At 40.2% G+C, this 72,089-nt stretch overlaps 1 protein-coding gene across 1 annotated transcript; it reads right to left on the minus strand.

Moving 5' to 3' along the window:
* Positions 1 to 23,196: 23,196 nt before the first annotated feature.
* Positions 23,197 to 37,339, minus strand: LOC139381211 (pituitary homeobox 1-like). Its single transcript, XM_071124665.1, has 5 exons — positions 37,186 to 37,339; positions 36,591 to 36,644; positions 27,638 to 27,787; positions 26,471 to 26,673; positions 23,197 to 24,649 (listed from the first exon to the last, which is right to left on the minus strand). The coding sequence occupies exons 2-5, from the start codon at positions 36,634 to 36,636 to the stop codon at positions 24,098 to 24,100; spliced, it is 951 nt and encodes a 316-aa protein (XP_070980766.1). The 5' UTR covers positions 36,637 to 36,644; positions 37,186 to 37,339; the 3' UTR covers positions 23,197 to 24,097.
* Positions 37,340 to 72,089: the final 34,750 nt, after the last annotated feature.

The raw sequence follows: 72,089 nt of genomic DNA on the forward strand, positions 1-72,089 counted from the left end.
GCCCTTTGTTTGAATTGCAGTGTCTGTATCAAGTCCCTCTGACCATGCAACTGAACAGATGAAAATGTAGATGCTGAAGATGAAGATCAAAATGGAGGCTTTGGAAGAAGAGCGGGACTTCCTCCGCAAAACTTTTAACCAGTTGTATGGTAAGTTAATGTCAGTAGTCTGTTTCCATATCTGTCTTAGTTTTTGCCTACATAATTGCTGTCAAGTCAACCCAATTTGTCATTAAAGAAGACAAGGTGGCTTATATCACAGACAGTCACTGATGATGACTGTAACCAATCATCTGTTGGCTGACATTAGCCTGAATGTAGGACAAGGGGGTCAGATTCTCTCTCTCTGGCCCAGGTACGCAAACGCACTCGTTCATGATTCATAAAGGTGAAATAAAATAAATAAAAAAGACTCTCTCCCTAGGACCAACTCCTGCCTCTTCTGTTGGTAGGTTTATTTGCATTGTTTAAAGGCATCTTTAAAGTTTTGTTTTAAAGTAAGGGACAGAGAACTTTCACATACAATGATAGTAATTAAGATGATGATAGCTACAAGTTAGACTCTACAGCTGTGTCTCTAAAACCTTACTAGCGGTTAAATCATTCCTCAGACAGGGATTAAGAAAGTCTTCCTGAGTATTTTGTTTTTTTCAAATTAGGCAAATGTGACTCTGTGTATGCGACATGAACTCAGCTAGTCATGAATGTGTAATTTCACATCACAAAAGGGTCTGGCCCAGGTACGCAAACGCACTCATTCATGATTCAATTTTGGCAGAAATGTTCTGTCTGTGTAGACTGCCTGATTAGCTGAGCTGCATTCATGCAGAAAGGAAATGGGGTTATCTCATAGAGGTATTATAAGTGTGCTGTCTTGCACGAGTGTGCTTGCTGAAAGCAAGAACACTCTTGTTATTCTGCATACTTAACCTTTTCACACGAGTTCCAATTAACGGTCGTCCCAGCGTGAGTTGTTCTTAAGCGTGAGTTCTTAAAACATTCTTAAAATAAAGTACATACAGTTGAAGTCTGAAGTTTACATACACCTTAGCCAAATACATTTCAACTTTGTTTTTCACAATTCCTGACATTTAATCCTAGTAAAAAGTCCCTATTTTAGGTCAGTTAGGATCACCACTTTATTTTAAGAATGTGAAATGTCAGAATAATAGTAGAGAGAATTATATATTTCATATTTTATTTCTTTCATCACATTCCCAGTGGGTCAGAAGTTTACATACACTCAATTAGTATTTGTTACTAATTGAGTGTATGTAACACTGCCACCTGACACGCAAGCACACACACACTCTCTCCCTCTTTCTCTCACCATATTTCTGGTGGCATGTGTGCACTTAAATTAGAGTCTAGGCATCCAGGGAGTGATTATGGTTATTCTAATTATCTAAAAAGAAGAATGAAATTCCTCGCTCCGCCCCGGAGCCCACTGTGAAAAAAAACAGGAACAGCTATTTCAGAGCAATTTCCCACTGCAATCTCAATTAAGCCCATAAATACTTCCTCCTCAGCTAATTAAATCAACTGAAATGCCATTGTTTATTGGCTGCAGCTATATCCACCTTCTGACATGATGTATCCCCCAAATGGCACCAGATTCCCTACATAGTGGACTACATTTGACCAGAACCCTATGGGCCCTGGCCAAAAGTAGTGGACTATAGGGAATAGGGTACCATTTGAGACAGACAGGACGAAACAGAATTACTCAGGAGAGGAAATTGCGTTTAGCCTTTAGTGTGTTGTAACCAATTTGGAGACCTACTTTTTCTCCCACGCATGATGTAACACAATCGGCGAACTTGATCAAGTTGGTTATCAAGGAAATCATGTCATAATCAATATTAGTAATTGGCATATTCCTGAAACTTGAACCCTTGGCACCAATTTGGGTTTGCAGTCAGTCTGCTTTTTCTCAACTCTCCTTGGCAATAATAGAGATTATTAAATAGGCCTGCTGCCATTTCACCTGTTGTCTAAACATTTCCCACCCTGTGCTAACCAGAACTAATCTGCAGCCTGTGAGTGACATGTAGGTTGTAGTCAACGATGTTCAGGAGGTATGGACTTCCTATGTCCTATGTCCTTAGGGATGCAACAACAACAATACACATCAATCCAAAATTCTAATGTGTAAAATAGACTGCATAGGTCTGCAGACCCCAAACCAATCCAAATGTAGCATTGTCCATAAAATCGATTCAAACATTTAGAATCACAAATTCAACAAAACAATTTGCTAATATTACTTTCTACCTTCGGAAAAACACTATTTTGTGACAACTGATGCGTTCTCTCCTTCAGTGTGTAACTAAGCATGTAACTGTGTTGACAGTCATTGATCTACAAGTAATTTTGCATTCTGAACAACACTAGGGAATATCCGTAGCCTTGTCAAACTGCCCACTATGCACTGTCAACAGCATCAATGTAACAGTTTAACTTTAGTCTGTCCCCTCGCCCCTACTCAGGCTCGAACAAGAGACCCTCTGCACACATCGACAACAGACACCGTTACCCATCGCCCCACAACAGCCGTGGCACTTGCAGAGCAAGGGGAACAACTATTTCAAGCCTCAGAGCGAGTGATGTCACCCGATTGAAACGCTATTAGCGCGCACCAACGCTAACTAGCTAGCCATTTCACATTGGTTACATATAGTCATGTTTAGATATACTGGGTAAAGTTGATAATTTCTTAACGAAGAATAACATTTATAAAAAGCACTGCGTGGCTAAAGCGGGAGGAGAAAAGAAGCTCACTAAAAACATCCAAGCGGTCAAAACCATTTGATATAGAGATGGGGATGAAATATTTTTTTTTGCTGTATATTCATTGCCTATGTCATAGCTAATTTGTGAATGATAGATATTGATACATTATTGCTCAACAACTTTGTGATGGAGAATTCCGTTCCTGGCCGGGGCAGCATTTGGTAAGCTAACACACCCACACACACACTCATATCCCCCTCCCTGCTCCGTTTTCAGCTATGTCAGCAATGTGGGTCGACAAATCAAATCAAATGTTATTGATCACATACACATGTTTAGCAGATGTTAATGCGGGTGTAGTGAAATGCTTGTGCTTCTAGTTCCGACAGTGCAGTAATACCTAACAAGTCATCTAACAATCCCCAACCACAACTAATACACACAAATCTAAAGGGGTGAATGAGAATATGTACATATAAGTATATGGATGAGCGATGGCCGAGCAGCATAGGCAAGGTGCAGCAGGTGGTAGAAAATACAGTATATACATGTGATATGAGTAATGTAAGATATATAAACATTATTAAAGTGGCATTATTTAAAGTGCCATTGTTTAAAGTTTCTAGTGATCCATTTATTAAAGTGTCCAGTGATTGGGTCTCAATGTAGGCAACAGCCTCTCTGAGTTAGTGATTGCTGTTTAGCAGTCTGATGGCCTTGAGATAGAAGCTGTTTCTCAATCTCTCGGTCCCAGCTTTGATGCACCTGTCCTGACCTCGCCTTCTGGATGATAGCGGGGTGAACAGGCAGTGGCTCGGTGGTTGTTCTCCTTGATGATCTGTTTGGCCTTTTTTTGACATCGGGTGCTGTAGGTGTCCTGAAGGGCACGTTGTTTGCCCCCGGTAATGTGTTGTGCAGACCGCACCACCCTCTGGAGAGCCTTGCGGTTGAGGGCGGTGCAGTTGCCATACCAGGCGTTGATACAGCCTGACAGGATGCTCTCGATTGTGCATCTATACTTTGGGTGACAAGCCAAATTTCTTCACCCTCCTGAGGTTGTTACCCCGGTCAGCTGCTGGGATTAGATCCATTGTCCTGGGTGGTGGTCCGAAGAGAGGATCTGCTTCGGGAAAGTCGTATTCCTGGTTGTAATGTTGGTAAATTGTCGTTGCTCTTATATCCAATAGTTCTTCCCGGCTGTATGTAATAACACTTAATATTTCCCCGGGTAACAAGTTAACTTAGCAATCTCAAGGGGGGCGCTCAAGATGGCGGCATGAGAGGACATAACATTTCTAGCTGTGGATCAATTTTAGGGTTTTCTCACAAATGTTTATAATTTAAGGCTGCAGTTGAAAAAAAAATGAACAACAAGATGATATTGAGCCATACAATCTATTTTGAATAATTTTGTAATTGATTAGTAATTTAAATATTTTTGTGGATGATTTCCAAGCTAGCTATCGAAAAGTTTCAGCGTGTTTAGCTAAAATTAGCTAGCTAACATCTTCATAGCTAGCAGCATAGAGTCAGGACATGACCAAACTGTTGCTGATATTGAAACTTCCAAGGAGAAAAGTGGCATTACTGAAACTCACTCATATGCTTGCAGTGTAAAAAAGGGGGGTGAATGTGATTCATACCCGAATACCCCAACCAAGGAGCAACATCCAAAGAAGATGAGAAGTGAACCATCACTGAGCCAGCTACAGGACAACATTGTCCGCATCCTTGCGGCCAAAATCAAAGAGAGCGCAGATGACATCATGGTTTTGTTGAAAAAGAACACTATCAGTATCATTAACCTGAAGAAATCGATTGATTTCATTGCTGAGGAAGTAAAAACTCTGAAGCAGCAGAACGCAACATTGAACATTCAGGTTGCAAAGCAGGAGAAGAAACTCACTGAAATGGAGTCAAAGGTAAATGAGAATGACCGGTATGGTCGGAGATGGAATCTTCGAATTTATGGAAAGATCTGATGAGAACATCAAAGTGAACAGAGTGAACGACATTTGCAGGGCAATAGTCCCGGAGGAGGAGCGAAATGTTGTTGCAGGTTCTCTGGATGTAGTGCACCACCTGGGTAGGCTGAGAGATGGGGAGAACAACCAGCCACCTCAACCAGTGATCATGAGATTCATCTCCAGGACAGAGAGGAATCTGACATGGAAAAGTGCAAAGAAAAATGACTATTTAAAGAACAACCACCTGAGGTTCAAGGAGGACATGACAGCATTTGATAAAGAAGCTCTGAATCATCTGTGGCCGATGATTGAGAGAGCAAAGAAGGAGGGGGAGAAGTGCATACTTTGGGGGAGCCAAGGCTTTTGTTAATGGAAGAGAAATTTGCGCTGACGCCTAGCTTGATGACTACTGGATTTACCAAGTGAGTGGTGCTGGACTGATTTTTCTTTGCAACTGTTAAAACATTTTATTTCTTGAGGAAAGAGCATTATTTGTGTGAGCCAAACTTTATTTATTTTTTATTTTAAAGTTTCTTATGGCAGGGAAATTCGCACTGACACTTAATGTCGATGGCTATGCATTTTACCAATCATTGGCGCAATGTTATTTTCAATTGTATAAAAATATACTTTAGGTCTACCACCTGCGTGGTGCAAAGGACTGTTTTTATTTGCAACTAGTAAGAAACTTTCATTTTGTGAGAACCCGATTCATGTGAACGTATACAAATGTAATATTCTTCATATAGTCACTGTGATAGTAAATGTCAATTTCTGTTTTTTCTATAAATGCCAGGGGAATCTGTAATATTTTGAGAAGGAAATCTTTATTTTTGTATTGGAAGGGTAAGAGTGCCGACTTTTATTTAATTCAAGAAACTCATGTCTGTTCCACAGATACAGCGTTTTGGGAGTGTCAATGGGGGAATGATATTTGGCACTAATCGGTCAGCAGGTGTCGCTATTTTAAAAGGCAACTTTAAGGGTCATATATTGAGTCATGAAGCAGATAATACAGGGAGATGAATTATACTACTGGTAGATGTCAACCACAATCAATTAATTGTTGTGAATACTTATGCTACTGATAACAAGTCAAGTAACTGTATTTTATTTAGAGACATTGAGGGGAAAGTAAGTAAAATGTCTTAATTTTCCATTGGCCAAAGTAATCTCTTTTTTTCGTAACTGGTTTGAGAATATAATTGTTTTGGTTGGTCAGTTACTGAATGAAGATGTATATCTACTCTCATATGGGGAATTTCTTGTTAAGTTAAAAATTCCAATAACACAGAAAGAATATGCAATTGTTTTTGATGAGATTCCAAGGGGGGTTGTATTTTTATTTTTTATTCTGTGGTTGATGTAAGTAACATAGATTTAGATTAAAATATATTAACATCCTCAAAGATAATTGTAGTAATAAACAGATTAGGAATATTGTTTGTGATACTACATTTCAATCAGCAAGATGGTCGAATATCTATGGTGATTTACAATGGGGGAAGGCACGGACAATTGCTAACAAATATTGTATCAGTAACGAGGTAGAGGGCGTTTCATTTAAAATGTTACATAGAATTTATCCTGTGAAACATATTTTGGAAAGATTCAAGCTGAATATTGAATATAACTGTGATTTCTGTGGAAGGTAGAAGGAGACCATTTTGCATTTGTTTTTTTGACCTGTATTTACCATATCATTTCCTTATTTATAGCAGAATGTTTTAATTGACATACATAACTTTGTTACAAAGAAACAGGACTGGGTGTACAATGTAATGGTTTTGATATACAGTTGAAGTCGGAAGTTTACATACACCTTAGCCAAATACATTTAAACTCAGTTGTTCACAATTCCTGACATTTAATCCTAGTAAAAATTCCCTGTCTTAGGTCAGTTAGGATCACCACTTTTTCATTTTAAAAATGTGAAATGTCAGAATAATATTAGAGAGAATGTTTTTTTTCAGCGTTTTGTTTCTTTCATCACATTCCCAGTGGGTCAGAAGTGTACATACACTCAATTTTTATTTGGTAGCATTGCCTTTAAATTGTTGAACTTTGGTCAAACGTTTCAGGTAGCCTTCCACAAGCTTCCCACAATAAGTTGCGTGAATTTTGGCCCATTCTTCCTGTCAGAGCTGGTGTAACTGAGTCAGGTTTGTAGGCCTCCTTGCTCGCACATGCTTTTTCAGTTCAGCCCAAAAATGTTCTATGGGATTGAGGTCAGGACTTTGTGATGGCCACTCCAATACCTTGACTTTGTTGTCCTAAAGCCATTTTGCCACAACTTTGGAAGTATGCTTGGGGTCATTGCCCATTTGGAAGACTCATTTGCGACCAAGCTTTAACTTCCTGCCTGATGTCTTGAGATGTTGCTTCAATATATCCACGTAATGTTCGTGCCTCATGATGCCATCTTTTTGTGAATTGCACCAGTCCCTCCTGCAGCAAAGCACCTTTACAACATGATGCTGCCACCCCCCATTCTTGACGGTTGGGATGTTGTTCTTCGGCTTGCAAGAATCCCCTTTTATCATCCAAACATAACGATGGTCATTGTGGCCAAACAGTTCTATTTTTGTTTCAAATCAAATCAAATTTTATTTGTCACATACACATGGTTAGCAGAGGTTAATGTGAGTGTAGCGAAATGCTTGTGCCTCTAGTTCCGACAATGCAGTAATAACCAACGAGTAATCTAACCTAACAATTCCACAACTACTACCTTATACACACAAGTGTAAAGGGATAAAGAATATGTACATAAAGATATATGAATGAGTGATGGTACAGAACGGCATAGGCAAGATGCAGTAGATGGTATAGAGTACAGTATATACATATGAGATGAGTAATGTAGGGTATATAAACATAAAGTGGCATAGTTTAAAGTGGCTAGTGAGACATGTATTACATAAAGATGGCAAGATGCAGTAGATGATATAAAGTACAGTATATACATATACATATGAGATGAGTAATGTAGGGTATGTAAACATTATATTAAGTGTCATTGTTTCATCAGCATTCCCCAAGTGAGGATGGCTTTCACTTCAGCAGTAATAAATTCATGAACTTCTTTGAGGAAAAGATCATGATCATTAGAAAGCAAATTACGGACTCCTCTTTAAATCTGTGTATTCCTTCAAAGCTCAGTTGTCCTGAGTCTGCCAGGACCTAGGATCAAGAGAGACACTCAAGTGTTTTAGTACTATATCTCTTGACACAATGATGAAAATAATCATGGCCTCTAAACCTTCAAGCTGCATACTGGACCCTATTCCAACTAAACTACTGAAAGAGCTGCTTCCTGTGCTTGGCCCTCCTATGTTGAACATAATAAACGGCTCTCTATCCACCGGATGTGTACCAAACTCACTAAAATTGGCAGTAATAAAGCCTCTCTTGAAAAAGCCAAACCTTGACCCAGAAAATATAAAAAACTATCAGCCTATATCGAATCTTCCATTCCTCTCAAAAATTTTAGAAAAAGCTGTTGCGCAGCAACTCACTGCCTTCCTGAAGACAAACAATGTATTAGACCCCATCATAGCACTGAGACTGCACTTGTGAAGGTGGTAAATGACCTTTTAATGGCATCAGACCGAGGCTCTGCATCTGTCCTCGTGCTCCTAGACCTTAGTGCTGCTTTTGATACCATCGATCACCACATTCTTTTGGAGAGATTGGAAACCCAAATTGGTCTACACGCACAAGTTCTGGCCTGGTTTAGATCTTATCTGTCGGAAAGATATCAGTTTGTCTCTGTGGATGGTTTGTCCTATGACAAATCACCTGTAAATTTCGGTGTTCCTCAAGGTTCTGTTTTAGAACCACTATTGTTTTCACTATATATTTTACCTCTTGGGGATGTCATTCAAAAACATAATGTTAACTTTCACTGCTATGCGGATGACACACAGCTGTACATTTCAATGAAACATGGTAAAGCCCCAAAATTCCCTCCGCTAGAAGCCTGTGTTTCAGACAAAAGGAAGTGGATGGCTGCAAACTTTCTACTTTTAAACTCGGACAAAACAGAGATGCTTGTTCTAGGTCCCAAGAAACAAAGAGATCTTCTGTTGAATCTGACAATTAATCTTGATGGTTGTACAGTCGTCTCAAATAAAAGCTTTTTTCCATCTACGTAACATTGCAAAAATCTGAAACTTTCTGTCCAAAAATGATGCAGAAAAATTAAAAACTCCAGTGCTAGCCTCCCTACACTGGCTTCCTGTTAAGGCAAGGGCTGATTTCAAGGTTTTACTGCTAACCTACAAAGCATTACATGGGCTTGCTCCTACCTATCTTTCTGTTTTGTTCCTGCCGTACATACCTACACGAACGCTACGGTCACAAGGCGCAGGCCTCCTAATTGTCCCAAGAATTTCTAAGCAAACAGCTGGAGGCAGGGCTTTCTCCTATAGATCTCAATTTTTATGGAATGGTCTGCCTACCCATGTGAGAGACGCAGACTCAGTCTCAACCTTTAAGTCTTTACTGAAGGGCCTCCCGGGTGGCGCAGTGGTTAAGGGCGCTGTACTGCAGCGCCAGCTGTGTCATCAGAGTCCCTGGGTTCGCGCCCAGGCTCTGTCGTAACCGGCCGCGACCGGGAGGTCCGTGGGGCGACGCCTAGCGTCGTCCAGGTTAGGGAGGGATTGGTCGGTAGGGATCTCCTTGTCTCATCGCGCACCAGCGACTCCTGTGGCGGGCCGGGCGCAGTGCACGCTAACCAAGTGGTGCAAGGTGTTTCCTCCGACGCATTGGTGCAGCTGTGTTAAGAAGCAGTGTGGCTTGGTTTACACAACTTTCCCAACAACTTAGGTAAAAAGTTAGTGTATGAAATCTTCCTCTAATTGTTCTGCTATTCAAAAATATTTTTTGACCACTTTCCAAACAAATTACACAAATACTACTTTTCTGCTTCTCAAATCTGAAATCATAACAGGAATGGCTTCTACCAATGAAAAAGTAGAGCTGATTTAGTAACCCCATCAACTGCTTTCATTAAACTAACTTGGCAAAATATGCATTAATAGCCATGTTAACACAGTCTGTTTGAAGTGCCACAATTGTAGTTTTCTACAGGTAAGAAGTCACAAACCAATTTAAACCAGTACACACACAAACGCATTCCATTGTCATAGTTTAAAGGCACTGAACCGATCATCATCTGTGGCAACTTCAACAGGTAGCCTGGTGGTTAGAGTGTTGGACTAGTAACCGAAAGGTTGCAAGATTGAATCCCCGAGCTGACAAGGTAAAAATCTGTTGTTCTAGGCCATCATTGAAAATAAGAATTTGTTCTTAACTGACGTGCCTAGTTAAATTAAAAAATGTTTAAAGGATCAGCTGTCCAGTTAAATCCATCTTGATGTTGTATCACCAAAGAGGGTATGTGCAGTTGATACAAGCTGGTACCACAGAAAATAATACCCTGCTGGATTCAGTGTTAATTCCTCGACCTCAAAGTTGCCTGCATTCAGACCTACTACAGCTATGCATTTTTACTTCAGATCTCAGGTATGAATCTTGACCCTAACATTTTATGAAATTTCAATGCTAACGTCCTCTTTATGTTAGTGTAAAAAAGTCCAGGTACGATTTTTAAAGAATAATAGAATTGCCAGTCTACATGATGGTAAAACAAATATATATAATTAGCATTTTAAATATTGGAACTCAAATGTATGCTATGCTCTGTTGACTCTGTTGACTTGTGTTTCCCCTTCTCTGGCCAGTGGGTCCCTCTTCCCATGTTCACCCTCCGGCTCAGAGAGGACTTTATGAACAGCCCACTGGCATATCAAATCAAATCAAATGTTATTAGTCACATGCGCCGAATACAACAGGCCTTACAGTGAAATGCTTACTTATGAGCCCCTAACCAACAATGCAGTTTTAAAAAATACGGATAAGAATAAGAAATAAAAGTAACAAATGATTAAAGAGCCGCAGTAAAATAACAATAGCGAGACTATATACAAGGGGGTACTGGTACAGAGTCAATGTGCAGGGGCACCGGTTAGTTGAGGTAATATGTACATGTAGGTAGAGTTATTAAAGTGACTATGCATAGATGTTAACAACAGAGAGTAGCAGTGGTGTAAAAGAGGGGGGGGGGGGCAATGCAAATAGTCTGGATAGCCATTTGATTAGGTGTTCAGGAGTCTTATGGCTTGGGGGTAGAAGCTGTTTAGAAGCCTCTTAGACCTAGATTTGGCACTCCAATACCTCTTGCCGTGCGGTGGCAGAAAGAACAGTCTATGACTGGGTGGCTGGAGTCAGAAAATGTTTGGGGCCTTCATCTGACACCGCCTGGTATAGAGGTCCTGGTTGGCAAGAAGCTTGGCCCCAGTGATGCACCTGGCCATTCGCACTCCCCTCTGTAGTTCATTGCAGTCGGAGGCCGAGCAGTTGCCATACCAGGCAGTGATGTGACCAGTGGTGCAACTGTAGAACCTTTTGAGGATCTGAGGACTTATGCCAAATCTTTTCAGTCTCCTGACTGGGAATAGGTTTTGTCATGCCCTCTTCACAACTGTCTTGATGTGCTTGGACCATGTTAGTTTGTTGATGATGTGGACACCAAGGAACTTGAAGCTCTCAACCTGCTCCACTGCAGCCCTGTTGATGAGGATAGGGGTGTGCTCGTCTTATTTTTCCTGTAGTCCACAATCACCTCCTTTGTCTTGATCACATTGAGGGAGAGGTTGTTTTCCTGGCACTACACGGCCAGGTCTCTGACCTCCTCCTTATAGGCTGTCTTGTCGTTGTCGGTGATCAGGCTACCACTGTTGTGTCATCGGCAAACGTAATGATGGTGTAGGAGTCGTGCCTGGCCGTGCAGTCATGAGTGAACAGGGAGTACAGGAGGGGACTGAGCACGCACCCCTGAATGACCATGTGTTGAGGATCTGCGTGGCAGATGTGTTGATCACCTGCCCTTACCACCTGGGGGTGGCCCGTCAGGTAGTCTAGGATCCAGTTGCAGAGGAAGGTGTTTAGTCCCAGGGTCCTTAGCTTATTGATGAGTTTTGAGGGCACTATGTTGTTGAACGCTGAGCTGTAGTCAATGAATAGCATTCTCCCATAGGTGTTCCTTTTGTCCAGGTGGGAAAGGGCAGTGTGGAGAGCAATAGAGATTGCATAACCTTTTGGGTCTGTTGGGGCCGTATGCAAATTAGAGTGGGTCTAGGGTTTCTGAGATAATGGTGTTGATGTGAGCAGTGACCATCCTTTCGAAGCACTTCATGGCTACAGACGTGAGTGCTACGTGTCGGTAGTCATTTAGGCAGGTTACCTTAGTGTTCTTGGGCACAGGCACTATGGTGTTCTGCTTAAAACATGTTGGTATTACAGACTCTGACAGGGAGACGTTGAAAATGTCAGTGAAGAGTTTTCTTTCTCTCTGGTTGCACATTTAACATGCAAATTAGAGTGGGTCTAGGGTTTCTGAGATAATGGTGTTGATGTGAGCAGTGACCATCCTTTCGAAGCACTTCATGGCTACAGACGTGAGTGCTACGTGTCGGTAGTCATTTAGGCAGGTTACCTTAGTGTTCTTGGGCACAGGCACTATGGTGTTCTGCTTAAAACATGTTGGTATTACAGACTCTGACAGGGAGACGTTGAAAATGTCAGTGAAGACACCTGCCAGTTGGTCAGCGCATGCTTTCAGTACACGTCCTGGTAATCTGTCTGGCCCTGCTGCCTTATGAATGTTGACCTGTTGAAAGGTCTTACTCACGTCGGCTGCGGAGAGCATGATCACACAGTCTTCCAGAACAGCTGGTGCTCTCATGCATGTTTCAGTGTTATTTGCCTAGAAGCGAGCATAGAAGTAGTTTAGCTCGTCTGGTAGGCTCATGCAACTGGACAGCTCTTGGCTCTGCTGCCCTTTGTAGTCTGCAATGGTTTGCAAGCCTTGCCAAATCCGACGAGAAATCCGTCAGGGCCAGTGTAGTGCAATTCGATCTTAGTCCTGTATTGACACTTTGCCTGTTTGATGGTTCGTCGGAGGGCATAGCGGGATTTCTTAGAAGCTTCCTGGTTAGCTCCTTGATAGTGGCAGTTCTAGCCTTTCGCTCAGTACGGATGTTGCCTGTAATCCATGGCTTCTGGTTGGGGTATGTATGTACGGTGACTGTGGGTACGACGTCATCGATGCACTTATTGATGAAGCCAATGACTGATGTGGTGTACCCCTCAATGCCATGGGAGGAATCCCTGAACATATTCCAGTCTGTGCTAGCAAAACAGTCCTGCAGTCCAGTCCTTGCATCTGCTTCATCTGACCACTTTTTTATTGATCTAGTCACTGGTGCTTCATGCTTTAATTTCTGCTTGTAAGCAGAAATCAGCAGGATAGAATTATGGTCTGATTTGCCAAATGGAGGGCGAGGGAGAGCTTTGTATGCGTCCAGAGTTTTCTTTCTCTCTGGTTGCACATTTAACATGCTGATAGAAATTTGGTGAAATGGATTTAAGTTTCCCTGCATTAAAGTCCCTGGCTCGTAGGAGCACCACCTCTGGGTGAGCGTTTTCTTGTTTGCTTATGGCGGAATACAGCCATTCAATTCTGTCTCGGTGCCAGCCTCTGACTGTGGTGGTATGTTATCAGCTACGAAAAATACAGATGAAAACTCTCTAGGTAGGTTCTATCCTTCCAGTGCAGCGTGTAACCAGCAGTATGGTGATAGTGTTTTTGAACTCAACCACGTCTCCGTGAAGCATAAGATATTACAGTTTTGAATGTCCCGTTGGTAGTTTAATCTTCCACGTATGTCATATATTTTATTGTCCATCTAGACTGTTGTGATAAAATAAACTTTTGTATTTTATTTTGAACTTCGTCTCTTTGTCTTCTGTCCTCTTTTATTACAGTTTGCATATACTGTGGTATAAAAGTGTCGTCGTCTGAGTGTAGTTATTTGTGATTAAGTATGTGATCTATCTGCCCCACACACCAAAGTAATAAGGCTGATATAGTAGTCTATCAAATAGATTTGAAATATTTTTTACTTTGATTATTTTTCACTGCTTTTCACTGAAGTAAAACATTTTCAACTTTTTCAACTCTCACAAAAATGATTTTAAAGAGCAAGTTATAAAACAAATCTGGTTTGGAAAATGACCATCTAGTTCTCAAGTGCCAACCCATCACCACTGTCCGTTCAATGGAGAAACTTGCTCTCCTGTAGCCTCGATCTGAGATAATTGGATGGTGAAACTTGCACTCATGTAGCCTAGATCTGAGATAATTGGATGGTGAAACTTGCACTCCTGTAGCCTAGATCTGAGATAATTGGATGGTGAAACTTGCACTCCTGTAGCCTAGATCTGAGATAATTGGTGAAACTTGCACTCCTGTAGCCTAGATCTGAGATAATTGGATGGTGAAACTTGCACTCTTGTAGCCTAGATCTGAGATAATTGGATGGTGAAACTTGCACTCCTGTAGCCTAGATCTGAGATAATTGGATGGAGAAACGTGCACTCCTGTAGCTTAGATCTGAGATATTTGGATGGTGAAACTTGCACTCCTGTAGCCTAGATCTGAGATAATTGGATGGAGAAACTTGCACTCCTGTAGCCTAGATCTGAGATAATTGGTGAAACTTGCACTCCTGTAGCCTAGATCTGAGATAATTGGATGGTGAAACTTGCACTCCTGTAGCCTAGATCTGAGATAATTGGTGAAACTTGCACTCCTGTAGCCTAGATCTGAGATAATTGGATGGAGAAACTTGCACTCCTGTAGCCTAGATCTGAGATAATTGAATGGAGAAACTTGCACTCCTGTAGCCTAGATCTGAGATAATTGGATGGAGAAACTTGCACTCCTGTAGCCTAGATCTGAGATAATTGGATGGTGAAACTTGCACTCCTGTAGCCTAGATCTGAGATAATTGGATGGTGAAACTTGCACTCCTGTAGCCTAGATCTGAGATAATTGGATGGAGAAACGTGCACTCCTGTAGCTTAGATCTGAGATATTTGGATGGTGAAACTTGCACTCCTGTAGCCTAGATCTGAGATAATTGGATGGAGAAACCTGCACTCCTGTAGCCTAGATCTGAGATAATTGGTGAAACTTGCACTCCTGTAGCCTAGATCTAAGATAATTGGATGGTGAAACTTGCACTCCTGTAGCTTAGATCTGAGATAATTGGATGGAGAAACGTGCACTCCTGTAGCCTAGATCTGAGATATTTGGATGGTGAAACCTGCACTCCTGTAGCCTAGATCTGAGATAATTGGATGGAGAAACTTGCACTCCTGTAGCCTAGATCTGAGATAATTGTTGAAATTTGCACTCCTGTAGCCTAGATCTGAGATAATTGGATGGAGAAACTTGCACTCCTGTAGCCTAGATCTGAGATAATTGGATGGAGAAACTTGCACTCCTGTAGCCTAGATCTGAGATAATTGGATGGAGAACCTTGCACTCCTGTAGCCTAGATCTGAGATAATTGGATGGAGACGCTTGCACTCCTGTAGCCTAGATCTGAGATAATTGGATGGAGAAACTTGCACTCTTGTAGCCTAGATCTGAGATAATTGGATGATGAAACTTGCACTCCTGTAGCCTAGATCTGAGATAATTGGATGGTGAAACGTGCACTCCTGTAGGTTAGATCTGAGATAATTGGATGGTGAAACGTGCACTCCTGTAGGTTAGATCTGAGATAATTGGATGGTGAAACGTGCACTCCTGTAGGTTAGATCTGAGATATTTGGATGGTGATACTTGCGCTCCTGTATAGATCTGAGATAATTGGATGGAGAAACTTGCACTCCTGTAGCCTTGATCTGAGATAATTGGATGGTGAAACTTGCACTCCTGTAGCCTAGATCTGAGATAATTGGATGGAGAAACGTGCACTCCTGTAGCTTAGATCTGAGATATTTGGATGGTGAAACTTGCACTCCTGTAGCCTAGATCTGAGATAATTGGATGGAGAAACTTGCACTCCTGTAGCCTAGATCTGAGATAATTGGTGAAACTTGCACTCCTGTAGCCTAGATCTGAGATAATTGGATGGTGAAACTTGCACTCCTGTAGCCTAGATCTGAGATAATTGGTGAAACTTGCACTCCTGTAGCCTAGATCTGAGATAATTGGATGGAGAAACTTGCACTCCTGTAGCCTAGATCTGAGATAATTGAATGGAGAAACTTGCACTCCTGTAGCCTAGATCTGAGATAATTGGATGGAGAAACTTGCACTCCTGTAGCCTAGATCTGAGATAATTGGATGGTGAAACTTGCACTCCTGTAGCCTAGATCTGAGATAATTGGATGGTGAAACTTGCACTCCTGTAGCCTAGATCTGAGATAATTGGATGGAGAAACGTGCACTCCTGTAGCTTAGATCTGAGATATTTGGATGGTGAAACTTGCACTCCTGTAGCCTAGATCTGAGATAATTGGATGGAGAAACCTGCACTCCTGTAGCCTAGATCTGAGATAATTGGTGAAACTTGCACTCCTGTAGCCTAGATCTAAGATAATTGGATGGTGAAACTTGCACTCCTGTAGCTTAGATCTGAGATAATTGGATGGAGAAACGTGCACTCCTGTAGCTTAGATCTGAGATATTTGGATGGTGAAACCTGCACTCCTGTAGCCTAGATCTGAGATAATTGGATGGAGAAACTTGCACTCCTGTAGCCTAGATCTGAGATAATTGTTGAAATTTGCACTCCTGTAGCCTAGATCTGAGATAATTGGATGGAGAAACTTGCACTCCTGTAGCCTAGATCTGAGATAATTGGATGGAGAAACTTGCACTCCTGTAGCCTAGATCTGAGATAATTGGATGGAGACGCTTGCACTCCTGTAGCCTAGATCTGAGATAATTGGATGGAGAAACTTGCACTCTTGTAGCCTAGATCTGAGATAATTGGATGATGAAACTTGCACTCCTGTATCCTAGATCTGAGATAATTGGATGGTGAAACGTGCACTCCTGTAGGTTAGATCTGAGATAATTGGATGGTGAAACGTGCACTCCTGTAGGTTAGATCTGAGATAATTGGATGGTGAAACGTGCACTCCTGTAGGTTAGATCTGAGATATTTGGATGGTGATACTTGCGCTCCTGTATAGATCTGAGATAATTGGATGGAGAAACTTGCACTCCTGTAGCCTTGATCTGAGATAATTGGATGGTGAAACTTGCACTCCTGTAGCCTAGATCTGAGATAATTGGATGGTGAAACTTGCATTCAGACAACCAGAAAAGCAATGCCGGTGACGTCCAAGCCCTACTCTCCCCGGGCCTGATTGCTCAACCCAAAATGAGAAATACAGTAACTTCCTCTATTAATATCCATAGCTGATCCATCTCTATCTGATCCATCTCTGTCTGTCCCTTGCTCCCTGTGGTGGCCCATGTTCTCCTCTGCATCTGTGAGTATCCATAGAAACCGCCCCATTTTGGCTGCTCAATGACGAGACATGAGAGAGATGCTAGCTGATAATAGTTTCCATCATAATTGTTCCCAGTAAAAAGAAAAGTCCACCCCTGTCGAACGAAAACAAATGTTGTCGATCTTTAGCTGCCACTATGGCTGCCATTTCCATTGCAATGTTTTTTGGGGGGACATTGCTTTTGTCAAAACAATATGTGGCATCATTAGGCCTGGGCTTCTGGGGCCTAAGCCCCAAAATGTTTATATAACCGAGGATCACTTGCGCTATACAGTAGCAGACACAGCAAGAAGCCCCTGGAGTGACGCGTCTGTGCCTGCTGTGATCGGTCGAGATTTCACAATGCAGTGGACCGCTCACGTCCCTTGACCCCACTACTATAGCACGGGTTAGATGTCAAGTCACTATCAGCAAAACTCCTGTCACTCGGTCAGAGTCTGCAGCATTGCACAGAGCAAATATGGATATTCTGAACTTCTTCTGAAAGAGAGACTAAAAAAGCATTCAGAAAGTAAAAGTGCAGCAGCAGCAGCAGAGTTAGCCACAGGTTAGCCACAGGTTTGTGCAGGGTTGGTGGTAGCTAACTAGCTACAGTAGATATGTAGATATGCTGAGGGAGACTAAGGGTTAGCTAATGCTAATAAGCTAGCATTAGTGCTCAGCATCCATAAGCTATTGGTTTTTTAACAGTATATTTAGTTATTTAACAGTATATTTAGTGAATGGGCAAGCTAAGGATGTTGATATAAGTCATGATATTAGGAAAAGTGTTTATTTTCAGCGAGTGGTTTTGTTATTTGCTTTAGCTAGGATTGACTGGCTAGCCATTTTGTTAGCTACTAGCTCCCTGTTTAAAATGGGCAATGTTGAGGTAGTAGAACTAACAAAATGAAATGTATCATAGAGGTCTTATAACCTATTCAATTCTACAGGTAAACATGATTGGCTTATGTTATTTCCATTTAGAAAGGCCAGCATCCCGGAGTTGCCTCTTCACTGTTGATGTTGAGACTGGTGTTTTGCAGGCACTATTTAATGAAGCTGCCAGTTGAGGACTTGTGAGGCTTCTGTTATTCAAACTAGACACTCTAATGTACTCGTCCTCTTGCTCAGTTGTGCTCCCACTCCTCTTTCTATTCTAGTTAGAAACAGTTTGCGCTGTTCTGTGAAGGGAGTAGTACACAACATTGTACCAGATCTTCAGTTTCTTCACGCAAGGAATAGCCTTAATTACTCAGAACAAGAATAGATTTACGGGTTTCAGAAGAAAGTGATTTGTTTCTGGCCCTTTTGAGCCTGTAATTGAACTCACAAATGCTGATGCTCCAGATACTCAACTAGTCTGAAGAAGGCCAGTTTTATTGCTTCTTTCATCAGAACAACAGTTTTCAGCTGCGCTAACATAATTTCAAAAGGGTTTTCTAATGATCAATATACTTTTAAAATTATGAACTTGGATTAGCTAACACAACATGCCATTGGAACACAGGAGTGATGGTTGCTGATAACGGGCCTCTGTACGCCTGCGAAGATATTCAATTTTTTTTTTATCAGCCATTTCCACCTACAATAGTCATTTACAACATTAACAATGTCTACACTGCATTTCTGATCAATTTTATTTAATTTTAATGGACAAAAATAAGTATTTTCTTTCAAAAAACAAGAACATTTCTAAGTGACCCCAAACTTTTGAACGGTAGTGTAAAAAAAGTCAATTTCCATTATTCACTTAGTTACTACTTTTTCAATTGTTTTTGCATTGTCGAAAGGTGAACCTGCATTGCATTGTGTACTGTCACCAAAGCCCCATATACTACCCACCACTGCAACCTGTATGCTCTCGTTGGCTGATCCTCGCTACATATTCGTCGCCAAACCCACTGGCTCCAGGTCATCTATAAGTCTTTGCTAGCTTCGCCTTACCTCAGCTCACTGGTCACCATAGCAACACTCTAATGTAGTATGCGCTCCAGCAGGTACATTTCACTGGTCACCCCCAACGCCAACACTTACTTTGGCCGCCTTTCCTTCCTGTTCTCTGCTGCCAATGACTGGAACAAATAGCAAAAATCACTTAAGCTGGAGTCTTATATCTCCCTCTCTAACTTTAAGCATCAGCTGTCAGAGCAGCTTACTGATCACTGTACCTGTACACAGCCAATCTGTAAATAGCACACCTAACTGCAGGTATTGCAAAGCAATCACTAGCCTGCTATTCAGTGGAGTGTGTGGTTCAATTCTGGGTTTAAGGGTGTATTTTCTACACTTAAAAGGATAAACATTCGACGTTGGCCTTGCTCTCCATCCAGCATGACTTCTGCTATGCTGAAAACAACTGATAACTCAGAGCTGGGAAATAACAGACTACGGTGAGTTCAAGACCACTGGGAACTTAGAAAATAATGAGCTCCGACTGGGAAAATACGTTATGAATGGTCATCCAACTCGGAATTGCAAGTCACAAACTCTGGCCTCTTTCTGGAGCTACGACCTGAAGATCACTGATGTCCTCATGATTCAACCTTGTTTATTTCCGTGTTCCCAGTTGTCTTGAAAGCACCATAAATCCAGAGAATGCCAGACTTTGATGGCAAAGTTTGATGATAAAATTTGCCCATGAAGGACTACCGCGCCACCTTCTTGTTCAAGTGAGCACAGCACAACAAGTTGAGTCCATAAATGTATTGTATGCTACTGCATAAATGATGTAATATGCCAGGGAGATATGTATACTATAGCTAAGAAAGCAATACTAAGTGTATGTTGTGTATTAAGCTGTTAGTGGCCCATGTGCCTCACCCTAATAATTTGGTCCATTTCCCCCTCCTAATTGAGCCTACTGTTCTGACTTGGTGGTGCACATGTAGCCTATTGCTTGTTTTAGAGAAATGTAATAATTGAATATTGTAAGAGTTTTCATTGTCTTCTCATATACCCACTTTATTTGTTCTACGGTTTATCCTACAGTTCTGACTTGGTATACAAGGAGAATACTGTAAGAACGTGCCAAAATCGCCACTGCTCATTTGTATACCCAAGCACGGATTATCTGTTCTTTTGGTTCTGAATTCTGTCGCTTTACATTTCAAAAGTGCTGAACAAATAGTTATATTGGCTACATCTGACCTCGCTAGCTGTCCCCTTATGCTATAGTTTGTACATCTCAATTGTCAGAAGAAACCACGTGTTTAGGCAAGTCAGCCATGTCAGCTATGTTTTTTTAAAGACAGAAGTTAGGCTGAATGAACTGTTTCGCTGCCAGACAAGGCTCCGCTGGTAGCAGTGGTTTAAGGTGTTGTGACTGCTGTTGGGACTCTGCTGTTGGGACAGTATTATGTCGGCACTATCAGTTTGTGGGCACCGTTTGTCACTGTTATAGTGCAATAAATGTATTGTTTGACGTTGTGTTGTATTGTGTATTGGCTTTGCTGGCGACATGGCGACATGGGCAGCCGCCCAGGGTGGCACAAGGCGCCCGCACAAAAACATTTGGAATGGTGACATTAGCGCGATCGGTTTTCTATCGCTCATTTGCAAGTAACGTCAATGATACCATGTCACCGCGTGGGACTGTGGGTCAATCAACCTTGTCGGAGTGGGCTCCCTGATTCTAGTTTGTGAGCTAGACGGGCTACTGCCTGGGAAGGTCTCCCACTCAGAAGTACGAGATGGGGAGGGGGGCGGGGGTAGGTTGGCCTCAGGTCTCCCCACTGGAAGCCCGAGGTAGGGGGAGCGGGGGAATCTATCAAATAGCGCACCTCTTTGTACAGTACTAATGCAATTAGTAAAATCAGTCACACTACAAAATGCTACTAAATAAACCACAATTCATTCATAATACTGTGAATATATATTTCACAGACACATTGTTTTATTTTTTTCTGGTTTGTGCGAAATCGGTTAAGAATAATATAAAACCAGTCTGCACACCACCAAGGTGAATTGGTTTAGTCTTGACTCTTGGTTGACAGTGTTGGGGGATGGGTCATTTATCGATGCTGGAGTGCCAAATCAACACAAATTTGGTTCTATTTGTCTTTGTTACTTCTTTTTGATATTTGTTGTTGTATATATATATATATATATATATATATATATTATATTTATATAGTTTTAAATGTTATTGGGGGGGGGAGGGGGGGACTGAAGGGGGGGGTTCACCCAGGGAGCCATACAAGCTAGAACGCCACTGCATCCGTGAGGCTGAAATATTGTTTATTTGTTCGTTTTGTGCATAAAGAAATATGGAAACTAAATGGTTTACCACGACAGACACATGGGTTAGACGCCACATTGAAGAGCAGTGAGGATGAAGGAGATGATCTGGTCCAGACCGATTTCTTATTATGATGAGCTGGATGGAAGTCATTGTGGAGGAATCGTAAGTATGGCTAGTTTATGATTGTGATATTATTTGGGAATATTTACTGTGTGATACGCATTGGCTATTTGGTTTGTTTGAAAACATTTAATACTTAGCCTCGTGTCGATAGCGGTTCTTCTTTTACTGTGTTAGTAGCCTAACGGTAAAGTCGCCTTCTATTAATTACTCTGTTTATATGATATGGGAGTAGCGTAGTCTACAATAACATTATTGGATGTGCTGTTGTTATTTATTTCATGGATAAATATAATTTGAAATGAAAATATACATATTTGGGTTCATTTTATATGGAAACAATATGCGCATTTATTCACTAGAGATGTGTTTATATCAAAACGACTTGTTGTGGATAAAAGGCTGTGTGTGCTGAATTTGTGGATATATACTTAACATTTGCGGTTAAATTAAATACAATTGAAATGGGTTTCCATTGCATTTTCAACTCTACTGGTTGTTTTATAAATAAAATAAAATTAGTTTTATAGCGAATGTGCACGCTCGCTGATACATTGCGCAAATATATTATAGCATATTATGAGATTATTATGGACAAAAGGGTGAGATTATTTGTACATGACAAACACGCAACCATCTACCATCATGTCACCAAAATAAAAAACTCAATATTTATTGGAAAAATGCCACAAGCTCATCACGGTGCACTTTCACCGTCCTGTGAAATGTATCATCATTTATTTAATATGTAGCCTAATAAACTGCATGCTTTCCCGAGTCATAGTGGGAGAATCACATTACACATCATCTCCTGACTCCAAGTCTACTTTGATATGATGGTTATTATATCAATATTTCCGCATAAAGGCTTACCACCGCAATTTCTCACATAAATCATTTTAACTACACAAAAAGGTCCCATCTTGTTAAAGGTAGGTTTATTTAGTTTTGTCAACATATGGAAAGTTTACCGACAAATATGCTGTGACATTTTTTTATCTGACATGTAGCCTACTTTGCATCGATACCTGGTTAAAGATGACCACTAGGCAAAAACGGGTTGAATCAGCATTGTTTCCACGTCATTTCAACCAAAAAATATATGTAATGATGTTCAATCAACCTGGAAAAACTGGTTGGATTTTCAAAAAGCCATCAACTAAGGGAATTTCGTATTTGTTTTACCCAACCTTTCGCATAAATTCAATGACATGGTGAAATGTTTGGTTAATTTCACGTTGAATTCACGTTAGTTGACAACTCAACCAAATGTAAATCAAAAACTAGACGTTGAACGCCCAGAGGGGATGTTATTTTCTACACAGAATATCATACAAAATGATTGCCAAGACCTTTCTGATTCTGATTTCAGTCACTTCAAACCACCATACTTCAGATTGAAATACTGTCAAAGGTCCTGTCAGACTGATTTGTAAAAGATTTTCATAGCCCTAATTAAAAAAAGTTAGCCTATCATTTGTAATTATTTCACTTTTTATTAATTTTTTATTTTTACAAGGTCAGGTTTGGGAAGCCGTGCTCTAGGGGGGTTTAAATGTGTGCAGGTGAAAATTGGTTTGAGTTGTCATCCCTGAAATAATTAATTATAGGCTGTTTACTTTGCACTCCTATCTTTTATTCCATAAACTTGGACCATATTATGTTTTGTCATGTATACCTTTTCCGTCGTTTAATATCTGAAATGCACTTCTTTCTGCTGTAGTTTATTCAAACATATTACCATAAACACATGAAGTTACTTTTCAATCACCTTTTGAATACAGTATAATGGATTTTGCTTTATCTTACATTATTATCAACTCGTACAAAACACTTTGCACCCAAGTTAAAAATGCAGAAATTCTTTTTTTAACAAACAAATAAAACGAAAATACTCCAGACAGAGCATTTAAAGGTAAAGTCATGCTACAGAAACAGGACACAATTGGGTGGGCCAGTGGCACCCCCTGCATAAACGGTAAAACACATGAGCAACATAAAAGTCTGAGCTATGTACAATACAATTGTTCTTCTACAGAGTCCGGATATGTCTAGTTATATGTGTTGCACTTCTTGGTTTCTAATCCAAGTTTACCAAACTGTTTCTAATCCAAGACCAAGAGTACAGGGCCTAGGCCAGCGTTGACCAAACTCGGTACTCAGGACCCCAAGGGGGTGTTGGTTGAATATTTGAATCGGCTGTGTAGTGCTAGGGCAAAAAAAAAAAAACGTGCACTCCTTGGGGTCCCCAGGACCGAGTTTGGGAAACGCTGGTTTAGACCAATGCAAGTCAGTTCAAATGGGTTTGAGCCCTCAAAGCAAGTAAGCGAACATGCATAGGAGATCCTTTGTCTGTTTCTTATGTAGGCTAATGTACAACGTTGAAATGTAACACATCTTCATCATCACTTTTAAATCCAAAAAACATGGACATTTAAATTGTTGTAGCCTACAAGTTCATTGGTAAACACATAGGCCACAACCCGCATAATTCATTTGAAAAATAAATGATTGCAACTAATCCAGTTTAGTTGTCTTTCGCTCCATTCGCAGGTAGGCTAGGCTACTAGGTTTAGAGCTGTCCGCAAATTATTTTCATCACGGCTGATACGTCAGCTGTTGTATTGACAAGCGTTAAGGCTAGACCCGGGACTTTGCAACCCGCTGTATCCAAAGGTTGGGTGCTGTTTCGATTTCAGTCTCAGGGTCGCCAGGCTAGAGTTACATGTGTCTCTGTATACGCTGTAAGGGGAACCGGGAGGCCCATACGGACAGGACGATGAGGACATGGCTGAGTTGATTGTAGCGGTGCCGATGCCGTTAAAATTGCTGATGTTGTTCAGGCCCGCAGTTGGCATCCCCGGTACAGCCGAGTGCCCCCCCATACTTCCGGCCATAGTCATAGAGGAGATGGAGTTAGGAGCTGAGAACATTGACTGGGATGTGAGTGGGCTCATTGAGTTGAAAAAAGTGAAGTTCTTTGTGGACAGATTAGCCGGGGTCAGTCCTTTGTTCGTCCAGTTGTTGTAGGTGTAGGTGGGATACATGTCGTCATAGGGCTGCATGAGGCCACTGAACTGGGGCAGGTAGCTGTTCTTGCACAGGTCCATTTGCTGGTTGCGTTCACGCTTCCTCCATTTGGCCCTGCGATTTTTGAACCACACCTTGAGATCAGAGACAAAAAGAATACATGTATTCAACATGCGATCTATAACAGTAATTTAATGTAATAATAAGAACAGTAGTTGTGTTATTATGTTATTACTTGTAAATATTTATAATACAATCCATAACAGTCAACTAGAGAACATATAGCCGAGGCTATGCCTAACAAGGCCTATGAATGATTGAAATATAATATAATAGAATATATTTTTGTCACAACTTCATAAAATTGTCTCTCTAATGTTTTTATTAAAAAAACACTTTGTTTGTACTTTATAATGGAAATAAATCAGGAGTCTTAGGGTATATAATTGGAAGTGGGGCTATGTATAGTCTTCCTGGGCAAACGGTTGTGGGCTAAAGATCAATTGTCCACAAAGACATGAACGATGTGACACCATAAGCTTAGAGCTGCACAGTGGTGGGTTATATTTAGCTAGAAAAGCCTCCTCATCATTGTGTTTTAGCTGTGGCCTATATCTCGCCGCTCTCACGTCTGCATAGGCACTATGGACCATCAAATTCATCAAAATGATTATCAATAGTTGTATTATCAATAACCGTGAAGTGTTTGCACGGCCCTTTGCAAGACAGCTGAACAAAATGTTCCAGATAAAAAGGTATTCCTCTTGGGCGTCTATTTTAAGAGTGAGTGTAATTCACGTCTGTTGGATAATATAAGGTAAATGTTATGATGTCCTCCTGCTTGGGCGTCTATTTTAAGAGTGAGTGTAATTCACTTCTGTTGGATAATATAAGGTAAATGTTATGATGTCCTCCTGCTTGTGCGTCTATTTTAAGAGTGAGTGTAATTCACTTCTGTTGGATAATATAAGGTAAATGTTATGATGTCCTCCTGCTTGTGCGTCTATTTTAAGAGTGTGTGTAATTCACGTCTGTTGGATAATATAAGGTAAATGTTATGATGTCCTCCTGCTTGAGCGTCTATTTTAAGAGTGTATGATCCTCTTCGAAATGCTGGAAGTATTCTATAGATGTATGGATAATCATAATATATTAGCCATCAAAAAATATAAATTTAAATTATATTAGGCGCTTATTGGCCTTATTGTCGACTTCTTGCCAACTGACTAGTGCATTGTTGTTTTGATATGTAGGCTTAAAAGTATTGGTACTTTACACATGGGACATACGCTAATTGTAGGCCCAGGACACAAAAAAACTCAAGCTTATATTGTTTCTTGCCTATATTGTAATTAAAACACCCTATTTGTTTAGGTGGTTTGGGTAGAATTTTTCAAAAAGGGTTTTCCATAGGCCTAATGTGCAATTACTCGCAAGAACATGTGTATGCATGGTAATATGATATTACTCATTGCACTACACTAAACAATTTTGCTGTAAAATGTTTCCAGAGGAACACGTTACAGTGGATGTGTAGTGAACAATACCCATTATAGCAATAATAAGACCTATGTAAAATTAACTGTTGCCGAACTAAATATTCTAAATGAATTGGCGTAGATACTGTAAGTATATATAAAAACATAGTTAATACAATGTCATCAAAAGTCGATAGATACAGCTGTGTAATGCACCCCCCCCCCCCCCCTCCCCCTCCCCCCAAAGATGGAGGGAAATTATAGCGTAAGATCTACCTCGTAAAGTTTGTGATCGTCGTTAATTATTGCAACGATTTCATCCAAGTGGTATTCCGGTGTTGGCTTAAAGTCAAGCAATACACCCAGAACAAGTTTAAATGGAAAGAGTTTTACTGTCATTCATTCACGTCTTTACGGTTTCCCTTTGAATATACACACGTTTTAAGCACGGGCCAAAACGCATCTCGACTCACTTACCCTGACTCTGGCCTCGGTGAGGTTGGTCCACACAGCTATTTCCTCTCTCGTGCTCATATCGGGGTAGCGGTTCCGCTGAAAGGTGGCCTCGAGCTCCTGCAGCTGCTGGCTGGTGAAATGAGTCCTCTGCCGCCTCGCTTTCTTCTTTTTGGGGTCATCCGCGTTTCCATCGTCACTTCTGTGTTCTACACTCCTCTCCTTTTCTGTGAAAAACAAACATATACATTATGGTTATTGTACTGTAGCTTATACTGAGTCAGACTTCTTTGATTTTTACACTACTTTGATTTTAGTTCTGCAGCAGAAAAGCATAATATACCTGGCAGGGTGATCCTAACCTTGTTTGAAGTGTCCGTAAATCACTAAAGTAAATGTCAACTTTCAAAAGTCTGTAAGGCCTACAAAGACAACCAACCAGTAGGCTATCACGGTCGTCAAAACATGAACAGATTTGCTCCGGGTTCAAAATTTATTATTTTAGACGCTCTGTGAGGAATTCATCGGCGTAAATTTAGAACGTTGCTTTTGTTGCAACGTTTGTCCAGTCTTATCTAGAGTCCATTATCTTGTCTTTACAAGAACGCCTTCATTTCATACCTAGACGTAAGAAGGGCAATATTTTTTTTTTTTAATGAAAGATCAGTTTAAAACAAACTAGCCATATTGTAGCTGCTGAATGCATTGGCTAGCCCTATTCTTCGTAAGTTTTACGTTGTATTATCTCTTTAGTATTAGGTTTATATTGATATCGTACAACTGATGAGAAGGAGTGGAATATAAAAGAGCTAACATTCCGCAGGAGCACAAAATATAACTTCAAACAATTATTATAACTCCTGCATGTCAGTTGTTTAAATATGCAGAAAATATTCGATTTGATCAAACTGTAAGGTTATTGTTATCAAAGTAGGCCTACTGAAACACGACAATTGAAGTTATTTATTTCATTCACAGAAGGTGCTTTGTGTTTCGAATGTATTTGTTAGTGCTCAATGCTATGAACAAAGTTGTAAGCTTACGTATGAGTTTCTCTTAATATCGAATACATTACACACATACGTAGCTTTTTAGCCTTTAATGTTTAACACACACAAAAAATGTCTGTTGTATAGCTTACCTAGCAATTATGAGAGTATGTAATGCAATGTCATTACACCGTTAATGTACCTGTTATTTCAGTATCTGATGACTCGCTGCTTGAGTTCTCCACCGTTTCTCGAGTGTTGTTTGCAGTTCTCGGCAAGTGAAACGTAGAGGCCATGTCGCGCGTCGGTGGGGGTCTCACGGTCTCTGCGATTCTGTCCAAATTCATTCCACCTTGAAAATAATGATGCCGTATTAAATATATGTATTAAATCCTGTATATACGAGCTTTCTCTCAAACTTCAACAAGAGTGTTTAGGTTTCCATCTGTAGCCAAACACTTGCCATTGCAAGAATAAAAAAATATATATTTTCATGAATTTGTTCTCCAGATAAACAGACTCTTTTCCTAGCAGCAGGGACAGCCTAATGCTTTCAGATTCCGCTGGTGGGGATATGACCGGTGTGGGGGGGTCAAGGGGGCGGGGGGGGGGGGGGGGGGGGGGGTATTGGGGCGTGGATGGGGGGTATCTCAGCGGAGCGCATGAGGCCAGCGCAAGTTGCGTTGCCTTAGAAAGTTAGGAAGAAAATGGGCCCTTTATTTTGGCATGTTTGAAATATGCTCCAGCGCAATGGAACGGCCCTGCAGCTGAGTGCCCTTAGTTAACTTAGAGCCTACACACGCACACGTAATTTATATCTCGTATATGAACTGAGCTCAATAAACATTTGTATATAGGCCTGCCTTGTTATTTTCAAGGCCAAACATATATGGAAAGTAGGCTACCTAATTTATAATTTAGTAGCCTATGTACATGAAACAATGACACTGCCACAAAATCTGCCGTAGCCCTAGTCTATCAGTTCATGTGTGGGGACGATTTGATGAGGTATATTTTCAGGCCTTCTAAACATTCACCTAAAAAAGAAGGTGAGGCAGACCTTGTGTCAAAAGAATGAAGTGGTATGTGTGCGTGCGCCGCTGCGCGCGTGCGCGTGTGTGTGTGTGTGTGTGTGTGTGTGTGTGTGTGTGTGTGTGTGTGTGTGTGTGTGTGTGTGTGTGTGTGTGTGTGTGTGTGAAATAAGTGGCGCCTGCTGGTTGGTCAGAGATGGACTGAGACTGAGATAAGAAGTCACATCACATAGTTATGAGCCCGGCCACTTGAATCCAATCTTGAATTAAATTCACAGAAATAGATTTTCTGTGATTCATTTAAATATATTTAAATATTACATTATACATTATATTCGACCTAAATGTTCCCTATGTTGGCCTTGTTTTGTTTTAAAGGAGAAAGGCTCTATATTATATTCTAGACCTATTGACATTAGCATATTTTCCCGTAATATAAGTGAAATGTCTGTCACTCATTATAGCGTTAAAATAAATGGAAAATAGTAAACCATGCTAGGAAATCAACACCATTATCAATCACTTATTATCAATCACTTGCCTACCTGGTTAAATAAAGGTGAAATAAAAAAATAAAAAATAAAACTTAAACAATAAAAACAATATGCAAACACAATGCAAACTCGTTTTAAGTTGATAACCATGTGAATGACAACGAGGAAGGCGCGCACAGTGTCAAAATCCTGGATTTGCATAAACATATCTGCAACTATTATTTGGTTTTGGATGATTTTATGGTCTCAATAACATGCAGTATTACAATTACATTGGCCAAGTATTTTGTTTTAGGCAGCTTCTATTGCGCACGATCTCCAAGTATTGCTGCAAGCGCAAGTGCTTCCCGTTTTAGATTATTGTAGGCATCAAAATAAATAAATCACAGCACGTTTTTGGAATTATTCTGCAGTTTTTACCTGATTAAATACAATTCCATTGGAAATTAATGTTGAAATCTAAATTTATAGGCATATTCCTGAAATGTTGGTTGAAAATGAGGATGAGGCTGTCGCTGCTTCCTGTTGACGATACATTTTGATAAATAGTCAAATTTCAAAACACTGTTATCAAATGTCAGAACTTTTTGTTTTTTGTTTAATGAGCACCGTATATACTGCACACGCACCAAAAATAGAGGAATAATGTTAACATTACAGGTTAGAGGACAACGTGCAAAGATACTTTTTGAATTAAAGCTACTTTTTGAATTGTTGCATTTTGATTCAAATGGGTCAACAACGCAGTGGTACACGTTTATTTTTGTTAGTCACTTCCATCGATATCATCTTGAAATAAATGGAATAGGGGGCAACGTTTGGGGTGTATGCGCTGTTAAATTAACACTACTCAAATGCCACATGGAATCTGAGAATACTTTTTACATGACTGGTTAGGAGAGAATTTGTTGAAGACATGTCAGATGGAGATTCGATGAGGCTGCCGAAACGGGACAGAAACAAAACAGTTGCTTTAACGTTATCGAACTTAATCGAATCACGACCCCTGACAAGGTTTGGCTGTTATTTAAGTGATAGTTGGACTCTCAAACCAGTGTAAGCCTATTGGTGTGCTGCCATCGACTGTTATAAAAAGAGCTCCCCGAATGTTCTGTGCAATTTAGTTTAAACATTATAACGACGTTCAAAATCCTGCAATGGAGAGTCATGTTTAACACAGTCAACGGGCCCAAACCAAATATAGTTCATTCAAATTATTATTATTATTCAATTATTAATCTGCTTAAAGCAATCGATGTAATGTAATCGTGATGATTGTAAACTTGTATATTAACATCACCAATCTGAAGTAAAAAGGATGTGAAATTCCACTCAAATGTATGTGGTGAAATTGCGATGGCGTGTAATGTAGTAACACAAACTGTCCTCATTTGGGAAATTGGTGTAAACATGACAAAACAAATCAGTATTATCATTTAGAATGATAGTAAATGAAGCACGCTCACAGTTTTTACAACAATGACATCTACTTTTGACTACATGGAGAGAGTTTTAATATCCTCCTAAGCAAAATTGAATGTACCTTCTAGACTAGAGCTTCCCCCACCCATAGGGTCATGGCTAGAACATTTCCAGCTTTTGTCAAATTAACGTCAAAAGTTGTTATTTTTGCATTTTATGTTGCATTTTTAGCTAACCTTAACCCAAACCCAAACCCCTTTCCTAATCTTAACCCAATTATCCTAACCTGCCACGTTAATTATCCTAACCTGCTAAGTAAGTTATCATAACCAGCTACTAAAATTCAAATCTGACGTTAATTTGGCAAAAACTGGATCCCTTCTAGCCATGACCTTTCCGTTCCCCTTCCATAGTGACTGGGCAGCAGCCTGAACCTTTGACGTTCCGATTCAGTTCATGACATTTACTTTTGTCATGAGACCCTGTCGAACTGGAAAGAATCCCTTAAGGGTCTTTCAAAAGGCAATTGTGCAATTTTTCAACAATCACTTACTTTTTCATTAATTTGTTCAGGTTTCTCGCCATGCTTAATGCAATATTGTTTTTCTGTAGGCTATTGAACCTCTTTGGAAAAGTTTTCTTGAGCATTGCTCACGCCATGCTTTCATCCGGAAGTAGGTCTACGCTCATACCTTATCAATAAAAACACGGAATCATATACATCAACCAAGTATAATGCCTTATTGGTGCGTCCACTCTCAAGGCTGTGAATTGGGGTCAATTGAAGTTCAATTTCACATAATCTGGAAACATTTTTTTTTCAATTAATGTAGCTATTGCCTTTCAACTGTCAAATTGATTGACATGTTAATGGTAAGTATTCAACCCTGGTATAGGGAAGAACTAAGCCAGCAACATAAAATCAAGAGGAACATCCATGTAACACAAACATCTCAGCGAATTAAGAGGTCTAAACTATTCAGAAACCAATCTCTAACCGTTAAAAACAAGTCAAATGTGAGTTGAAGTTAAATCTAACATGTTCGAGGGCGCCTCAAACGTCTCAGTAGGGGGGCTCGCGGTGACGTGATTTGAAGAGGGGGTAGGTAGCCTAGTGGCTACAGCGTTGGACTCGTAACCGAAAGGTTGCAAGTCGAATCCCCGAGCTGACAAGGTAAAAGGTTATGCACAATAAAATTAATGTTTGCCTCTGTGTGTTAGAGATGCTAATCATAAATAATTACCAACAGAGATGTAGTCAGCATCCTTTTGGGCTTTGGCTCCTAGCCTACGTTAGAGGCAGGACTGTTAGTGTTATTTTATTGACAATCTATATCATAGGGATAATCTGTTGATATTCTTGCATATACATTGGTGCTGAACGTTCTTATTGGCCTTCATGCGCGTATTGTTGGCTCGTCTGATAATGCATTTTCAATTGTATGGCACTTACCACTTGCGGGAGGGATGGTTTACAAAAAACATTTTCATCCACCAAGACAGGTTAAAGGGCAGTAGCAAGATAAACAGTAATATTTTTTTCGGAGGACTGAAAATAAACGTCGTCATTAATCACAAGCCAAACCAAAACGTTTTTTTTTTAATCGTGTCCTTTATGTCATAGTCACACAACAGAACACTGAAGGGGCTACGAAAACAGTGAGGCTCAAATATAATCGGACACCGTGCGTAACTGGTAAAGGCTATGGATTTAATGACATTATTGACTTAGCGATCATCACATCTCAATCTTGAGTGGATACTTGGTCCAAGGCCGTGTGACCCATTCCCGATAACCACCCTGACATTTGAACAAATGTTTCATTCGAAATGGCTCCATCATCCCACTCACGAATGAATGGGTATTACTTTGTACCTTTATTGCTTCAGTCTGCTTTAGATTCATTGACGTTATATCACTCTTGCCTCGTGTTCTCTTCAATAGCCTATAGGCCATGCAAGTAAAAAGTTATGTTACGTCCTCGTCAATATTTTACGTATGCTGAGTGGCGATTTTAGCATGTAAATCTTGGTGGGGCAAAAAAAAAGAAAGAAAGTGGGATGCATGCCAGCAAAGCCACAACAAAACACTAAACAATACCTTAATTGCAATATGACGGTGACAAACGGTGCCCACAAACTGTTAGGGCCTACTTAAAGCTGTATCAACAGCAGTCCCAACATCTTACCACTGTTATCAGTGAAGCCTTGTCTGGCAGAGAAACAGTTCATCCAGCCTCATTTACTGCCTTAAAAAAACTAGCTGATATGGCTGACTTGCTTAAAACACATGTGGTTTCTACTGACAATTGAGATGTACAAACTATAAGGGGACAAAAGTGGATCCGAGGAAATATGTTTCGATTAAGACATTAATGAGCGAGCTAGGACAGATGTAGTCAATATAACTATTTGTTCAGCCCTTTTGAAATGTACAACCACATAATTCAGAACATGGGCCGTTCTTACAGTGTTCTCCCTCTACACCAAGTAGAACCATAGGATAAATAAAGGGGACATATAAGCAGACAATGAAAGCTCTTACAATATTTGATGATTACATTTCTCTAACACAGGTTATGGGCTACATGTGCACCACCAAGTCAGAACGGAGGGCGAAATTAAGAGGGGAAAATACACAAAATTAGGCACATGGGTTACTAACATCTTACTACACAACATACACTTAGTATTACTTTCTTAGCTACAGTATACATATCTCCCTGGCATATTACATAATTTATGCAGCAGCATACAATACATTTTTGGAGTCAGCTTCTTGTGCTGTGATCACATGAAGGTGGTGTGGCAGTCCTTAATGGGCAAATTCTGTCATCAAACTTTGTCATCAAAGTCTGGCATTCTCTGGATTTATGGTGCTTTCAAGACAACTGGGAATGCGGAATTAAACAAGGTCGAATTATGAGGACATCAGTGATCTTCAGGTTATAGCTTTAAAATAGAGGCCAGAGTTCCAGATTTACAATGCCAAGTTGGATGACCGTTCAAAACGTATTTTCCCAGTCAGAGCTAGTTTTTTTTTCAAGCTCCTAGTTGTCCTGAAGTCACTGAAATCAGATTTCCCAGTTCCAAGTTAACAGTTGTTTTGAGTGTGGCACAAATCATGCTTCATTGACAGTATGGCCAATGTTGAATGTTTATCATTTTAAGCTTGGAAAAGATACCCTTAATTGCAGATTTGGGACCACACAGGCACTCCTCTGAATAGCAGGCTAGTGATTGCTTTGCAATGCATGCAGTTAGCAACTAATTACTTCCAAAACACTCATTGTCGAATTTGCGATTTTCAACTTGTTGTGTAATGTTTATGTCCAATGGCCGATGAGCGCCGATATGTTTTATCTATAATTTCTCTTCATTATTTCTATTCATATGACAACGATTAAAAAGGATTTGCCAGTAGAATGTCGACTTGAAAGTATGATGTCAGTCTAATCAAAGCTACTATAGATATAACGTGATTTGGCGTCATTTTATCTGTGGCCTTGAGCCTTCTTGGATGGGCACTTCTAATGTAACTCTATGGCAGCACCCAAGGGCCTCACATTTTCTAGCTCTACCCTAAGACTTGGCTGTGACGTAGTGTCCCCATGAGTGACAGAACACTGAGACAATCATGGCACAACTAGAGAACATTACCAATCCCCTACGCTGGCTGCCCCACCACCACAGAAAGCACTGAGTTGGGCTGAAACACCTGCATTTTGGAGCTGAAAGCAAAACAGAGTTGATGTTTGTATGCAGCTTTATTAACTCAATTATTATTATTATTATTAGTTTTTACATTGTTTGCAAACTGATATGTGACACGTATTAATGCCAAAATAACATGCAAAACAGGCAAGCATCCCCAATAAATATATATGCAATATATACAGTTGAAGTCGGAAGTTTACATACACCTTAGCCAAACATATTTAAACTCAGTATTTCACAATTCCTGACATTTAATCCTAGTAAAAATTCCCTGTTTTAGGTCAATTAGGATCACCACGTTATTTTAAGAATGTGATATGTCATAATAATAGTAGAGAAAATAATTTATTTCATCTTTTATTTCTTTCATCACATTCCCAGTGGGTCAGAGGTTTACATGCACTCAATTATTATTTGGTAGCATTGCCTTTAAATTGTTTGACTTGGGCAAAACATTTCGGGTAGCCTTCCACAAGCTTCCCACAATAAGTTGGGTGAATATAGGCCCATTCCTCCTAACAGAGCTGGTGTAACTGAGTGAGGTTTGTAGGCCTCATTGCCCGCATACGCTTTTTCAGTTCTGCCCATACATTTCCTAGGGGATTTAGGTCAGGGCTTTGTGATGGCCCCTCTAATACCTTAACTTTTTTGTCCTTGAGCCATTTTGCCACAACTTTGGAAGTGTGCTTGGGGTCATTGTCCATTTGGAAGACCCATTTGCGACCAAGCTTTAACTTGATGCATTGAGATGTTGCTTCAATATATCCACATAATTTTCGTGTCTCATGATGCCATCTATTTTGTGAAGTACACCAGTCCCTCCTGCAGCAAAGCACCCCGAGAACATGATGCTGCCACCCCGTGCTTCACGGTTGGGATGGTGTTCTTCGGCTTGCAAGCCTCCCCTTTTCCCTCCAAACATAACGATGGTCATTATGGCCAAACAGTTCTATTTTTGTTTCATCAGACCAGACAATGTTTCTCCAAAAAGTACAATCTTTGTCCCCATGTGCAGTTGCGAACCGTAGCCTTGCTGAGCAGCCTTTCAGGTTATGTCGATATAGAACTCATTTTACTGTGGATACAGATAGTTTTGTACCTGTTTCTTCCAGCATCTTCACAAGTTCCTTTGCTGTTCTGGGATTGATTTGCACTTTTCGTACCAAAGTATGTTCATCTCTAGGAGACAGAAGGTGTCTCCTTCCTGAGTTGTATGACGGCTGCGTGGTCCCTTGGTGTTTATACTCGCATACTACAGATGAACATGGTACCTTCAGGTGTTTGGAAATTGCTCCTAAGGCTGAACCAGACATGTGGCGGTCTACAATTTTTTTTCTGGGGTCTTGGCTGATTTCTTTTGGTTTTCCCATGATGTCAAGCAAAGAGGCACTGAGTTTGAAAGTAGGCCTTGAAATACATCCACAGGTACACCTCCAATTGACTCAAATGATGTCAATTAACCTATCAGAAGCTTCTAAAGCCATGCCATCATTTTCTGGTATTTTCCAAGCTGTTTAAAGGCACTGTCAACTTAGTGTATGTAAACTTCTGACCCACTGGAAATGTGATGCAGTGAATTATAAATGAAACAATCTGTCTGTAAACAATTGTTGGAAAAATTACTTGTGTCATGCACAAAGTAGATGTCCTAACCGACTTGCCAAAACATATATATAGCCCCACACTTTAAAAATGTCGGACTGAAAACAAGGTGCCCTAGATTACTGGTCGCCACTGCGTATGTCTATTGCTTAAATGGAATGGGAAAACATGCGAAAGCACGACAATAACTTATAGAGCTCTATGATCCATCAATGATTTCCGTCCACATTTATTTCTGTGATACTGCGTAATTAGGCAGAATAAAAGTGTATGCAATCAAATGGTTTTAACTAATCGTCTAGACCTGATTTATTTCATATATTCTTGGCAAATACCTACCATAAATCTGTAGGCTATTCAACCACAATAATAAATTGAACGGGTATCTTCGCTAATGTTTGCGCATTAGGGCTATATTCCATCTACAAGAACACCCTATCCCTGATATTTAATTACCAGTGTAATTTACATTTACGCAATCAACTAGTTATTTTATAATTGAATGGATGTAGCCTAGTCAAACAATTGAAGTAGCCCCTTTTGCCGCAGTAAAGTAGCATACAGACAAAATATGTCTGTCATGAAACAAATCCCTCATAACGAAGCATGAACTTGAATAATTCCAGATGCCAGATGCATATAACCCGAGAATATTAGCCTATGGGTATGATGAAGGCTTTATTATGCATTCATAGGCTGTCAATGGAGCACAAAAAAATAATAATCTCAACACCATGTTCGTTTATAAGCTGCTTGTTAACTGACAATGCGTTGTGGTAGCATATATTATAGTATTTGCCCAGGCTTTATGAATGCATAATAAACCATGTTTGACCAGTAGAATGTTACAAAAGTCTAAAAGAAGTAACGGTCAAGCATGCAGTAATACCTGTATTTCCGCAAGGGATTACATTCTTCGACAAAATAAATTCCATTTAGATGCCTGAAAAACAAAATAACAATGTACATTCACCATCATATTATTTATACAGGGTGGTCATTGTAACCTTCTAATCTATAGCCTATTGACAAATCCACTTTAATCAGGGATAATATTGGCCTATAGCATTGGCTCCACTGAATAGCGTTTACGCACGTTTCCTTTTGCTTAGTAGAAATGAAAATATAACGACACAAATTCAAGCACAACTTGTGAAAAACGCACAGTAATCGAGTCCTTTTTGGCTACACTTATTCATCAATTGGAATAATGCTGACCTTTAGTTTTAAAAGATTCAGAGATACCGTTGCAAAAGTTGATCTTTATCGTGATGTAAACACATAACCTCTTTTATATGCACACACACACACACACACACACACACACACACACACACACACACACACACACACACACACACACACACACACACACACACACACACACAGTCAGATTAGTAACATAATAGTACATTCACTCATTAAGAGGTACTTTTATTACATCCTCTTTATGATATGAGGTTGTATTTCTTCTGACAACTCACCTCTCATGTAATATTGTTAATTCTCAAACGTCTTCTAGTCGGAGCCTATCGTCATCCATGCACTCATTCAGAAAAACATTACTCAATTCAACATTTTATCGCAATACTCCAACACCCCAGCTATATTCCCTGACAAGGTTTGTAATCTTCTCCTACAAAAGTCAATGCATGCCCATGCGTAATACTCAAAACACAGGAGGTTGGTGGAACCTTAATTGGGGAGGACGGGCTCATGGTAATAGCTGGAGCGGAATCGGTGGACTGGTATCAAATATTTCAAACATATGGTTTCCATGTGTTTGATGCCATTCCATCTGCTCCGTTTCAGCTGTTATTATTAAGAGCCGTCCTTCCCTCAAAAGCCTCCACTGGCTGAAAGCCGATGTATCCTCCACTTGACATAGACTGGAGAGGCCTTGTACACTTGGACACAATAAAAGCATGCAATCCGAGTCACTGTCTTATAATTTGGGGGGACCAAGTGGTACAGCGTTCTAAGGCTCTATCGATTTAACTGACTTGCCAGATTAAATAAAAAATACAAATTAATACATACCAAGGCATATATTTTCCGCACAACTCGAATAGCCTACTCACCAGTTAATTCCTAGAAAATAAATAAACAAATCTTTACTCTGTCCCCATGCAGGTGTGAAATAGATCCACTTAAGTGCGGGCATATGCTGTGTCCAAGTATGCGCTTTGATAGCCTCTCTGCGTCGCTTTGTGTTTTCTTCTGGAGACCTTTCTCCTGTACCGGTGACGTCACAGCGGCGCACCTCACGACAGCAACTCGATACAGTAATGCGCATTTAGCCTACGGTGAGGAGATGTACAAGCAGCTGATCTCTTTGAAGGCTGAGAAAACCCTAAACAAATGGTTTTGAATATTAATATGTTTAGTGAATTCGTTTTTAATTTTTTTTGTATTTCTGGTGAAGAAGATATAGTCTATAGCCAATAGCCTTCCTCGACATGGGGAAATAGGGTTTATTTTGTATAGGCTATCTAGCCTACTCTACATTTTGAACGAAATTCTAACAATATATCTTATGCAAGCACTTAAAATGCATTTTGGAAAGATAATATGATGTAAAAAATATATTTATAGTTTTAGAGCTATCTGTTTTTTCCTATTTCGCTCGTTCAGGTTGCTATAGTTCCATTAGAATTGCGCGTTAAATAACAATTCTCACTGAAAATGAATTATGCTTGCAGCAGATGCACATATTGCTTTTAAAGCTTAATACATCAGTTGCAACTATTTAAACAACATTTTATTACACAACATTTACCCTCCTTTTCAAACCAGTTGCAAACGATAAGGTACATACTAATAAGGTACACAGCCATTAAATAGGTTTTTAATTTGATTCAACTTGTTCACAATGCAAAATGTCATAACGCATGCAGCTCATTATTTCCCTTTTAAATACATTTTTATTTTTATGAATGAGCCACTGGTATTTGTATGCCTATGTGAATTTACCCTCAACATTGCTTTAGGTAGCCTGTATTCTCATCGGTATAGCAGAACATAAACATTTGCTCAGCATTAATGCTAGAGCGGTCTAAGGCACTGCATCTCAGTGCAAGAGGTGTTACTACAGTCCCTGGTTCAAATCCAGGCTGCGTCACATCTGGCCGTGATTGCGAGTTCCGTGCACAATTGGCCCGGGGTACGCCGTCATTGAAAATAATCATTTGTTCTTAACTGTCTTGCCTAGTTAAATAAAGACTTATCAGTATATATACACATATTCATGTTCTTTATGAAATGTTTGCTATTATACATTTTCAAACTATTTAAAATAACATATTAAATATAGCCCAATGAAAGGTAATAACTAGTTTATTTATTAGGCATAAACAGAAGAAAAACGTGTTTTGAATTTGAAATAAATATTAACACAGGCCTAATGAATGAATTTTTATACTGGTTGTATGTATAGGCCAATTGGACTAATCTGCCAGTATCTCCTGTTTAGATTAATAATCGAAATCAAAAGAATATCTGAATTTTTTTTTAAAGTCATTTTACTATCGAGTACATGGGTTAATAGACCTTGTTACATGTGTACCCTAGAATGGAGGCATGGCTTACCTGGGGTGAGGAAGCCCTGTCTAAAGATTCAAACCGGAAACTTTTTGTGATGGGAGGGGTTCAATTTTTAACCTTTGTAATGATATATTGTAGCGTTGGCAGCCTATCAGATTGGAGGCGTGGCTTCAGATAGTTATTTGTGGCCAGCCATTAGCATACATGTCATTCCCGTTCATCATGTTATGTTTGTATACTGAAAAGTTAAATTTTGATTGAATATTTATGCATAGTACATGTTCTAATATAGTATTATCTTTGCTGGTACATACGGTAATAAAGTGGTAACTCTTCCAACTTTGGTATTTGCAGACAGTAGGCTCTACACCACTGTTAGCCTCATTAAAGCTACAAAACGGCCATCATTCAACCTTAACATGTGATGACAATACAATAGAACAGATGAACAGGAATGACATCTACTCTAAAGGGTGGCAATTTTTTTTAATTTTTTATATAAGCCACCCCTCCACTCCAGGGTTCCTCCAAGAACCAGTTGCTACGTTAAACCATTTAAGGGATATTTCGTGATTTTGGCAATTATCTACTTCCCCAGAGTCAGATTAACTTGTGGATACCATTTTTATGTCTCTGCGTGCAGTTTGAAGGAAGTTGCTAACTAGCGTTAGTGCAACGACTGGAAGTCTATGGGTATCTGTTAGCATGTATGGCTCATGAAACTAACTCTTCATACTAGACACAGATACATAAAAATGGTATCCACAAGTTTATCTGACTCTGATGAAGTACAGTAGATGAAGGGCATCATTGCCAAAATCTCGAAGTATCCCTTTAAAGGTTCCTCCAAGAACCCCTTAATTACTTCTTCAGGCTAGGGTCTATTTTTCTCCACTTCCTGTCTGACTGGTGTGCCCAAAGTAAACTGACTGTTGCTCAGGCTCTGAAGCCAGGATATGCATGTAATTGGTACCATTGGAAGGAAGACACTCTGAAGTCTGTAGAAATTTTAAAATAATGTTGGAGACTATAACACAATAGATATGGTAGGAAAAATCCAAAGACAAACCAACCGGAATGTTCTTTTTTTTGAGAGCCCATGCTCTTACAATGGAAAGTATAGGGGCATATCCAAATCCAGCTCCCAGATTGCAATTCCTATGGCTTCCACTAGATGTCAAAAGTCTTTGATCAAGGTTTCATGCTTTTTTCTTCCAAAACCAGGAAGAATAATGAGTTTTAGTACTGGGATTCAGAGTTGGAAATCAGTCTGTGTGCGCGATGAAGAGGAAGCACATGCTAAAATCGCTTTCCTATTGAACATACTTCTTTCCTTATGAAATATTATAGTTTAATTACATTTTAGGGTACCCGAGGATTAGATATAAACATATTTTGACTTGTTTTAACAAAGTTTAGCAGTAGCTTTTTGGATTCCTTTCTTTGCATGTTGAATGAGTGGATTACTCAAATCGATGGCGCCAACAACCTTTTGGGATATAAAGAATAATTTTATCTAACAATTCAACACTACATGTTGTTGCTGGGACCCTTTGGATTGCAAATCAGAGGAAGATTTCAAAAAGTAAGTGAACATTTAATTGCTATTTGTGAATTTATGAAACCTGTGCTGGTTGAACAATATTTTGATGTGGGGCGCTGTCCTCAAACAATCACATGGCATTCTTTTGCTGTAAAGTCTATTGTAAATCAGACAATAAAGTTAGATTATCAAGAATGTAAGCTTTTAACTGATATAAGACACTTGTATGTACCTAAATGTTTAATATCCATCATTTTTATGATTATTTATTTGAACTGCGCGCCCCCAATTTAAATGGAGGTGTTCGACAGGTGTCCCGCTAGCGGGACGCCTAGCCGTAAGAAGTTTTTAACTAACCGAAGATGCAAATAGGAACCATTGACTAGTAATCTCTATCGACTAGCATCTTTAGGGTCCCTCTAGTCACCACAAATTCTAAGAGTGTACCTCATTCAGAAATCAGAATAAATTGGAGCTAGTGAGCTTTCATAAGCCTATTGTGCATTTTCTTGAAAGAAATCCAAACTCAAATGTGTACATTTATGCCATCGAATAGTGAGGGCATACAGCAATTACTTGAAATAATTGTTTATAGCTCAAGACTATATGCCTACATGTGCGGATCTGTAATCACATAAAATAATTAGGCTTATTTATTCAGCCTCACCATGCATTTTTTGGGGCAATTTTAGACAAAACTGTAGTAAATCGTATACCTTTCAGTGTTCAAACAAATGTTGTGGATAACCATGCCCTTTTGCACACAATTTAGTTACTGTTATACTTTTTTGTTATGTTCTACATGTCCTACTACTGGATGACACATTGCATGGCCTTATCATGCTGTATCCAGCACTTAGAAAAAAAGGTGCTATCTAGAATCTAAAATGGTTGTTCGTCTGTCCCATAGGAGAACTCTTTCAAGAACCCTTTTTGGTTCCATGTAGTTGTGTCCAAAAGTTTTGAGAATGACACAAAGGCAAATTTTCACAAAGTCTGCTGCCTATGATGGCAATTTGCATATACTCCAGAATGTTATGAAGAGTGATCATTTGAATTGCCAAGTCCCTATTTGCCATGCAAAGGAACTGAATCCCCCAAAAAACATTTCCAGTGCATTTCAGCCCTGCCACAAAAGGACCAGCTGACATCATGTCAGTGATTCTCTCATTAACACAGGTGTGAGTGTTGACGAGTTGAGTTCGAATAACAGACTGGAAGCTTCAAAAGGAGGGTGGTGCTTGGAATCATTGTTCTTCCTCTGTTATCCATGGTTACCTGCAAGGAAACACATGCCGTCATCATTGCTTTGCACAAAAAGGGCTTCACAGGCAAGGATATTGCTGCCAGTAAGATTGCACCTAAATCAACCATTTATCGGATCATCAAGAACTTCAAAGAGAGCGGTTCAATTGTTGTGAAGAAGGCTTCAGGGCACCCAAGAAAGTCCAGCAAGTGCCAGGACCGTCTCCTAAAGTTGATTCAGCTGCGGGATCGGGGCACCACCAATACAGAGCTTGCTCAGGAATGGCAGCAGGCAGGTGTGAGTGCATCTGCACGCACAGTGAGGTGAAGGAGAATTTTGGAGGATGGCCTGGTGTCAAGAAGGGCAGCAAAGAAGCCACTTCTCTCCAGGAAAAACATCAGGGACAGACGGATATTCTTCAAAAGGTACAGGGATTGGACTGCTGAGGACTGGGGTAAAGTCATTTTCTCTGATTTCTTTTTCTCTGGGGTAAAGTCATTTTCTCTTTCTCTTGTTTGGGGCATCTGGAAAAAGCTTGTCCGGAGAAGGCAAGGTGAGCGCTACCATCAGTCCTGTGTCATGCCAACAGTAAAGCATCCTGAGACCATTCATGTGTGGGGTTGCTTCTCAGCCAAGGGAGTGGGCTCACTCACAATTTTGCCTAATAATACAGCCATGAATAAAGAATGGTACCAACACATTCTCAGAGAGCAACTTCTCCCAACCATCCAGGAACAGTTTGGTGACGAACAATGCCTTTTCTAGCATGATGGAGCACCTTGCCATAAGGAAAAAGTGATAACTAAGTGGCTCCGGGAACAAAACATCAGTATTTTGGGTACATGGCCAGGAAAATCCCCAGGCCTTAATCCCATTGAGAATTTGTGGTTAATCCTCAAGAGGTGGGCGGACAAACAAAAACCCACAAATTCTGACAAACTCCAAGCATTGATTATGCAAGAATGGGCTGCCATCAGTCAGGATGTGGCCCAGAAGTTAATTGACAGAATGCCAGGGCAGATTGCAGAGGTCTTGAAAAAAAAGTATCAACATCGCAAATATTAACTCTTTGCATCAACTTCATGTAATTGTCAATAAAAGCCTTTGACATTTATAAAATGCTTGTAATTATACTTCAGAAATTCCATAGTAACATCGGACAAAAACATCTAAAGACACTGAAGCAGCAAACTTTGTGGAAATTAATATTTGTGTCATTCTCAAAACTTTTGGACATGACTGTAGAATCAGGTTCTACCTGGAACCAAAAAGGGTTTTCCTATCAGGACAGCCAAAGAACCCTTTTAGAACCCTTTTTCTAAGAGTGTAGGCCTTCGGCCTGTGAGGCAAAACATATTCCCAATCACGCTACAGCTCACTTTGTACTTATTTAAGTCATTGTCCCTTGTTAACTCGGCCAAGAGCTATGCACAGTGGTGGAGAAAGTAATCAATTGTCATACTTGAGTAAAGATAAAGATACCTTAATAGAAAATTACTCAAGTAAAATTGAAAGTCTCCCAGTAAAATACTACTTGAGTAAAAGTCTAAAAGTATTTGGTTTTAAATGTACTTAAGTATCAAAAGTAAAAGTTTAAACCATTTCAAATTCTGTATATTCTGCAAACCAGACGGCACCATTTTCTTCTTTTTTAAATTTACGGATAGCCAGGGGCACACTCCAACACTCAGACATCATTTACAAATTAAACATTTGTGTTTAGTGAGTCTGTAACGGTTTTCATATAGTGAAGGAGAGTCGGACCAAAATGCAGCGTGTAGATTGCGATCCATGTTTAATGAACAACGTAAACACGAATTAACACAAACACTACAAAACAAAAGAACGTAATGAACGAAAACCGAAACAGCCTATACTTGTGTAAACAAACACAGAATAAGGACATCAAGACACTAAGGACAATCACCCACGACAAACTCAAAGAATATGGCTGCCTAAATATGGTTCCCAATCAGAGACAACGATAAACACCTGCCTCTGATTGAGAACCACTTCAGACAGCCATAGACTTAGCTAGAACACCCCACTAGCTACAATCCCCATACATACACACCACATACAAAAACCCATGCCACACCCTGGCCTGACCCAATACATGAAGAAAAACACAAAATACTTAGACCAGGGCATGACAGAGTCCGTCAGATCAGAGGCAGTAGGGATGACCAGGGATGTTCTCTTGATAAGTGTGTGAATTGGACCATTTCCCTGTCAAATTGTAACGAGTACTTTTGGGTGTCAGGGAAAATGTATGGAGTAAAAAGTACATTATTTTCTTTAGGAATGTAGTGAAGTTAAAGTAAAAGCTGAAAAAAATATTAATAGTAAAGTACAGATACCCCAAAAAACTACTTAAGTAATTCTTTAACATATTTTTACTAAAGTACTTTACACCACTGGCTATGCATGAAACAAAGCACGCTCTGTGAGAACACTTCCAGGAGGATTAGGCCAGAGCTCTTGGGACGAGGGAGTCCCTCCAGGATAGAAGAGGAATAGAGCAGCACAACCATTTCTAATTCTGTCTCAATAGTAGACCTCCTCACTCTATTCTCACATCTACATGAGCGACTGAGCTTTTTAGGAGCATTGGGTTACTCTGTGCAAAATGGATGTGCCGACACTTGCGCCGTACAATGACGTAATCCATAGATAATTCCATGTGACCTTGAGTTGCCATCTGTAGCAGCACTTGACTTTAGCGTCACACAACTCAAGTAATTACCTTTACACTCCACATTGTCACCATAAGCACATAACCCTTCAACTTCCTATTTCTGTGCCTGGCGTTGATTTGCACAATGATAATGTGTCAATAATATATCAAAACATATCAGATAAGGTTTTCTTTGATTTTATATTTCGTTTTGGATGATGGATTTCCCTGGCACATGTAGCCTATATTGATGATGCTACTACTACTACTACTACTACTACTAATTCTACCAGCCTACTACTACTACCACTACTACTACTACTACTACTGCTAGTACTACTACTAGTACTACTACTACTACTACTACTACCACTACTACTAATACTACTACTACTACTATTACTACTACTACTACTGCTACTGCTACTACCAGCCTACGACTACTAGTACTACTACTACTACTACTACCACTACTACTACTACTGCAACTACTACTACTACTACTACTACTGCTACTACCAGCCTACTACTGCTAGTAGTACTACTATTACTACTAGTACTACTACTACTGCTACTACTACTACCACTACTAGTACTACCACTACTACTACTACCAGCCTACTACTACCACTACTAGTACTACTACCACTACAACTACTACTACTACTACTACTACCAGCCTACTACTGCTAGTACTACTACTACTACTACTACTACCACTGATACTACTACTACTACTACTATTACTACTACTACTACTACTTCTAGTACTACTAGTACTACTTCTACTACCAGCCTACTACTGCTAGTACTACTACTACTACTACTACTACTACTACTACTACTACTACTACTACTGCTACTGCTACTACCAGCCTACTACTGCTAGTAGTACTACTACTACTACTAGTACTACTACTACTGCTACTACTACTACCACTACTAGTACTACTACTACTACTACTACCAGCCTACTACTATCACTACTAGTACTACTACCACTGCTACTACTACTACTACTACTACTACTACTACTACTACTACTACTACTACTACTAGTACTACTGCTACTACCAGCCTACTACTGCTAGTACTACTACTACTACTAGTACTACTACTACTACTACTAATGCTACTACTACTACTACTACTACCACTGAAATTTGATTTGATTTGATTTGATACTACTACTACTACTACTACTACTACTGCTACTAGTACTACTACTACTACTTCTACTACCAGCCTACTACTGCTACTACTACTACTACCAACCTACTACTGCTAGTACTACTACTACTACTACTACTACCAGCCTACTACTGCTAGTACTGCTAGTACTACTTCTACTAATGATAACTGTTATTATTAATATTATTATTAGCTTATTATATTTTCCTAGTGCCTGGAAATAAGCTGTAAAATTAACCTAGAAAACTTTCTGATATACAAAGTATGACCCATCCAGTATTTGACCCTGTGCAGTTTGTACGCAACTGTGGTCAGCCAGACAATGGTGTGTGTATATTTGTCTACCTGTCAGACACGCATTGCAAAATGATGAGTCCTGTGACATATAACTATAATTAAGCAGTAAATGCAGTAATTACGCAGAGACTGGGAGGTAAGTGCTACTCTGGAGGTGAAACAGTGTGCGTGTCCCAAATGGAACCATATTCCTTTTATAGTGCACTACTTTTGATCAGAGCCCTATGGGAGCCCTATGGGAGCCTTATGGGCCCTGGTCAAAAGTAGTGCACTATATAGGGAATAGGGTTCCATTTGGGACAGAGCCAGTGCATTCATCTCCTCTCCTGTGTTAATAGATGGAGGATTTAGCCCATTTGGTGTGGTGGCTGGAACCAGCCCTGCTGTTGCCTGACTTCAGGTGGTGGTTGTGAACCCATGAAGTATATAGGTATAGTCAATAACAGAGCTAGTCATACACACTCCAGAAGTAGACTACATAACAGGCTGCACCCCATTGTGTGTGTGTGTGTGTGTGTGTGTGTGTGTGTGTGTGTGCTCGTGCGTGCGTGTGTACGTGTGTGTCTACATATATTGCACTCTTGTCAGGGTTGGGTAGGTTACTTTCTAAATGTTATCCGTTAAAGTTACTAGTTACCTGTCCAAAATTTTAATCAGTAACGTAACTTTTGGATTACCCAAACGGATTACTATCACCTTAAGAAGACAAAAAATATCCATGATATTGGGTGTGTCGTCATAGTTGGCTGTGTCATCATAGTTGTCTCTGACTTATGCTCAGACTTGCTCAAGTGGAACAAACTTAAACTTGCACCTTTTTTCAATGCTCAGATATACAGTATGTCATTGGGAAAGATAAAGGTGTCATCATGTATATTTTCTTTCCAAAACATCCTTACTTAATTTAAAAGTAATCCAATAAGTAATCTCATTTTTGAAAAGTGTTTGTAATGTGATTTACAAATATTTTGCTGGCAACATAATTGATTACAGTTACAGTTTTTTTGTAAACAGTTACTCCCAACCCTGACTGCGGTCATGCCTGGTCATGCCTGGGGTTCTGGCATTAATACACTTTTAGATAAAAGGGTTTCAAAAGTGTTCTTTGTGGAGGGATAGGATTCTACCAAGAACTGTTTTGATCTGAAGAACCCTTTTCTGAAGGGTTCTTTGAAAGGTAAAGGGTTCTACATAGAACCTTTAACATCCGAATAACTGTTTTTGGGAGAAAGGTTTCATTGATGATTCTTTGGAAGGCAAGAGGGATTCTTTTGAAGGCAATAAAGATTATTTGGAAGGGAAGAAGGGTTCTACAAAGAACCATATATCATATTTCCCAGCATGCTCTTTTGCCGGGTGATTTAAATAATTGTTTGTTTTAATATTTGTTTTTGCATGTACATTGATTGGTTGATAAATGTTATGCTACACAAAGATAAATAACAATCATTTTTCTAAACTAATTCAATCTGTTAGTAGGTGGACGTATTGCACCTGTTACTGGGATGGTTGTTCCAGTTGAAATTATTGAGGTAGTCTCAGGAATCAACTTTCCCTACCCTGGCAGTCATTGTGAATGCAGGTTGGAGGTGATTAAAAAAACAATTAGGAATAACACAGCTTTTTGCAAGCCAGGATAATGTGATTTGCAGACCACTGTGTTTGGGTTTAACTTCAAAGAAAGGCCTTATGATGTATGCAATTTTTTGTCATAAAGAATACAATTTTAAAGGTTAATAAGGCCGTTGGAACCATTCCTAGACAGTTCTAGGAAGAATCCTCCAAAGACAAAATAGTTCCCGTTAGAGCCATTCATAGAGGGTTCTAGGAAGAATCCTCCAAAGACAAAATAGTTCCCGGTAGAGCCATTCATAGAGGGTTCTAGGAAGAACCCTTCATAGGGGTTTCTAGGTAGACCCATATACAGTACCAAGGGGTTCTATGAAGAACCCTACATAGAGGGTTCTAAGTAGAATCCTTCACAATTGAAATAAATTCCTTTGGCCCTAATCTATGCTTTTCACATGACTGGGCAGGGGTGCAGCCATGGGTGGGCCCACTGACTGGGGAGCCAGGCCCAGCCAATCAGAATGAGTTTTTCCCAACAAAATGGCTTTATTACAGACAGAAATACTCCTGAGCACCCCCCCTTCTGATGATCCCGCAGGTAAAGAAGCTGGATGTGGAAGTCCTGGACTGGTGAGGTTACACGTGGTCTGATATTGTGAGGCCGGTTGGACGTACTGCAGAATTGTCTAAAACGACGTTGATGGCGGCTTATGGCAGAGAAATTAACATTAAATTATCTCACAATAGCTCTGGTCGACATTCCTGCAGTCAGCATGGCAATTGCAGTGGCCTTTTATTGTCCCCAGCACAAGGTGCACTTGTGTAACGATCATGCTGTTTAATCATATTCTAATTGATATGCCACACCTGTTAGGTGGATGGATTATCTTGACAAAGGATCAAATTCTCACTAACAGGGATGTAAACACATTTGTGCAAAACATTTGAGAGAAGCTTTTTGTCCGTGTGGAAAATTTCTGGGATGTTTTATTTCAGCTTATGAAACATGGGACCACCACTTTCCATGTTTATATCTTTGATCAGTGTAGCAAGGAACTCCCCTCACCTGGTTGTCTAGGTCTTAATTGAAAGGAAAAAACAAAAACCTGCCGACACTCGGCCCTCTGTGGAATGCGTTTGACCCCCCCTGCCCTATGGGGACAAACCAAAGAACCCTGAATGGTTCTATTTAGCACCTGTTTTGTAAGAGTGTAGATATGATGTACTGTATCAAACAGTTCTCTCACCATAGGATCAAATAATCAAAACATTGAGGTAAATCACAGCTCATAGAATTCATTCCAAGTTTTGTTTCCGTTATGTGAGGACCAGAGAGGAGGTACATAGTCCAGATTCTGTCAAATCAATCATGGTCGTGCTATTGACACTGGCTGGCCTAAAGCTAACTCAGAACAGAGTCACTCAAAGAAAGACAGACAAGAATATTTATTTCATAGGGTTTCTTTATGGATATCCACTTCAAAATGATGCTAGCGCAGAGTGATGTCATTCACCTGTTTGCTCTGTTAATAGTCGCTGGAGTCCATTGACGTGTGTTGAAAACGGCGATGTCACAATTTCCAATGGGCTACTGTTGTTTTGATTACACAGGGCTTGGAGATTTGCAACACAAACAGGTCTGGTACGTAGATCAACTCAAGAAAAGACAAGCATCCCTTTTCACTTTATTCAAACTTCCTTCATCTCCCTGGCTTTGCTACGATCCAAATCAGACTTCCAGTGTTTTTATCAGAACATAAATCCAATGCAACTAAGAAGCAAACTACCAGAAATACAGACAGTAACACCACCAGCTCTGTGAAGTTGCCACCCCATATCCTATATGTTCCCCAACCCTGTAAACAGCATGTGCATCAGCATCTCTACTATATGGTAATATAAACTGAATGGGAGTCATAGGTCTGTTTTTGTATTCAGACACACTTATAGCAACAGTACAGTGTGCTGTAATAGGGGCGGCCTCCCACAGAGGATTAAAACCATTATTTCATCAACAGAGTTTGGTATAGGGGGGAATACAGAACTGGGACATCTCATTCCTAGTCAGCTATGGGATACAGGACATTTATGCTGATATTGGTTGCACAAAAACGAGGTAGTTTTTCATCTTCTGGATGGACTGATGGCTTTAGCACACTCTTGATATATTGTTTTATTTACCCGCGTGCCAACATCTGGTTTCTAACTTCTTGCATGGCACACAGTGCACCGGAATTGGCTGCTGCTCTCTGGGCTCTGATATTTATGGTAGAGGCTTATAGTGCTCGACTGTGTTTGGGATAGCATCGCCCAGCTCCATCCTACTTAGATCCCTACTACTCCCCACCCCACCTCTCCACACACATCCTCCAGTCCCCACTCCACCTAAAAAGAGGAAAGTGTCCCCTACTCTTTCCCTCTCTCTTTCTATCTTTGGCTTTGTCACTGAAGTGTTATCTTTGGCTCTGTCACTTTGCTTGTCATTCGGCCCCTGGTTTGAACACAACAACAAATTCCCTGTTTCTGTGTGTCTAGGGACTACCGTCTCTCACTCCCCACTCCCCTCTCTCTCTCTCACTTTACCTTGCCCCCATCCCCTCCTCCATTTCTCAGTCTCCCTACCACTTTCCCCCTCCTCTCCGTCTCTCCTTCACCTCTCCATTTTCAGAGCCTGCTGCAGTGGGAAAATGAGTTCCCAGTAGCTCTGTGCAGCTCTGCAGATTCTCATCATGTTGTTTTCTACGTGGACAGACTGACACCCGCTCTGAACATGGAAGGGCAACAACTCAGGCCCTGAGAACTGTCAGAGGTGCTTAAAGGAGGGCAGTCAGACTGGTGTTGTGCTAGAAGTCTGATATTGTGCTAGATATTGTGTTGTGCTAGAAGTCTGAGGCATCCAGGCAGGGACATCCAGCCCGAGGCTCGCCTCTGCCTATAGGTCATTTGTATTCTCTGAGACACCAATATTTATTATGTCAACATTACCGTTCCAAAAAATAATTTTTTTACGTTTTTGGGGGACAAACACAGAGACAAAGTTAGCGGCCTGCACTGCCACAGGTCCGTGCAGCTCTAGGAAGGATGGCTGGCCGCGGGGGAGCCCGCCAGCGCATGAGTCATTTCACTTCAGGAGCCCTGAAAAGGTGAGCAGGCTGGGGCCGCATTGTGAGTCGTCACACAAGAACGAGGGACTGTCAAAAGAGAAACAAAAAGGAGGGAGAAATGATTAAAAAGCCTTCAGAGCCTGCTCAGTGAAACAAAGGCACGCCATCACAGAGAACAAACATTCAGGAAAAGGGACAATCAAGAAGAGACACAGGTGGAAACCTGCAAAGGGCCGTGCGGACAGGATAAACCAGTGCGTTACAAGCTCTCCTCTCACAATAATACATGCGAAAACAAACAGTTCTGTTTTCAGTCAATGAAGACAGCCAGACCGATGGTCAACATTTACCTCGTAGGACACAGGTTTGGAGGTTGCCCAGTATTCCTTGTAAAGCCTTAGGGGTCATTTTTGGCAGAAGAAATGTAAAACATGTATTTTGTTCCGTGAACCCAATGCTCATGGCAGTTTACGTCACTCAAGAAATGAAATGATGTATGAATAGTATAGCTGTAAATCATTTCCATATGCATAAGTGAAATAAATATAACCCATTATGTTCATGAATTGCATGTTCTACAAAGAACACGTGTTCATTCTTTTTCTTGACAAACATAGACTATTGTGTTCGATAGGTACAGCAGCCTATTGTAATGTTGTAATAACCTATGGTAATATCCTGGATCTCCAGGTCACAGAGTTGAAACCACCCAACTTATTCATCATTTAACTCAAAGGAGTGTTCATTCATCAAAACAAGTGAAATGTACATAGGTTAACCAATGGAAGTGGCATATTCTTGGCTTACTCAACACTTCCTCATTACATGAATCATTAATTAGAAAACAGTGTTTATTTACAGACCCGAATGAAACCTCACCATGTATTTGATCAGTGACACCAGCCATGTTTGTCCACTAACAATAAATCAATGGCATATTGGATTTTCTCACAACACAATGCTTTTCATTGTGTCCTGCATCACGTTATTCAGAGCCAATGGTAATGTATTATGTCCAAACAAGTCATCCATGGTTGTGTCCCAAATGACAACCTATTCCCACCCTATAGCCCTATGCACCCTAGTCAAAAGCAGTGCACTATATAGGGAACAGGGTGCTATTTGGGAAGCAAACAATGTGTTTTTCAGAAGGACACAGGTAAAAACTCACATTCCTGCCCTTTTCCAAGTGAAAGGTATTCAGGAAAAGACGTCGGCCAGAAGACAATTTACAGCCCGGCCTGGGAATTCCACATGTTCCAGAACTGGGAATGGGAGTGGAAAAGCCAGAGCAATGAACAACCATGGCATTTTTATCTTGATTGTCAGATAAAATAGTATCTGCACCCATAAAGCTGTTCATAAGAGTCTTTAGCAGGAGGCACTTTACCTCCTTTTGCTTTCTGGCCTCTGATAAAAATCACCCAAACACGGCATCATTAAGAGGCCCAATAAAAGCACACAGAGACATGGCGCCTGGGAATGAGCCACTCTCTTCTTTCTCTTCCTTTCCCTCTTTTCCATTCTCTCCATACTTATGCTTACTCTCTCTCCCCTTTCTTTCCCAGGGCAGCCAGGCAGCCAGGTCAGGCACACACCTAGCAGGCCAGGCCAGGCCAAAGGGAGAGGGGCTGGGAGGGGGGGGGGGACCTCTGTGACTCTGGTTAGCCTCACCGGGAAAAGGTCAGAGCTGTTTCCCACCACAACACACACAGGGAGACAGGCAACTCTACAGCTCCATATATGGCCCCAGGTTCAGCTCCTTTCATGGGTCAGGGAGTACCACATTGACGTCGGCTTCATGGTGCCCCCTCTTAAAAATGATAAACTAAATCATTCTAAATATTTAGTTAAAGTGAAAACATTGTAACTCTACCCCAGTGATAAAGCAGGTGTGGGTGGCTATTGTTAGACTGCTGTGATACGTGCTGTGATATATGCTGTGAATAGAGATGGGCAGTATTTATGTTACATGTATTTGAAATAAGTATTTCAATTACTTTTGAGTATTTTGTCATTTGTATTTCACCGGCCTAAACTACATCCAATATATTTGGTAACAAGATCCCTTCGAGATATGTAATTGTATTTGATTGAGTTTTGATAATGCTTTTCCATAACACTATTTTATAGCGGTTCACAATTGTGTGGCCCCCTTTCCCCCTGCGTTGTTATCACAAGTCTTATGGCACTATGGTTAGATAAGAGTGTCTGCTAAATGAGCCAAATGTAAATATATAAATGAACACTTCACTTGCAAAGCATGCTGAGTATTATCCTAATGAGCTCCACCCCAAAACAAGGCCAATAATAATACCCAGTGTGATTTGCAATTGTTCATTTTCACAAATATAGATTGGTCATTTATCAGACACTCTTATCCAGAGCTTAGTACAGTATGTGCATTCAACTAAGGTAAATTAACAATCACAAATCACAGTCATTGCAAGTAAAACGTTTTTTTTTTTGTTAGCGTTACTGAGTATGTTGTTTTAGTGAAGATGTGTACTTGCAAATGTATTTTGTACTTTGATAAAATACAGGTACATTGATGTATTTGGTCATTTCAAAATACAATTCTTTGTAAATTTGTCATTTACAGTGGGGCAAAAAAGTATTTAGTCAGCCACCAATTGTGCAAGTTCTCCCACTTAAAAAAGATGAGAAAGGCCTGTAATTTTCATCATAGGTACACTTCAACTATGACAGACAAAATGAGAAAAAAAAAAATCCAGAATATCAGATTGGAGGATTTTTTATGAATTTATTTGCAAATTATGGTGGAAAATGAGTATTTGGTCAATAACAAAAGTTTCTCAATACTTTGTTATATACCCTTTGTTGGCAATGACAGAGGTCAAATGTTTTCTGTAAGTCTTCACAAGTTTTTCACACACTGTTGCTGGTATTTTGGCCCATTCCTCCATGCAGATCTCCTCTAGAGGAGTGATGTTTTGGGCTGTTACTGGACAACACAGACTTTCAACTCCCTCCAAAGATGTTTCATGGGGTTGAGATCTGGAGACTGGCTAGGCCACTCCAGGACCTTGAAATGCTTCTACGAAGCCACTCCTTCGTTGCCCGGGCGGTGTGTTTGGGATCATTGTCATGCTGAAAGACCCAGCCACATTTCATCTTCAATGCCCTTGTTGATGGAAGGAGGTTTTCACTCAAAATCTCACGATACATGGCCCCATTCATTCTTTCCTTTACACGGATCAGTCGTCCTGGTCCCTTTGCAGAAAAACAGCCCCAAAGCATGATGTTTCCACCCCCATGCTTCACAGTAGGTATGGTGTTCTTTGGATGCAACTCAGCATTCTTTGTCCTCCAAAAATGACGAGTTTGACCATATGACATTCTCCCAATCTTCTTCTGGATCATCCAAATGCTCTCTAGCAAACTTCAGACGGGCCTGGACATGTACTGGCTTAAGCAGGGGGACACGTCTGGCACTGCAGGATTTGAGTCCCTGGCGGCGTAGTGTGTTACTGATGGTAGGCTTTGTTACTTTGGTCCCAGCTCTCTGCAGGTCATTCACTAGGTCCCCCCGTGTGGTTCTGGGATTTTTGCTCACTGTTCTTGTGATCATTTTGACCCCACGGGGTGAGATCTTGCGTGGAGCCCCAGATCGAGGGAGATTATCAGTGGTCTTGTATGTCTTCCATTTCCTAATAATTGCTCCCACAGTTGATTTCTTCAAACCAAGCTTTTTTCTCCTTTTGTCTGTCATAGTTGAAGTGTACCTATGATGAAAATTACAGGCCTCTCTCATATTTTTAAGTGGGAGAATTTGCACAATTGGTGGCTGACTAAATACTTTTTTGCCCCACTGTATTTTGATTCATTCCAGCAAGCACATTTGGTTCCTTGAAGGTTGTGGGAATATACGTTTTTGGTTTCCCATTGGTTTTGGGAACGAACGGTAAAACTGAACATGAAAATTTCACCTGTTCTGGGAATGTTTATTTTTCGGTAGCAGGTAGGTTCTACAAACGTTTTGCTTTGGTTCCTTGAAAGTTTTCATGGGAGGTTTTATTAACAGGTTATTCTGTAAACAGGTTATTTCAGTAAATGTCTCAATAAGACTTGTAATAACAGTGCTATCTTATTTTGGGTTAACTAGTTTGAATTCCAAGCACTGATAAGACACATGGAAATGTATTTCCTTAGCCAACAATCATGCAAACACATTTCTTGTGACATGCCATTAGTGTGATTTAAACACATGATGTTCAGTTCCCTATCCACGGAAGTAGTCCACTGCCCCACCAGGATGGAGCCCCGGTTGTTTTACACCTACAAACCTGTTCATTTTAGTCTATTCAAACAGACCCCATTTCAAAGGAGAAAAGCACTCATTGGCCAACACACCTGAACACACTAAACAAGATCAAGGATAGAGTTTTGTTGTTTCTTAGAATGTTCTCTGAACATTACTAAAGTTTTCTTAACGTTCTCAATACAATTTGAGAACATGACTTTAAATCCAACCTGTCACGCCCTGACCATAGAGATCCTTTTTATGTATCTATTTTTGTTTGGTCAGGGCGTGAGTTGGGGTGGGCATGTTTTGTGTTCTATGTTTTCTATTTCTGTGTGTTTGGCCTGGTGTGGTTCTCAATCAGAGGCAGCTGTCTATCGTTGTCTCTGATTGAGAACCATACTTAGGTAGCCTTTTCACACCTGTGTTTTGTGGGTAGTTGTTTTCTGTTTTTGTGTCTGCACCAGACAGAACTGTTTTGGTTGTTCTTTTTTGTTATTTCAGTGTTCAGTTCAAATAAAAGTATGAACACGTGCTGCGCTTTGGTCCACTTCATGCAACGATGACCGTTACAGAACCATGAGAAAATGTTATGCTAAAGTGCTGAAAATCCCACAGAAGAACATTGTTAAGAAACATTCTTTGAACTATTTGAGAACAGTTGGCAAAAGTTCCTAGAATATTACCGAAATTAAATGTAACCACGTTTGAACCTTTAGGAAACGTTCTATTAAAGTAATGAAATACAAGGAAAACATTTTGTTGGTCAAATCCTACAAAGTCCTGAAAATACTCCAAAGCCAAGTAACTATCCTGCACCATTCCCAGAAAGTTGTGAAAAAGGTTGAATGCAAAATAACAATAGGACAACCACGCTCTTACCAAGCTCCAAGAAACGTGGTTCTCAGAACGTTATGCGCTAGCTGGGATTGGTCTTTATAGAGTATATTGTGCAAAAACATACATTTTGCCCATCTTTGGGTGTGAAGTTGTGCTGATATAGTTTCTCTGAGATGTCCTGAAATACCATAGTTGGTTTCGCTCTGACGGCTGTGCATGTGTGGGTGGGGGGCAATGTTTTCTTAGGTAAGGTGCCCAAACACAACAGCTTGTTCACCTGCATAGTTGTCACTTTTGTCTTGCCCGTCCGTGAGAAACAAAAGACAGAGAGCATTAGCGCTGTGTGTTTCTTTGACTTTGTGTGTTTGTCTTTGTGTGTCTGTGTATTTGTTACTAGGCGTGTTTGTGTTCACGTGCAAACGTGTGTGACTAATTTGTTTTCAGGAGTTGCAGACAATACACACAGCAGATGAGTGGACTTCGGCTGTCCCCATAGGAGAACCCTTCCGGGTTCCATGTAAAACCCTCTGTAGAAAGGGTTCTACATGGAACCCAAAAGGGTTGTACCTGCAACCAAAAATGGTTATTCAAAGGTTTCTCCTATGGGGACAGCCGAAGAACCCTTTAAGCCACCCAGACTAATTAGCCACCTGGACTATCGTTTTACACGGCTGATCCCTTTGAGTTGCTTAACAGTATGCAGCGTCATGCAAAGTTAATGTGGACACAGGGGTTTAATGGCATGTGAGCAACCGTTGTTCCATCAGAGAAAATTGCCACATGCCAAACTGCCTTTCAAAGAGTCATGTTTAGAAAGGGATTTGAGTTTCAAATTATTCCACATGCATGTTACACCCCCACAATTTGATCTTTGCAACTTCACATAGGTGGTATAGCATATCACAATTATATTTGCATTGAATTGAATACTCAGAATTTGCTTGCCAGGAAATCATTTAAAAGGTTTGTAGAAGAAAACCCATAATACCTGTGCCATTGAACTTTAATTCCTAACTTAATTTCAAGGGCTAATGCCCTTGTCTGTCTGGTGCGTTCTACCAGGTATAGACACGTAGTTCTCATACCTCTCCCTGGGACCCACAGACGTTTGTGTAGTAGCCCTGAACTAGCTCACCTGATTCACCTAGGGCCCGATTCAGACTTAGGATATGTGTGCCTTTCTTACGCACTTCTTAGTAGTTAGTATTCAGACTTACATTATGCAGGTGCATAACGGAATTTTCGGGCCTGGTTCCCTTGCGAGTGCTGAACAAATGTAAATCAACCACTGAAAACCCTCCCACTTGCTGGCGAACAGATTTTCTCATGGAGTTTTTGTTCAATAGGATTTTCAGTACATTTATCTAAAGCCATCCATTTAAACGTGGTGTACCTTTAATTAGAATTTTCTCACCAGACTAACTAGAATATATGACGAGAACGGTTCAGTAAATTAGGGATCAATCCATTTAAATACACACATATTCGTCTCCTTTTCAGCACCAATTGGTAGATTTTAAAAAACTACTTATGAATAATAAAAACAGGTTTGGAGAGCCTTTACGCACAAAATATATTGGTGATTAAAAAATACAGTGGTTTGATTCATCCTGAAAGTTGTCATATTCAGTTGTTCAATCCATGATATCCTGGAAGTGTAAAAGTAAAAGTGTAAAATAGGGGTTGAACAGTAGTCCTATAGATCTACCATAATAATCCTCACTAATAATGGAACTGTGATGACAACGGTCGTCGTCGTGAACTGTGCGCAAGTCTCCAGGTTTAAAATATGTATGGTCTGCATACCATAATGGTAACCATAATGTCTGCATACCAAATTGGCTACATGTCCAAAATTATTGTTAGCCTAATATGATCTACTATTGCTAGCGATCCTCAGAAACAACCACACGAATGTGACAGAGGAAAGAAAGGTAAACAAACGGTGTAATGGAATGACGCAAAATGCAAGGAAACTAACACTGAAGTGGTGACAGTTATAAGTGAATGTAGGACTGTGGCTATTGATAGAGAATAATATTTAATATGATACAAATTGTAAAAAATACAGTGAAAATTCTGGGCATATACAGTTGAAGTTGGAAGTTTACATACACCTTAGCCAAATACATTTAAACTCAGTTTTAAACATTTCCTAACATTTAACCTTAGTAAGAATTCGCTGTCTTAGGTCAGTATGGATCACCACTTTATTTAAAAAATGTGAAATGTCAGAATAATAGTAGAGATAATGATTTATTTCAGCTTTTATTTCTTTCATCACTTTCCCAGTGGGTCAGAAGTTTAAATACACTCAATTAGTATTTGGTAGCATTGCCTTCAAATTGTTTAACTTGGGTCAAACATTTCGGGTAGCCTTCCCCAAGCTTCTCACAATAAGTTGGGTGAATTTTGGCCCATTCCTCCTGACAAGAGCTGGTGTAACTGAGTCAGGTTTGTAGGCCTCATTGCTCGCACACGCTTTTTCAGTTCTGCCCACAAATTTTCTGTAGGATGGCCCCTCCAATACCTTAACTTTCTTGTCCTTAAGCCATTTTGCCACAACTTTGGAAGTATGCTTGGGGTCATTGTCCATTTGGAAGACCCATTTGCGACCAAGCTTTAACTTCCTGACTGATGTCTTGAGATGTTGCTTCAATATATCCATATAATTTTCCATCCTTATAATGCCATCTATTTTGTGAAGTGCACCAGTCCCTCCTGCAGCAAAGCACCCCCACAATATGATGCTGCCACCCCGTGCTTCACAGTTGGGATGGTGTTCTTCGGCTTGCAAGCTTCCCCCTTTTTCCTCCAAACATAACGATGGTCATTATGGCCAAACAGTTATATTTTTTCATCAGACCAGGGGACATTTCTCCAAAAGGTACGATCTTTGAACCCATGTGCAGTTACAAACCGTAGTCTGGCTTTTTATAGCAGTTTTGGAGCAGTGGCTTCTTCCTTGCTGAGCGGCCTTTCAGGTGATGTCGATATAGGACTCGTTTTACTGTGGATTCAGATCGTTTTATACCTGTTTCCTCCAGCATCGTCACAATGCTCTTGTTCTGGGATTGATTTGCACTTTTCGCACCAAAGTACGTTCATCTCTAGGAGACAGAATGCGTCTCCTTCCTGAGCGGTATGACGGCTGCGTGGTCCCATGGTGTTTATACTTGCATACTATTGTTTGTACAGATGAACGTGGTACCTTCAGGCATTTGGAAACTGCTCAAATTTTTTTCAGAGGTCTTGGCTGATTTATTTTGATGTCAAGCAAATATGCACTGAGTTTGAAGGTAGGCCTTGAAATACATCCACAGTTACACCTCCAATTGGCTCAAATGATGTCAATTAGCCTATCAGAAGCTTCTAAAGCCATGACATCATTTTCTGGAATTTTCCAAGCATTTTAAAGACACAGTCAACTTCGTGAATGTAAACTTCTGATCCACTGGAATTGTGATACAGTGAATTTTAAGTGAATAATCTGTTTGTAAACAATTGTTGGAAAAATTACGTGTGTCATGCACAAAGTAGATGTCCTAACCGACTTGCCAAAACTATAGTTTGTCAACAAGAAATTTGTGGAGTGGTTGAAACGAGTTTTAATGACTCCAACCTAAGTGTACATAAACTTCTGACTTCAACTGTAGGTGGGATGGGCTGAGGGAAGCTGAGTGTTGGGATTTCGAATTGGAGACAATTGGAGTTGCTGGGCGGGGGCATAGAATGACGGTCAAAATGTAAAAGTTTTTTTTTTTAAGTCAAAATAAAACAAAACAAAAAGTATGTTTGAATGACACTGAGGGGCAATGTTGTTACGTCTAATGTATGGCACTATTTACATTTGTATGGCACTATTACATTTGAGTGCATGTATGGCACTATTTACATGTGTGTAGTGTGTGTGTGTGTGTGTGTGTGTGTCCGTGTATGTGCACGTGTGTGCGTTTGAATAAGAGTGACTGTATATGCATCAGTACACACGTACACATGCATATGCGTGCACATTCGCCTGAGGCTGATGCCACACAGGGGTTTGCACGCGTGTACAGATGCATGTATACACACACTCTTATTCAAATGCACACACGTGCACATACACGGACACACACACTACACACATGTAAATAGTGCTATACATGCACTCAAATGTAATCAGTTGCTGCTGTGATTTTTGTTGTCATTGATGTCTTTTGTTTTTTAGCACGGTTGTTTTCTGTTTTCCTTTGTTTTTCTATTTTTTTCCTCTTTAGTTAATTTTGTTGGTTGTTGGTGCATTGGGGGACGGGGGCTTGGGGACAGGGGGGTCTTGGGGGGGGGGGGGGGGGTTATTGGGGGTGGGATATGGCTGATAGGTCGCTGATTATTGAAACCACTTCCCTGTTTGACCACTAGGCTTTATGGCACCTCCACTGTGGAGATCTGTACACTAATAAACTAGCAGATATTCTGATTGCTCATCAAACATCTCATTCCAAAATCATGGGCATTAATATGGAGTTGCCGTTCTACTGGCGTCCGCCAAACCCAGATTCGTCCGTCGGACTGTCACATGGTGAAGCATGATTCATCACTCCAGAGAACGTGTTTCCACTCTCCAGAGTCCAATGGCGGCAAGCTTTACACCACTCCAGCCGACGCTTGGCATTGTGCATGGTGATCTTAGGCTTTTGTGCGGCTGCTCGTTTCATGAAGCTCCCGATGAACAGATGCGCTGATGTTGCTTCCAGAGGCAGTTTGGAACTCACTGAGTGTTGCAACCGAGGATAGACGATTTTCATGCGATAAGCACTTCAGCACTCGGTGGTCCTGTTCTGTGAGCTTGTGTGGCCTACCACTGCCGGGCTGAGCTGTTGTTGCTCCTAGACATTTCCACTTCACAATAACAGCGCTTACAGTTAACCAAGGCAGCTCTAGCAGGGCACAAATTTGACAACCTGACATGTTAAGGTGACAGTGTCACGTTAAGGTGACAGTGCTACCTATGACAGTGCCACATTGAAAGTCACTGAGCTCTTCAGTAAGCCCATTCTACTGCCAATATTTGACTATGGGTGTGGCTGAAATAGCCTAATTCACTAATTTTAAAGGGGTGTCCACATACTTTAGCATATATAGTGCAATAACCTGATCATTTGAACAACAACCTGTAAAATGTAGGCCATTATTGATGTGTGCATTGATTGCAGCGGTCTTATGAGCTGCTCAACATATAGTGATAGCTACTTTCCTGATGCTACACTAAACAAATTAACGTCCGCCTAGCGACTAAAATAATATTGAATCACCACTATAAGCACCATCTTGTGCTCATTATCATTGCTACTCACTCACTGTATATCAACACATAGCCTGTATGCTTCCCTAGTTTACTTCCTCCTTGTATGGCCAAGCAATGTTTCTCTGTGATAGGGTGTGTTCACAGCCGACTCTGCCCGAAATCTGGTATTGTGAACAAACATGTAGGCTATATGATAGTCTACTCCCGAGCCTAAGTCTACTCCTGAGGCTAATTATACTTAGTTACCTAGTTTGTAGCCGGCTATTGACTGACAAAAGCAGAGTAACAACATGCTGATCCTCGCAATCAATGACATCCCTGCAGCAGCCAAACATTGAAACATGAGCATATTGAACGATGCAGGTGAGGTTCAACACAGCTAGCGAGCATTCGCAAAGAAAATATTATATCAGAAAACAGCAGCATAGCGAGAAATAGCTAGTTACGGCTGCAGTGGCAATGCAGAAAAGGAAACCAGCGCAGAGAAGCAGTAGAAGCAAGGGGCAGCAGGATGAGACCCAGTCAGCTTTAAAAAAATCTGTCTCCCCTTCATTTAAAGTAATGTTCTAACACTGTTTTGAGAATGCGAAGAAACAACGCTCTTCTGTGAGAATTTCAGTACTTCAGCATAACGTTTCCTACACGTTTCCTCATGGTTTTATTTAAAGTCCTGTTCTCAAATCTTTTGTGGAAACATTTCCATAAAAACACAAAACTTTAGCAACATTTAGAGAACATTCTAAAAATGTTATTTAAAAACATACATTCCTTTCTCAGCATCAAGAAAACTCTACCTCTATCTTGTTAAGTGTATTCAGGTGTGTTGGCTGCACCCACTAATTGGCCATACCTGATCTTAATGAGTGCTTGTTTCTTTTGAATTGGAGTCTGTTTAAATCAAGGATTGGAACCGGTTCTTTACTGTTCCAGAACCGAACCACTATTTTAAAAGCAGGGGAACTGGTTAGTAACATTATTGTATGTTCCAGGCATTTTTCCCCCACAAAAAATCGCAAAAAAGCACACATGTAAAGCCCTCTGTCACTCAGAAACGTATTCCAGCATCTGCCTGCCAGGTGGAAATCTTTGCCGGTATGTGTGCGGGTAGGAGTTGCATCTCGCGTCACACTGTGACTGGCAGCACAGTGTGTGTGTTTGTCTTTCGTTATGAATAAACCATGCTGTAACGACAATTTGCTCTTAATGACTTTCCTATACAGATGATATCGCTTATCTGCTCCATAGCAAACTGCTCTATCCGGATTGATTTGTATGAGTTGTAAAAACATGGCTTGCTAGCTCCATCTTGGTGGTCCAGTGGACTAATTCCATAGACAGAGAACAGAAGATCATAGGTTTGAATCTCACTGATGCTATGCCACATTAAAAAATAAATTATACTTGCATTTGTATTTATTATGGATCCCCATTGGCAGCAGCGACTCTACTCTTCCTGGGGTCCAACAGTTTATTACATTTTAAAAACATTACAATATATTCACAGATTTCACAACACACTGTGTGCCCTCAGGCCCCTACTCCACCACTACCACATATCTACAGTACTAAATCCATGTGTATGTATAGTGCGTATGTTATCGTGTGTGTGTATGCATGTGTCTGTGCCAATGTTTGTGTTACTTCACAGCCCCCGCTGTTTATTTAATTTGTTTTAAAATTGTACTTGCTTGCGTCAGTTACTTGATGTGGAATAGAGTTCCATGTTGTCATGGCTCTATGTAGTAGCACTGTGTGCCTCCCATAGTCTGTTCTGGACTTTGGGACTGTGAAGAGACCTCTTGTGGGATATGCATGGGTGTCCGAGCTGTGTGCCAGTAGTTTAGACAGACAACTCTCTGCATTCAACATGTCATTACCTCTCATAAATAAAAGTAGTGATGAAGTCAATCTCTCCTTCACTTTCAGCCAGGAGAGATTGACATGCATATTATTAATATTAGCTCTCTGTGTACATCCAAGGGCCAGCCATGCTGCCCTGTTCTGAGCCAATTGCAATTTTCCTTTAGCACCTGACCACACGACTGAACTGTCGTCAAGGTGCAACAAAACTAGGGCATGTAGGACCTGCCTTGTTGATAGTGTTAAAAAGGCAGCGCATCACTTTATTATAGACAGACTTCTCCCCATCTGAGCTACTACTGCATCAATATGTTTAGATCATAACAGTTTACAATCTAGGGTTACTCCAAGCTGTTTAGTCCTCTCAACTAGCTCAATATCCACATGATTTATTACAATATTTATTTGAGGTTTAGGGTTTAGTGAGTGTTTTGTTCCAAATACAATGCTTTCAGTTTTAGAATTATTTAGGGCTAACTTATTCCTTGCCACCCACTCTGGGTGGCCCACCCGCTCTTTGTTGAGTATTGCAGTCATTTCAGTCGCTGTAGTAGCTGGCGTGTATAGTGTTGAGTCATCCGCATACATAGACACCCTGGCTTTATTCAAGGTCAGTGGCATGTCATTAGTAAAAAATTAATTTAAAAAAAGCAAGGAGCATAAACAGCTACCCTGGGGAATTCCTGATTCTAACTAGATTACATTTGAGAGGCTTCCATTAAAGAACACCCTCTGTGTTCTGTTAGACAAGTAACTCTTTATCCACATTATAGCATGGGGTGTAAAGCCATAAAATACACATTTGTCCAGCAGCAGACTATGATCGATAATGTCAAAAGCTGCACTGAAGTCTAACAAGACAGCCACCACAATAATTTTATCATCAATTTCTCTCAGCCAATCATCAGTCATTCGTGTAAGTGCTGTGCTTGCTGAGTGTCCTTCCCTAATAGCATGCTGAAATTCTGTTGTTCATTTGTTTACTGTGAAATAGCATTGTATCTGGTCAAACACCATTTTTTCCAAAGTTAACTCAGGGTTGGTAACAGGCTGATTGGTCGGCTATTTGAGCCAGTAAATGGGGCTTTTCTATTCTTGGGTAGCGGAATTAAGTGTTTGCCTGAGGGCAAACACTTTCTAGTAGGCTTAAGTTGAGGATATGGCAAATAGGATTGGCAATATCTTCTGCTGTTATCCTCAGTAATTTTCCATCTGGATCGTCAGACCCTGGTGGCTTGTCATTGTTGATAGACAACAACAAAAAATGTACCTCTCCCACACTGACTTTACGGAATTCAAAAGTACATTTCTTGTCTTTCATAATTTGGTCCAATATACTTAGATGTGTAGTGTCAGTGTTTGTTGCTGACTTGTCATCCCTAAGTTTGCTTATCTTGCAAATGAAAAAGTTATTAAAGTAGTTTGCAATATCAGTGGGCTTTGTGATGAATGAGCCATCTGATTCAATGAATGAAGGAGCCGAGTTGGCTTTTTTTCCCCAAAATGTCATTTAAGGTGCCCCAAAGCATTTTACTATCATTCTTTATATAATTTATCTTTGTTTCATAGTGTAGTTTATTTTTCTCTGTATTTAGTTTAGTCACATAATTTCTTAATTTGCAGTACGTTTGCCAATCAGTTAGGCTGCCAGGCTTATTTGCCATACTTTTTGCCTCATCAATCCAAGGGGATTTAACAGTTTTTACAGTCATTTTCTTATTAGTTAGTGGAATAAGCAAATTCATAAATGCGTCAAGTGCAGCGTCTGGCTGCTCCTCATTACACACAACAGACCAGCACATATTATTTACATCATCAACATATGAATCACTACTACATTTATTGTATAACCCCTTATACCCTATATTAGGCCCAGCCTTTGGAACTTTGGTCTTCCTAAATATGGCTATTATATTGTGATCACTACATCCTATGGTTTTGGATACTGCTTTAGAGCAAATATCTGCAGCGTTAGTAAAAATAGGATCAATACATGTTGATGATTTGATTCCTGTGCTGTTTGTAACTACCCTGGTAGGTTGACTGATAACCTGAACCAGGTTGCAGGCGCTGGTCACAGTTTGAAGGTTTTTTTCCTGAGTGGGCCGCTTGATGATAGCCAGTCAATATTTAAATCACCCAGAAAATATTCTTCTCTGTTGATATCACATACATTAACACGCATTTCACACATATTATCCAGATACTGACTGCTAGCACTTGGTGGTCTATAGCAGCTTCCCACAAGAATGGGCTTTAGGTGAGGCATGATGAATGCCTTAGCATATTAATTTCCATGCTTGAAGTTCATAGCAGTTAACCTAAGCTGGCAGTGTTATTAAAAGTCCTATTGAAACATGTTGTCAGAACATTATTGAATTACCTTCAAATGACCTATAATTAATAAAACCTCCCAGGAAAACCTCAGGGAATCATAGTAAAACGTTCAAAGAATCTGCCTGCAACTTAAAAATGTACATTCCCAGAATGGCGGGATTTTCACTTCAGTTCTGTTTTACTGGTCAAGAAACGTATGGCTTCGTTCCCAGAACCAATGGGAAATCGAAAACGTACGTTCCCAAAACCTCCAAGGATCCAAACAGTGCTAGCTGGAAATTTCGGTGCACATAGAAAGGAGTTCTCCCATTGGGCACAGACATCAGTTCAATGTCTAGTTTTGATTTACATTTGGTTGAGTTGTCAACTAACGTGAATTCAACATGAAATCAACAAAACATTTCCCTGTATCATTGGATTTAGGTTAAAAGTTGTGTGATTTTTTATTTTTTATTCCCTTACGTTGAGGACTTTTTCAAAAATCCAATCAGTTTTCCATGTTGATTCAACATCATCACGTTAAATTTTTTTGGTTGAAATGATGTGGAAACAATGTTGATTCAACCAGTTTTTGCCCAGTGGGATGCATGCATTCAGGTGCGTGTTCTAGCTCAAATTTTCTTCACAATAAATAAACATAGGCTCACTCTGTTCAGAACACAAGGTATGACACCATGTCATCTTGTAACTGTAACATAGTGACCTTAAACGTTGACACTGTATGAGTTGGATGATATGGAAATGTGAAGTGCACATTAGGACTAACGGATGTCTGGCTTACTTGTATGACATCAAAGCTGTATTTATTATAATCCTCAACTTATCTTTCAAAATACATGGAGTTCTCTTAATTTACAGCATTTCCTTACTCAGACAAGAAAACATTTGCAAAAGTTGCCCAATTAGTGGGAGGGATGGTGGAAACGTGTTCCTTGCGGTGCTCAAGTTCAGAATGGCTGTCAGTCATAACCCATAGAGTGCTGTGAAGCGCAGAGCCTGAGCTCTGACGTAATTTATAGCGTGTTACTGTACAGCCACTGCGTTCCAATTTAGCCACTTATCAGTGCCCAAATCTGTAATTTTCAACCGATAAACGAGTACGAGTGTAAAGGCTTAAGAGTCATGTCTCCCAGACTTTTATAACTACTAACAATTCCCCCTGTCCCTTGTCCCAAGGCAATTTGGCTAAGCAGACTATAGGTAAATAGGCCGCCGGGCTCACGGAGTTCAGGAAACCTCTGCCAGCCTGTGTTGCGTCTGCTATCCGCCGACAGTTCTCTGATGAAAAAGGCAATTATAGACGGTTCCAGTGGACCAATTTGGAGGATGATTGAAAATAAAAATGTTTTAATTAAATAAAGTAATGGCAATGTCATTGAGTGTCAATGTCAATTTCACTAACAAATGAGCCTTTTAGAAGTGCTATGTAGTTGCTATGTTAAAAATCAAACAGCATGCAGACTACTCTGTAAACATTTTAGAGCATTTCAAACATTTTCATGAACAGTGAGTGACATTCCTATGTGTAATATGAGTATAATAATGCCCAGACACAAGATAGAGGTGGTTGTTCACCTAGAAGACTTGCACAGATTATACAGTACATGTTGTTCAGTGGTTGTACATCAACTGATTTCCATAGTGTAGTACCAATGGTTCACCATGAGGTGTCGTATTACTCATACTCTCCTAAACAATGATGTCAATCATATCAATGTCAATGCACTGTCGTGCCTAGAACATTACAATTAAATTTTTTAAATTCATGAATATCACATATCAAACTAGTACTAGCAGTGGGCAGCAGGGTTGAGTGAATCAAGTAGGTGCTTTACAGATACCCAGCCTAAAACCCCAAAGAGCAAGCGATGCAGAGGCAGAAGCACAGTGGCTAGGAACATCTCCCTAGAAGGCAGGACCCTATGAAGAAACCTAGAGAGGAATCAGTCTCAGAGGGGTAGCCAGTCCTCTTACGGTTGTAGTGGTTAGAGATGGTAAAGTCAGGTCAGGGGTCCACAGCTGCATTCGGAACAGGGGAAGAATAAAAAAAACAGTGGAACAGTCTTCTTTGTGGTCCATATTTGAATTGAAGGATACTTAGGAGATGTAAACATCCCACTAATGATCAACTAAGGTGCATACCTCCATCTAAGCAGTTGTGCGTGCTAAAAGTACAATCCCAAATCAACCCCTCAACCTTACGTCATATGCACTTGTGGAGTTCTGAAAGAATTTGACAAGTGTGAGCAGTATAGAAAACTTCCATCTAGCCCATCAGTGAACAATTGAAGCTTTTACCATGTTGCTTATACCTGTCAAATCCTCTCAGATCTCTGCACAAATGTCAGGCTTCAACATAAACATTCAAAAGACAAAAACAACAGGGCTGACACCAAAATCAACATCAACCACACTGCTTTGGAAGAGATAGAGGAGTTAATTTATCTTGGGACCACAAAGACTAAAGATGGTGATTCCATGAGCGATGTGACCACCAGGCTCAGTAAAGCGAACCAGGACTTTGCCATGTTATGACCAGTATGGAGAGTCAAGAACTTCAGCCAATCACTCAAAATCTGCATCTTCCAAAGCAATGTCCTCAGTGTTCTCCTATATGAGCCAGAATGTTGGAAAATTACAGTCAAAATAGCACAACAACTGGAAACATGTAAAAATGAAACACTTCACTACTTTGTGCATGATGTTTGAAATTATAGATTTATATTATTTTCTATGCATATAATGATGACGATGATCCCAATTTAAAACCCTACGCCTGCTCTATAGTAGACATAGAATCTACGCCCAGATATTGCACGTGGTGTAACAGGTATCATTTTTAAGTCCCGCATAGAGCACAACTTGAGTTACTGCAACTTACTTACAACCAGCTGTTGCAACTGGCCCCAGATGTTAACGTTGAAACACTGAGGTAAACACTAATGCTCAGGCACTATTTAAACTAAATAAAGTACAATAAAAAATCTTACTCAGATTCAAAAGGGTTCTATGTAGAATCCTTCTGGCCTTCCAAACAATCATCAGAGAACCCTTTCTTCCAAAAACAGGTCTTAGGAGGAAACTTGTTCTAAGTAGAATGCTTTGCTTTACAAAGAACTCTTGTCTTCCAAAAAGGGTTCTTCAGATACAAATAGATCTTGATAGAACCCTATCTCTCAGCAAATAGCTATTTTGGAGAAAAATAATTCTAAGAGTGCATGATGTCTCTTTTGGGCATTCTGGCTCTCTCTTCCCATCTGGTGTCCAGCATAGGGCAATCACAAGATGCATCTGGTGGTAGTCTGCATGTCCCAGCCATCGCCATCTCCTTTTCTTCACTATCAGGCTCAAGGGTGTTTTTGTGTCTGTCTTTTTGTGGAGTTCAGATGTTGTGATTTTATTGGGCCAGTATATCCTCAGGGTCCTTTGGAGTAACCGACTTGCCAAAACTCTAGCTTGTTAACAAGAAATTTGTGGAGTGGTTGGAAAACGAGATTTAATGACTTCAACCTAAGTGTATATAAACTTCCGATTTCAACTGTATACACGCTTCATAATTCCTACTGATGCGTATCAAAGTAGTGTAGTAGAGGTATACGACATAAATGATGTAGTACAATAGAGAAATCATGCACAAAGTACTACACAATCGCAAAATGTGAAACATATTCACATGCGCGCTGCACACACGGCCTAGTTTCAACTGAATATCAATCTGCAGGCAGCCAGTGTTTCAGCTCTCAGCTGGTTGTGGCATGGAGCAGCTCACAGAATAATGACATCGGTAGCCGGTAGGGTAGGAAAGACGTTTCAACTTACGTATCTGCTAGTAAATTCTAACTAAGGTAAACCAGGTATTGAAAAAGTTTAGTCAGAAATGTTGGTTAGTAGGCTATTTGTGATGCGCAATTGTCATCTTGTGCTGTTTGCATCAGGGGCGTAGACATGGATGGGCCTGGGATGAGCCTGGGTGGATTACTTCCCATTGCAAAAATACATTTCACATTTTGTACACAAAGTAACCTGTGACCTAAAGATTAAAGTGGAACTGACAGTGTTTAACTACTTTGCAGTATTGAAACAAACAGACAATCATAATATCAGTCAGAAAATATAAAATTCACAGTTTATGCTACAAAACCAACTTTATAAGAGGTTTTAATAGATTAAATTTGACTGTACATTCCATGACGTACACTAAGGCATTGTTGGCAGAATATATGGATGCAGTTCAATGCATGATTAATATAATTCACCAATACATTTCTTGGTAGTCCAGAAAATATATTGCTATCAGGTTGTAAATCACAGCTGGCCTGGTACATTGTTTGCTGCCTTCATTCGGGATGCACTGTTTCAGTTTCAATGACTCAATATTCTGGACAAAAACAGACAAATGTAACTAAGGCTGGGAATGCCAATACAATCAAACTAGCAAGGGCAATGATCACAAGTCAGTCATAAAGTGGCTAATAGGATAGCGTATCTAATTATGTAGCAAGCTAAAAACACGGAGCCTAACGTTGGCTAGATTTCTAGCTAGCTAGTTAGCTGCTTGGATGATGTCATACCATTGGAGGACTGGGTGAGTGACTGACTTTTTCACCTGAAATTGTTTTTCGGTGGCTATACAGAAATCTCAAATATTCTAAGATACCGGTGTCATTTGTTTAGCACGGACTTGAACGACTGTTACCCAGATAGCATATCTCTTGCGTATTTGCAAATTCACTATGACCATCTACTCCGATTTCAGAGCACTCTCCTCTGAGTGTGCCAGATCGCAGAACAACTGATGAATTTACGATTGCGCAACACCCGCTAGATATGACATGTGTCAGTAAAAGTTGGTAAAAAAGTAATAGTTAGCTAAGAACACTCTAGATAATATGTAAATAGCCTAACCAAATCTGCTACTGTGAGTAAAATGATCAGTGAGGCATTCTCTCATTTGGGTCTGGTTGTACAGTAGCTAGCTAGCAAGCTAGCCAACTTTAGCCAGTTATCTTGGGTGCTTGGTTGGGACAAGCATGCATTGGCAGGCAAGCTCCAGAAGGACGAGGAGGCTACAATTCCTCATAGTTTATCAATGCAATTTTGATGGTGAACTAGCTGAAAAAGTTTGAGAGGGTGTATCTAATGTTCCTTCATTAGATTCTAGCTCATCTTGCTCTGGCTAGCATTAGTTGTTGATATTGTCGTTGATGTGCGTAGTTAAGGGAGAGAGAGCCTACCTTTTCATGGTTGTTTGATCAATAGGACTGTAAAGATCCCAAATGTAAGAGGACTCCCGTGGTGTTTACATATTTACAGAAATCCATTTAGATATATTTTGTGGCTTTTGGCGAATGTGTTCTAATGATCTAAAGTTGGGCTGTTGCAACTGCCTATAAACACACAGTCCAGTTTAAAGTGAATGTTGGCAGGCCTTGTGGCAAATGGCTTGTTTGTATAAAGCCTACTGTAGCTCTGATTGGCTATAACGCTCCCCACCCCAAAACATCTTCCCGCGGCCATGTCAGGTATTAGATGCATTTGAGCAAGATGCAAATGTACAGTACCAGTCAGAAGTTTGGACACATGTACTCATTCAAGGGTTTTTCTTTACTTTGACTATTTTCTACATTGTAGAATACTAGTGAAGATGTCAAAACTATGGAATAACACATATGGAATCATGAAGAAACCAAAAAAGGGTTAAACAAATCTAAAAATATTGTAGATTTTAGAGTCTTCAAAGTAGCCACCCTTTGCCTTGATGACTACAGTACACCGACTGTTTCACCACACAATAATAATAATAATTACTGTCACACCCTGATCTGTTTCACCTGTCCTTGTGATTATCTCCAACCCCTCCAGGTGTCGCTGATTTTCCCCAGTGTATTTATCCCTGTGTTTCCTGTCTCTCTGTGCCAGTTTGTCTTGTATGTTTCCAAGTCAACCAGCGGTTTTTCCCCATTCGCTTTCTTTTTGCATTTCTCCTTTTTCTAGCCCTCCCTGTTTTGACCATTGCCTGTTTCTGAACTTTGTACGTGCCTGCCTTGACCACGAACCTGTATTGCCACTCTGTATCTCCTGGACTCTGATCTGGTTTTCACCTTTTTGCCTGACCACGACCATTCTTTTTTCCTACTCCTTTTGGATGAATAAATATTGTAAGACTCTAACCATCTGCCTCCTGTGTCTGCATCTGGGTCTCACCTTGTGTCATGATAATTACAGGAAGTCACATCCTTGATTCCTCAGATTGGTGATGTTATTATTACAGTTCATAGTAATCACAATCTCACAATCGATTGCTGAAAACAGATCAATCTCTTTGGTTTGGTACTAATGTTTTTGTCATATGAGCCAGTCAGTAGTAGGACTTAGAACTTAGATGTAATTTTCAGACCACAGGGGCTAGAAGCAAATCGGGTGCTCCCGTAAGTCTCTGGCCTCACATGAATTCGTGGATTTGAGGGTGAAGCTAACATTCAAATGAAATCCAACCCCTGTCGCTATTTAGAAACCAATGTGAGGTGGTGACTCGTTGAAATTATCCAGTCAAAGTGTTGTTTCTTTTTCCATATTGGCCATCTATTTAAATCATTTTCTCATAGAGATATACGTTGATAAATGGCTATG

The sequence above is a fragment of the Oncorhynchus clarkii genome, chromosome 2, assembly GCF_045791955.1.
Source record: "Oncorhynchus clarkii lewisi isolate Uvic-CL-2024 chromosome 2, UVic_Ocla_1.0, whole genome shotgun sequence".
Classification (NCBI taxonomy): Eukaryota; Metazoa; Chordata; class Actinopteri; order Salmoniformes; family Salmonidae; genus Oncorhynchus; species Oncorhynchus clarkii.

Coding starts and splice junctions, on each gene's coding strand:
- LOC139381211 (XM_071124665.1), bottom strand. CDS start 36,636: ATGGAATTTATTTTGTCGAAGAATGTAATCCCTTGCGGAAATACAG. Junction 27,788..36,590: donor AATCCCTTGCGGAAATACAG/GTATTACTGCAT, acceptor ATTATTTTCAAG/GTGGAATGAATTTGGACAGA. Junction 26,674..27,637: donor ATCAGATACTGAAATAACAG/GTACATTAACGG, acceptor TGTTTTTCACAG/AAAAGGAGAGGAGTGTAGAA.